The 72,089-nt window shown below is 34.7% G+C and overlaps 2 protein-coding genes, 2 long non-coding RNA genes and 1 other non-coding gene across 7 annotated transcripts; 4 read left to right on the forward strand and 1 right to left on the reverse strand.

Annotated features, from left to right (window-relative positions):
* Window positions 1-9,704: 9,704 nt before the first annotated feature.
* Window positions 9,705-20,369, forward strand: LOC121175146 (uncharacterized). Its single transcript, XR_005892291.1, has 6 exons — window positions 9,705-9,900; window positions 10,880-10,972; window positions 14,385-14,446; window positions 19,616-19,937; window positions 20,022-20,240; window positions 20,315-20,369. It is a non-coding gene; the product is annotated as an uncharacterized lncRNA (long non-coding RNA).
* A 2,681-nt stretch (window positions 20,370-23,050) lies between these two features.
* On the forward strand, window positions 23,051-25,416 carry LOC106799352 (uncharacterized). Of its 3 annotated transcripts, none has more exons than XR_001389039.3 (7): window positions 23,051-24,046; window positions 24,125-24,369; window positions 24,452-24,619; window positions 24,692-24,796; window positions 24,875-24,944; window positions 25,037-25,132; window positions 25,213-25,416. It is a non-coding gene; the product is annotated as an uncharacterized lncRNA (long non-coding RNA). The 3 variants fall into 3 exon arrangements; XR_005892292.1 differs by having other exon boundaries at window positions 24,481-24,619; XR_005892293.1 differs by lacking the exon at window positions 25,037-25,132 and having other exon boundaries at window positions 23,054-24,046.
* A 5,810-nt stretch (window positions 25,417-31,226) lies between these two features.
* LOC100818285 (TFIIA-alpha and beta-like factor) lies at window positions 31,227-32,001 on the forward strand. Its single transcript, XM_041017491.1, has 3 exons — window positions 31,227-31,349; window positions 31,572-31,742; window positions 31,831-32,001. Exons 1-3 carry the CDS (start codon window positions 31,227-31,229, stop codon window positions 31,999-32,001), a joined length of 465 nt encoding a protein of 154 aa, XP_040873425.1.
* A 6,317-nt stretch (window positions 32,002-38,318) lies between these two features.
* On the forward strand, window positions 38,319-40,195 carry LOC100817751 (E3 ubiquitin-protein ligase ATL4). The gene has a single exon (XM_003530059.5). The coding sequence runs from the start codon at window positions 38,803-38,805 to the stop codon at window positions 39,880-39,882; it is 1,080 nt and encodes a 359-aa protein (XP_003530107.1). The 5' UTR covers window positions 38,319-38,802; the 3' UTR covers window positions 39,883-40,195.
* Window positions 40,196-54,555: 14,360 nt separating this feature from the next.
* Window positions 54,556-54,662, reverse strand: LOC113002234 (small nucleolar RNA R71). The gene has a single exon (XR_003267778.1). It is a non-coding gene; the product is annotated as a small nucleolar RNA R71 (small nucleolar RNA).
* Between the last annotated feature and the right edge of the window lie 17,427 nt (window positions 54,663-72,089).

The following is a 72,089-nucleotide window of genomic DNA, read 5'->3' on the forward strand; positions in this document are numbered from 1 at the left end:
AGTATAATGGAAATTCTTTTGATATTGAAAACAAATTTGTCTAATATGATACCTACACAATCTAAGCACTGTTATAAGCATGAGAATTTAAAGCTGATACCATATGAGATAAATAGGAACTTGTGAATCACAAATACATATCAAAAGCATCTGAACAATCAACATGTCCTTCATTCACACCACAATCTTGTTCATCTTGAAAATTCATATCAACTTTTTTGGACATCGTACTGTAATATGTCCATTGATCTTCGTCCATCTTAATTCAAACTATAACTATCACCTGATTCAACATTCAACTAAATAATTTGAGCAATACAACAATCCAAAAAGATTTACAAACTATGAATATCGAACTAATTCAACATTTCACAATCTCACACAAATATTTAATCTACATATACATCAATATTTTAACAACAACCAAATTCAACTTTTAATTACATAATTTCAAAAGTATAACCTACAAAGTTCATTTAACCAAAAAATACTTCAACCTAGGCAAAAAAATCAACACTTCAACCAAGAAATATATTTTTATGTTTCACATAAATTACAAATAGAATTAACCAAAATAACATTCAAAATAATCTTAAAACAAAAAATCATAAAACAAATTACTCCACGGAAGAAACTGTTTTCCGCAGTTGTAATGTCAACAGCGGAAGAAAACTTCTTCCGTGGAATCTCGCGAAAGATGTCTTCCGCAAGACTCCACGGAATAAGTTTTTTTCTTCCGTAGTAGTAATGTCACCGGCGGAAGAAAATTTCTTGCGTCGAATCTAAAACACTTACACCATTCCACTACCCAAAATAAACAATCATACACAAAAAAGTTATGTACCTTAGTTGACAAATATCACACCAAAGCAGAGCACAAGCACAACCAGCACGAAAAAATATCACACAGCACAACCACCACCAAGGAGAAACAAAGAAAGCAACCATGAAAAAAAAGCATCTTTTTATAAAAGAAAAACGTTCAGGGGTATTTTCAGGTTTTTGAAAAATTGTTGGGTGCACCAACAATGTTGCTGGGTGCCCCTAGCAATTCCCTTCTCTCTCAAGGTCCAAAGATGTTGCAAATATTGTCTAGAGTAAAACAAGACAAATTTAATGAAAATCCAACAAGTAGATTTTGTTATAGGCCCAAATCACCGAGACTGGTCCAAAGAACAAAGTCTTCTAGTCCGCCTCTCCCTTCTCATAGTTCCAAATTTCGAAAATCAAAGCATGTTTGAAAATCCTATTAGGAGTTCTTCCAAGGCACAACAAAGCAGCAAGAAGAGAAGAAAACATGCATGCAACTGAAACATTCAAAGCTTTACAAAAATAGTTTGAGAAAAACCCTAAAAACCCATGTTTTTCCAACATGCGATGCAATGGAGGTTCACTACACCACGGTTGCCTTCTTCCAAAGACAACCATGGCTGAGTTCATAAAAAAGAACTACCATTTACCAAGGTTCATTCCACATGAAAAAGAGAAAGAGAGATGATTGTGCAAGCTTCTAAGCCTTACAATGGCACACCAACAAGAATGGAAGAGTAGAATTTTTTTACTTTCTTCTTCGTATGGTGCTCATGGTTTTGGGCTATGATAGGGGAGGAGAATAGTGGTTTTTGTGTTCTCTCAAGGTGGCTGAAAGTTGAGGTGAGAGAAGAGAGAATTTTAACTTGCTCTCCAAGTAGAAAGTGAGAGAAAAAAGTAAGTGTGTAAGAGTGTGATGCTGGCCATGAGATTTGGAGTACAGGGGGAGGTTGACTGTTCAAGTGGATAAAGACGGGATTGGGGAAGGATTCTGCCTTGCATGGTCAGCCCCTTTCCCTTGTTGGTGAGTGGGGATTTTGCGTCATGATGACTAAATGGGGTTTTGCACTGTCTAATTAATTAACACAATCCAACTATGTGCTGTGAAATTATTTTTTTCTTGCAACAAAAATTATTTCTCTACTAACTTTAAGAATTATATTTAAACAAATAATTTTTTTTTGTAAAACTTAATACTTAAGGTATTTTTGTGTAATTAAATAAATCTTAACGATGAAACATATATTCTTTCTCTCAAAAAGAATTAAATAAAACATCATAGGCAAAATAATTTGTTAGCAAACACTTACAAATAATTAATCACAAAGACACCAATTATTTAAAGACATTCACTCACAGTAAAATAACTTAACACTTTGATTTTTAATTAATTTGCAGTCCATAGTCAATTCAATAAAAGACAAAGTTAATTAAAACGCACAAAGTTGTAAACTTCATATTGATGCGACATGGTAAACTCTTCAACTTAACTGTTATTAAGGATTACTCATTTCCCTTATTTTCATTATTTTCTTTAATTACTCAATTTCTTATCAGTTACATGTAATTATTCAAGGCACAAATTTTCCTATTAAAACAATTAAATCCTAACTAACTCACTTAGATGCCTATCAACTGTAACCTCTATATTGATGAAGTTCATGGAGTAGTTGATAACCTGACAGTTGACCCTCACTCTCCATAGAACTGTTATGCCTCCACTTCTGCCATCCCTATCAATTGAAAAGGAAAAGTTATATCGAATGATCTTTTCAACTCTTCAACCTTATTGTGATGGACTAAAGTTTCAAATAAAAACACGATATCGGAATTATGGCTCTAGACAAGGTTGTTAGGAACAGGAATTGCACACAGGTTACCCAGGTCTCGACATTTCTAATCGAGAATAATCAGGGCTCCTGACAGGCCTAGGGACCTGTGCCTGCTAATAATAAATGACCATTGATGATCATCGGGGTTGGTATGCTAGTATTCTCCTTTTGATTATTTGAGTTCATGTTTGACCTCCTTTTTTTATTTTTTATTTATTTATTTTGCTCTTGTTGAATTTCTTAGATGTTACAAAAGGAAAGTTACAAAAATATAAGTGACATTTTTTGAATGTTACACAATTATCAGTTAACAACTTTTTAAAAATGTTTCTAAAGGAATAAATTAATAATATTATTTTAATTGTCATTAATGATGTTTAAAATGTTGTTAAAAACATAAACATTTTTAAAAATGTTTTTAATGATGTGATAGAAATGTTTTAAAACCTATTTAACCACGTGTAGTATAATCCTGTATTTGCAAAAATGTTGTTAATGCATATGTTAAAAATAATAATTTACATTTAACATTTTTTTAATGTTAAAAATCAATAAGGTTGCAATATGTGTGTGCATGGATGGACCAAGAGTGTATCAAACGGGGGTCAAAATTTTTTACAAAATCATTTAATTATCTAATTTATAATAAATAAATATTTAATGAAAATATTTATCATTAATTTAATGTCTAAAACTAGAGATATGATTCACAACTAGAAGAAAGAAAAGTAACAAATATTAACTCAATCCTATTTTTCTTATACATTTTTCTTTATTAGTATTTTTTTAATTTTTTTTTCTTATATATACTAAAGGATCCTAAGGGAGGGAGAGCACGGCCCCTGCTTGCCCTTGGATCTATCCCCGTGTGTGAATGCAAAAGAATTAACAAAAATGTTTGAAACATACTCTTTAGCACAGTTTTTGTTACCCTCCTTAATCATTTTAAATTAAATTTTTATTTCCATTTATTAGTCGTTTTTGTTACCCTCCTTGATCATTTTAAATTGTCAAATTTTTGTTTCCATTTATTAATCGTTTATAAAGTTCAAGATTACTTTAATTATTAATTTGTTAATTATACCCTTACTTCTATCCGATCTTTAATTAATCTAAACATACATTTATTTTTGAAGTAGAATGAAAAAAGGTTATAACAGAAAACCTCATCATCACCACCATTTTATTAAGATTAAGAAAATTTATTACATTTATTAGTGTAAAGTATTAGCTGGGATTTAGTGAAATCATCAAATTTTGTGAATATAACTTTTTATTTAACGAGTTTCACTCATCATTTTATATTTTTTAATAAATTTTAATTAATAATAGTTTGTGTGTGTTAAAGTATATTTCCATTGTTCCAAAAATACTGACGTTCAAATTTTTCTTTTATGCCAAAATTTTTAATATTTTACAATTTTATGTCATTAATTTTTTTCACATCCCTATTTAAAATAACATTTAATGTAATTTTAATTTCTTTATTTTAAAATTAAGATATTTGATCTTCTTATTTTAAAAAATATTCTATTTTAGTTCCCATATTTTAGAAAATCTATAATTCCAGTTCCTATATTTTAGAAAATTCACAATTTTGATCTAATTTTTAATTTTGTCTATGTTTTATTTCTTTTATTTTTTATTTTGTAATTAATTAAATTATTTCCTAATGATATTTTAAATGAATATGTTAGGCTTAGGGTTCAATTGGAAAAAAAAAACTAAAAAATAAAATGCATCCAAAATTGATAATTTGACTAAAATTATAAATTTTTAAAATGTGAGGATTAAATGTCTCTATTTTAATATGAGAGAACTCAAAATGTGAATTTTTAAAATAGGAAGATCATAGACATCAATTTTAAAATAGAGAAACCATAATTATGGATGGAACAAAGTAGGAGGATCATAATTGTATTTAAACCTCAAAATAAATAATCAATAAGTTATTAGTCTGAGTGATACTAGACTCTGTTTTCTTGAGTAAATAAATACTGTACCAATAACATAATTACCAAAAAAAAAAATTCATCTTTATCAAGAATATTACACTTACAACCTATTTAAAAAACATTCAATAAATAACTAATCACATTTAAAAATATTCGGATTGGAAATTTAAAGTGTAATTTTGAAAAAAATTTACTTTTTTACGATGAAAATTCGGGTCTCTCAATCCAAATTTACACTCTTATATTTCATATTTCTTGGGCTGGTGGCACACTACACTTCAAGCTAGCTGACTCTAATAATTAGGAGTGTCACATAACTCATTATGAGTAAATAATTCTTCATAACTGTAAGGTTTAATAATTATCAAGTCTTTGATTTTTTTTACAGAATTTTTAATTAGGTCTTTAAATTAAAAAATATATAATAGAGTAGTTCTTTTTTATTTTAATTTTTTTGTAATTGAGCTCGTAGAATTAGTTTATGACTACTTGAAACTCTTAGGAAAATAATAATTTACAAAGATTTTACTAATTATTATAGATACTTAATTACAAAAATTATAGAAGATCACCAACTCAGTTACAAGTTTTTTAAATTTGAAATTGTTCCCCGTCAAGGTGAACGTGGTCAATGAAAGAGTTCCTTTTGTTAAGAGGACAAAATGGAAAACCTACAAAACAAATGACTCAGACGCTAGTATCTGAGTTAGGAGAATATGAGTGAATATGGAAAGAGTGAGATAAAACCTGATACTTATATAGGTGAGTGTGAGTTGCGGGTCCTTGTTTGTAGAGACTGTTATATCGGTATAACAATCCTTGCAAATAATTATCAGCTTGTAGATAACTGTGACTTATAGATAATGTTTACCTTATAGGTAATTAGGCACATGCCATAAGATAAAGATATAGCAAAATATTCAACTAATCAGTGATTAGAGATAACTTGTTAGTCGAGAGTTTGGCTACTAGGGACTTAACGTCTGTGTTCTTGTGTCAGAGTTGTCGGGATCCTTCCTTAATTGGGGAGGTTCTAGAACGTCCTGGAAAACTCTAGAGTAGTGTAGAACTCTCTAGAAGCTTGTGGAAGAATGTGGAAACCTCTGAAATATTTTGGAGATGTGTGGAACCTTCTGAAACCTTATGGAATGATATGAAAGAGAGTAGAAAAGTGTAGAGACTCCTAGAATGTGTGGAGAATTCTAGAGAATTAATCTCCACCCTAGGATACAAGTAATCTCCACCATTCATTGTGGAGGTGGAGTAGTATAAATAAGGGTAGGAGCCTTCATTCCTAACCATCCAAGACAAGAGTGAATCCACTTCTTAGAGTGAGATAGCTAGAAAGTTAGAGAACCTCTTTGAGAGAGAAGATAAATAGCTTAGGAAGTCTCTATCCTCAAGCTTGAGTGAGCCATCATAGAGTGAGTCAATTTTGTAAACACATCCTTGTAACCCTACTATTCTTTTGTATAGTAGAAGAATCTTCATATTGGACGTGTGCTCCCATTACTACCTTTAATTACTAAGTGTCTATCTTAACTTTACGAAGCGAGAAAATCCGAGTTTTCCCAACAAGAGTTGATATGAAGGTATGACATGCGCATCGGAATGTCATGTGGGTTGTCATGTGTATTTTGTGAACTCTGTAAAGTACAAATCTCACATTGGTTGCAAAAGAGAAAACAATATATGATGCTTATAGTGGAAGGTGGACGACCCTTATAATTAGGTCAATTCGTAATTTTAACAATTTGGCACAACATAACTCGGAAGCATAGAATAATTATGTTTATGTCATATGATGCTGCAACTAGCAATGATAATGTATCAGATGTTTTCATGCTCTAACAACTAACAAGAGAACTGATAAAGGGAAAAGTGTACTACTTAGGTGGTCAAGGAAAGAATATAATAGGAGAAATTCAACAAAGGGATCTAAAAAAACCCAGAACAAATTAAACGGACAATGAAAAAAAAGGTAAAATGTGTTTTAACTTCTTGAATAAAATTGGTGTTACTTCATATACTTTAAAAATTAGGATAACCAAAAGTACAAAATCATCATTGTAAAATTATAATTAAGGATTAAGAACAATTTTTGCTAAAAATTAAGATATTATTTAAAATACATCTTACTCTTAAAAAATACTCCCTTTTACTCGAATCATATTGGTTTCAAATTTTTTTTCTTTCAAAACTGAACCGAATTGACTAAACTGGATTGCTTATAACATCATTATAGTAGTACTTTTCTTGTTTTAAAAATTAAATAAACTTCTCTTATAGTTTTTGAAAGCAATTATATGAAATCAATGCTATTGTATTCCTACTAAGATTGCTTCAAATTAAAGTGTTAAATGGTCAAAATCTCACCATTACTCATAATAATTAAGTAAAGTCAAGTTTTTGTAATTAATTACTTTTGCATAGTATTTAAGTGTGTATAGAGAGTATACTAATTACTTCCTTTCGTATAAGAAACAAGTTTTAGTACTCCCTCCTATTTTGATTATAAGCAAAAAAATAACATATACTTCATACTTAAAAATTAGTTAATTTCATTAAATTATGTTTTTTTCAATTAAAAATAAATATTTTTTTTGAACCATCTTTCATTAGAACTTGATATCAAGTATAAGAAATTTTTTGATTTCATTAAATGAAAGGTAATTTAAAGATAGTGTCATTAAATAAAATATAAGCAATTAAAATTTACTTATATTTGAGATAAAAAAAATAAAAGACTTTTATTAGTTATATTTGAAATTTGAAACTGCATGAAGTATATTTTATACTAAAATTTGTTACTTATAACTAGAAAGGACCAGGGTAGTATTAAAATAACTCACTACTACAAAAATCAGATTTAACATCGGCATATTAACATCGGTTTTTGAAAAAACCAATGTTAACATAAATGCGGTGGCATAATTGTAAATAATGTGCATCCGTTAACATCGATTTTCTTAAAATCCGATGTTAATGAAGTGACGTTAACATCGGTTCTTGTAAAATCGATGTTAACATTAATTCGTTAACATCAGTTTTGGAAGAACCGATGTTAACATCGGGTTTGAAGAAAACTGATGTTAACCTAAGTTCGTTAACAACGATTTTCTAAAAACCGATGTTAACATATGATCAGTTAACATCGATTTCTTATTGAAAACCGATGTTAACGTTAACATCATTTTGTTAACATCGGTTTTGTACTGAAAACCGATGTTGAACTTACATTTTAAATTATATCATACGTGAGCTATTTTGCTCGCGCCTCTTCATCTCCATGTACGCTCTATCGCACCTCTTCATCTCCGTGTACCCTCTATCGGTTTTGCACCTAAGCTTGTTGTTCTCCATTGCGCCGAAGACCGTGACAACTCGTTTTTTGTTACCTAGGTACATTTCGTCTAACCTGTGTTGTTCTATTGAATATGTAGGTCTGTTTTGGGAACTGGTGGTTAACCCAAGAACCTTTTTTGGTTTCTGCTGCAAGGATTAGGGAACTCGTGGTGACCTGAGGTACGTGCCAGTCTTGTGGTAACCTGAGTGTCACTGATCTCACTGCCAGCCTTGCTGCCATTGTCGCTGTTGGGTTCGAGGAAAGCTTGATGTCTTCATTGTAACTCTGTGCTTCCGTGTACGTGCTCTTTGTTCTCACTTCTCTCTGAAGCATAAAGATTTTAACTTTAGTCGCATTGTCTATTTTTTTTCATAATTAATTTAATCATTTGAAAAAAAAGGGAGAGAATTATCTTGCGGTTGTGTTTCTGGGAATTGTGGTTTTGTTTGTCGTATAATCGGTGTGTTGCATTGTTGCAGGGCCGCCATGGTTGAAAAATTGTTCTAATTCTTAAAATTTTAAGCATTCTGTGGTTGTATTTCTATTCTATTCTATTCTATGTGTTTGATTATCAAAGAGATTCTCGAGTTATGCCATGTGGTTTTCAACTTTCTTTTTGGTTTTGCTAGCTTTTGTTAAAGTCATTCCATGGAAGCTTCACCTTATGGGGTGTAGTCCATGTTGCTACGTTTTCCACTTCTCCTTTTACCATCTCTCTATTTCTATTTTCTGTTAACTTTTTTGTGTTACATGTGAGGGATGCACCTTTTCTGTCTATCATATATTCATATTTTATACCATCGTGTGATTTGAACTTTGCGTGGCATGACTTTTAGATCATGAAAATTAAGAGAAAGACGTGTCTCTTTTTTCAACTTAATGTTAATGTTGAAATTATTTTGTTGTGTTATTAGCATTCTGACTAATTTTTATCTTATTTTCAGCTTAAAGATTTTTGTTCCAATCACAGTTGCGGCACTCCTTGTACTTATACCAGTGAACGTATCAAGTAGGACATTATTTTTCCTAAAAAAGGAATTGGTAGTGAGTGATATTGATAAACTCTTAATATCAAATGTTCCACCTAAGTCTATAAGGTACAATTATGTTTTCCTTTTATTCTAAAACGAGAAATAAATAATTCAGAACGTGCTTTCTGAAGTAATGCTTATCTTGGGATCCAAGTTTGATGCTTCCTTCTCTTGGCATGAACTAATAGTAACTAATTAATTAGAATTTTATTAGGAAAAATATAATTGAAGCATATGTTACTTTGTCACAGTCATAAGATATATGGGGTGAGGTGACAATAAAGTAGAAGACTTAGTGTGATGATTTGTGAAAATATAATTATTCTACTAAACAAATTTTTGAATATAATTGACAGTTTCTTTATGTTGTCTGATTATGCATCTAAGGAAGTTGTTTTACATATATCTCCAAGAAAACACAAGATATCAATCAAACATGGTGTACGACTATTTATTGTCCCAATTAATTTGTAAAGCTAAACAACTATGATCTAAGTTTCAAAATAGACTTCAGACAAATCTAGCTGCATAGTATTAGTTTTGTTTCTTCGAAGAGTTCACTTTTAAACATATACTACTAAAACAAGATAGATATAACAAAATTTTGGAATATCTAGTAAATTAATGTCAGGGAACCTCACCCAACAAGGTTTTAAGAAAAAAGAATCATATCCAATGCCTGATATCTAGTATCTACTATTTACATATTTTCCCTTCATCTCTATCTCTCTCTCTCTCTCTTGTTTTGGTTAAACCTTTTAAATATTATTCATACAACAGTTTTCTACAATACTATTCTTTCTTTTTATCTCTCTTCATCACATTGACGCCTTTCCTTGGTTTCATTGGCAGCTATTCTTTCTGGTGGTTCCATAGTTCTGTTGACGCCTTTCCTTGGTTCTTCTCATTCACAGTATTAGGGACAGGTGGGTGAGCAAACATAATTTCCCACTATGAAGTTTTATAATTTATTCTTTTGTGGTGTCTAACATAGCATAGAAAAAAATACATGGCTAAATACAAATATACAGGGTGTTTTGGTTTTATATGTGCTCAACTGCTTTAATCTGTATGTTGCACCTTTTCTTTATCTTTTTGTTCTATATCTTACTCTTGCTTTCTATCACTCCTTGTGTGCACGTATATAGAAAAAGTTGAAAAGAAAAGAATGATTGTTGACTTTTTGTTGTATATATTGTAACCCAAAATACATGTTTTTGGTTTCTAGAATTTCAATTTCCCACATATTGTGTACATTTTTTTGTAGTCTATGTTGGAATGAAGCCTCTTCTTGTACAATCCAAATTTTCTTAATTATAGATATAAGCATTGTGTTCTGGTTTATTCACTCTACTTGTACATAGTAACAGACAAGGTGAAACAAAAAAATTTAGGAAAAATTAAAGAGCAGGATATTTTATGATCTGTGATCAAAATGTAAATATGCATTCTCTCATCTCTACTCAATGATCATATAATTTTTAGTTTTCCTTAGGATCATTTATTAATCTGACCCCACCCCATTCCTATCTATCCCCTTTCTAGTTAACTAGGATGAAGCTCAGTCTGCTCAGATAATAGGTTAAGAGAAGGAAATTGCCATTTTCATTCAATTAGGGATAGATTCTTCTCCCCCTCTTGCTCTTTAAGGTATCTACTTGGCCAAAAGCTTGCACCTGCCCATCATTGGGGATGGAAATATTTAATGAATTTGGTATACTATGACATAAACATGTTTGAAGCTTAGTTTTTTCTCCTTGTTCATGCTCTGTGAAATCAACATAAAATAAAAATGCTAAATCCCCATGTTGCTTTGATTTTTTAACTTTTAAATCAACATATTGCTTCCCTCTTTTTTGCTTGCCACTTTTCTAAAAGAATGCCATGGCTTCTTATATATTTCAGGAGGAGCTTTATGTGCTTATACTGGAAGCAAATAAGCATTGTGTGAAACTTTGTAAGCCTAGTGCTAGTATTCGGCACATACACAACCATTCGGTATCCCTTTTTTCTTGTTCCCTTTTCACTTTTCCGGAGATGTAATAAGGTCATTATCATTCACAAAACCCACCTAATAGCTTAAGCTTTTAGAAAAGTTGGTGATTAACATGGTATTAAAGCTTGTATGACTAAGTTGTCATGAGTTTAATCCTTGCCGCCCTCATGCTTCAAAATAAAAATTGAATCTCATCACAAATTTGGGTGGGCCTGTGTTTGCCCATCCTTTCAACATTAGGGGTTGTGTTGTAGTCTTGTAGATATAATAATGACATGTGTGAACCTTCACCTAACAACTTAATATTTAAGGAGAGTTGGTGATTGACACAATTATTAGTCATTATTATAAATATTATTAAAAGCTATGTTTGTTCTCTGTTGGTCTTTTGTTTTCCAGTACATGATGGGATTGAGAGGAAAAAATAACCTTAATTATTCTAATCTTATAACTTTCTGAATGATCTGCTGCTTAGGAATAAGCAGTACTTTCACAAGTAATTGATAAGAACTATGAAGTTATTTAGGAAATATTTAACTATACGTAGAATGTTATGGTAATTAAGTAAAAAAATTGTCTTAGCTAGTACCAACTTACATTTGATTAATACGTATATTTTGGTTTGCCTCAAATTTGGATGCTGGCTTATGCTATGTGGGTACTAAAGCATGGGTTTCCCTTAATATCCCTTTCAATGTGAAACTGGTTTGTTATTCTTCTCAGCACTGTCATTTGATTAATTCCTATTTTATTCTATGATCAGTTAGAGAGACACAAAAAGGAGAGTAGAGGGAATTTAATCATCTCCAATTTCTGTGGTAGGCTTGTTGAAATTGTCCTTATATTTCAGCTGTGTACTAAACATGTAATTGTTCAATTTAAATTTGCATGCCAACTGTTTTTGCACATCTTTCTCACTTTGCCTTCATATGAGCTAGAAATGCCTTTGCCCAAGGTATATGGTGTTTGCTATTTTAAGACATGTTATGAGATTAAATTACTACATTGTCCTTGGAAAGCATTTTAAGACATGTCCATTGCCCAAGGTATATGGTGTTTGGTATTTTCTGTTTCTGCCCAACGTATATGAATAAATATTTGTTTGAAGAGGTTAAATCCTTAAAGGAATTAGTTCTTGACTTTGGCAAGAAAATGTACCTTTGTTTCCCCTATAAAAAAAATTACTTTTATTACCTCTCATTAATCAAGTCATAGTTGACTGTTACTGGAAATTGAGTGGTCAAACTGGGAAATTCTTATTGGCTGAAGAGAAAAAAAAAAGGTGATGTTGAGAGATGACAAGTCTAGTTGGTTTGTGGTACCATAGAAAAGCATGTCAGTGTACATATATAGGGTGACAACCTAAGCAGCTTGAAGCTTGATGAGTGAAACGACTCACTCAGTGTGGGAGGGGTGATGAGCTTCTCTGACTGACTTAATAAGCTAAGAAAACTAGAGAAAGTTCATCAACCTTGTGATTTAGACAAGAATATCTCATGGCCATGTGCAGCAATACGCCCCACGTGGGATATGACATGTGTGTGGGTCTCTCTAACTTGGAAGTGCTTTTGTTTTCTTCTTTTCTTTTATAGTTTTGGCAAGATACAATATATATAGCACATCCATACTAGCATGTATAGCTTCCAAGTAAGGAAAGGAACTGTAAGAAAGAAAAGGAAAATCATCCTTAAAAGAAAGAAAAAATCCAAATAATGTTAAATTAAAAGTATATCCATAATATAAGCAAATTTAACTCAATTGGTTGAATAAGATGTATAAATATTATAAATTCTTTAGTATTGTATTTGATTCTTACCTATTAAAAGAAAAGTACATGCGAGCTATAAGCTAGGAAGCAGTAGTACTGTACCTTTTTTCTTTAGGTATATTTTTGACATGTTATAAACAGTCAGGTGATCTTTTGATTTGAAGTATAATATTGAGCAGTGTTGGTTTGTTCGTGACTCCTAGTGTAGTAGTATGCATCTAGAACTCTAGAAGTAGAAACTCATCTTGACACCCAAATCCCACCCATACTGTTCAGAATCTCAGCACCGATCAGCACCCGAATACCAACCTAGCTTCTGACAATACTAATTCTACATTTGGGGTTCTATTTTTGGTGAATTCAAATTTTTGCTCTGTTTAATTGAAAAACCAGCATTATGAAGTAAACAATGATTGATGTATGTTGTTTGGTCTTGGATGTTATAATTATAGCCCTAGTAAACAGAATATGATTGGTATTGTTTGTTTTTACTTAATAACAACATTTGGCCAGCATCATGAACTTAGTCCTTCAAAGTAATTAAATTACTACATTGTCCCTGGAAAGCATTTTAAGACATGTCCATTGCCCAAGGTATATGTTGTTTTCTATTTTCTGTTTCCGCTCTTGTTGCTTTGTGGGTAGGATATCCCTTTAATGAGTTTTTTATTTGACTAATAAAAAAAAGTTGTTGACAAACAATAATTTGATTATATATTTACTTCCTTGATGACGCTGAAAAGTCAAGTGTATAGAGCGTAATTTTCCTCTGACAACCTCTAAAGTAATTTATTTATTGTTTTTTTGTTTGTTTTAAAAGAGTGAACTTCCATTAGTTGGAAACACAACAATGCATTTTGAAGCAGGTTAGTTAGTATTTTTGTAACCATACTCTGATTGAGATGGTTGTGGATGCTAAGTTACTCTTTTTTAACCTAATATTACTTATGTACATAAATCACTGCTTTTAGGGACTTTTATGCAGAGTTTGAGGGACTAAATACAGAGATATTGGGTGTTGCAGTGGACAGTGAGGTGAATTTGTTTCAATCATTTTTAAAAGTACAAACCTAGTCTCTAGAATAAGCAGTCACTTAATTGTACTTGTGTGTGTTGGAAAATGGCTTATGATGAATACTCAGTGCTATGGAGCATAATAATTTCATTTCTAGTGTGCTCAATATTGAATTGTATTTCTTATTGTGTGAAGTGGTGGTAAGTAGCTCCATAGCATAATTTAGGAATTTACACCTGAACATTGTTCATTGAATGCTCCTAAAAATCTGATTGTATAATCTGAATTCCTTGCTCTTTAACCATGAGAATTGAGAAATGCATCACGGGTGCAAATGCCCCTGGGGCTGCAACTTAAGAGCCTGTTTGATAGGTTCGTTAGGTAGTTAGTTAGGGGACAATGAATGAAATAATGGGTTACTTACTGAGTAGACTGGCCGATGAACAAATAGTAGATTAAGAAGGAATAAACAAACAAATATTAAGTTTAGTAAATAGTAGGAAAATTGGCAAGGAGAGTAAATTACCAAAGAATAGAAATAGAAGCTGCTACATGTAATGTACTTGGTAAATAACTAACTACTTGGCAATTTGTGAGATAAATCATTAAATTTTTGTTGACATTTTGCCAGGTTATCATTTGCTACTGGTAATTCGTGTTGCTTTGGAAGGTCTTTCATTATAGCAATTCCTGGTACGTACGGACGGACTTGTATGTATGTATATATATATTATCAACCGTTGCTTTTGGTTAGTTAGCTAGTTTCTCTTTTGAGATATAAGACAAGACAACAGATCCAGAAGAACCTAACCAAACAAGAAAGCAATGGCTGTCGAGTTAGGGCAACAGATGGTGGACCTATCCACCCTCGTCACATGCGCTGCTAACGATAAGTCCGCTGATATGTTAGCGGCTCTAACAAATCGGAGGACTTACCGTTAGCACCACGTGTGATGAGGGTGGATAGCTCCACCGTCTGTTGCCCTAACTCCGCAGCCATTACTTTCTTGTTTGGTTAGGTTCTTCCCGATCTGTTGTGTTGTGTTAATTTGTATGTCATTAATGTGGTTTGCATTAGATTTAACTTTTGTTCTCATAATGAGTGAACCTTAGATTTCCGTTTGAGATTGAATACAATGATTCTTACGGAAAGTTTGCATTAATCATTGTATTGAATCTTGAATTGTCTGTTTGGATAGTTTGGGGAGACTCACATTTTTATGATACATTCATGTGTTAAGGTTAACATTATTTTGTTTAATTTGATGAAATTATGGTACAATGCATTTCTAGTTGTTCTTTGAGTTCATACTTGATTATCGGCGAATTAATGTCACCGATTTCATATCGTGTACTTGGAGACCAATGCAAAATGCTGCCAAAATTTCATCAAATTTAACAAAATAATATTAACCTTGACGCATGATTGTACCATAAAAATGTGTCTTCCTGAATGGGATAGGGCCAAACCTTAAATGAAAAAGTGAGATATCATGCATTGAATGACTTTCGAAGTCTGAATCAGTTATTATTTAGATGGATCGAAGTTGGATGAATGAAAGCCGATTAAGCCATGCGTATGAGGAAGGCGTCGAACAGTTCTTGCAATATGCCTCCGAAAGAAGTCGACTGGATGAGGACGAAAAATATTATTATCCTTGCATCAATTGTTTGAATGGAAGACGACAAATACTAGACGACATACGGGAGCATCTATTATGTGATGGAATTAAGAAGAATTACACCATGTGGATATGGCATAGAGAATTGACAGACATACAAAGTGAGTCCCAATCCGAACCGTTTGATGTAGAAATGGGAGATCACTTGGAGGATATGATTCGTGACCTTGGACAAGAGTCTTTTCAGCAAGCACATGCCTCTATGTATGATACATTGCAAAGTGATTCAAAGAAGCCTTTGTATCCGGGGTGCAAGAATTCCTTAACGTTGTTGTCGGTGGTGTTAAGTCTGGTTAATGCGGAGGCTAGATATGGGTGGAGCGACAAAAGCTTTAGTTCACTGCTTCAAGTAGTGCATGATATGCTGCCAGAGGAAAACACGTTGCCTAAAAGTTACTATCAGGCCAAGAAGATACTGTGTCCGATGGGTATGGAGTATCAGAAGATTCATGCTTGCCCGAGTGATTGCATATTATATAGACATGAATTTGAAGAAATGTCCAAATGCCCTAGGTGTAGGGTATCACGGTATAAAGTGAAGGATGATGACGACTGTAGTACTGACGAAAACTCAAAGAAGGGCCCCCCCAGCGAAGGTGTTGTGGTATCTTCCAATCATTCCAAGGTTTAAGCGTCTTCTTGCTAATGCATATGACGCAAAAGACCTTACCTGGCATGCAAATGGGAGAAACTCTGATGGAATGGCCCGTCATTCGGCTGATTGCTCCTAGTGAAAGAAGATTGATTGTTTGTATCCGAATTTTGGCAAAGAGGCAAGAAAGTTTTAGACCTTATGGCCTCAATAACATAAGAGGGATAGACTTAGAATGCAGAAGAAGCAACAAAAATCAATTTGATAATGTTCTTTAAACATGCAAGACATAATTGATTGCAACAAAATAAATGAGATAAGGGAAGAGAGAATGCAAACATAGTTTTATACTGGTTCGGCCACTTCCCGTGCCTACGTCCAGTACTCAAGCAACCCACTTGAGATTTCCACTATCTTTGTAAAATCCTTTACAACTTCTGAACCACACAGGGACAATCCATCCCTTGTGTTCAGGAATCCTTACAAATCAAGAGACCCTCGATCCCTTAATCAATCTCATTGAGTAAGAAGAATGGAAGAAGAATTCTCTCTTCAAGAGAAGAATATTACAATGAAGATCCATGGATGAACTCTTAATGAATTTGCAAGTGTTTGCCCAAGAGTTCTTGAGAGAGCATTTGACAATGAAGTTCTCTTGGAATCTCTCTCATTTTCTTTTGAGAGGATAAGACATTTTGGACCAGCAAAATTCTTTCTTTAATTCGTGCCCAAGTCACCTATTTATAGGCCTTTGATGGCCATTCACAAATCCAATAAAAAGATGTGATTGTTGGCAGATTTTCTAAAAACTCTCCACTGGTAATCGATTACAATGTTTGTGTAATCGATTACACAGTTATAATTTGAAGGGTTATGACTTTTGAATTTGAATTTCCAAAGTTCCGTTGCTGGTAATCGATTACAGACATATGGTAATCGATTACATGTTGAAAATTCAAATTCAAAACTTTTTTCAATAGATATTTCTCAACCCTATCTTCTAGTAATCGATTACACTTCCTGGTAATCGATTACCAGAGCCTTGCATGTCTTGAAAACACTTTGTTTTAAGGCAAGGCTTGGTCTTTAGTGAATCTTGAAACAAGGCTTTGTTTGTTGAAGCAATCTTGAATTATTCTTGAAGCAAATGCTTATCATTTGAAGCATCCTTGTTAGATTCTTCTTTGACATCATCAAAATCATGTATACATACATTCACAGAAATCTTGGGCTTGGACTAGCCAGTGATGGAATGAATCCATATGGCAATTTAAGCACTCAACACAGTTCATGGCTAGTTCTACTAGTAATTTACAATTTGCCTCCTTGATTGTGCATGAAGCAAAAATACATGATGTTTTCTATGATGATATTGGACCCAAGACAGCCAGGAAATGACATTGATGTTTATCTAAGTCCGTTGATTGAAGACCTGACAAAGTTGTGGGACGAGGGGGTCTTAGTGTTTGATGGGTTTCGAAATGAGACTTTTCAAATGTGTGCAATGCTTTTTTGTACCATTAATAAATTTCCAGCATATGGGAATCTGAGCGGTTACAATGTTAAGGGTCATCATGCATGCCCCATCTGTGAAGAAGACACAAGCTACATACAACTGAAACATGGTAGAAAAACTGTGTACACTAGGCATCGGCATTTTCTAAAACCTCATCACCCTTACAGGCGATTGAAAAAAGCATTTAATGGAAGTCAAGAGCACGAAACTATGTCGATACCGTTGACTGGTGAGCAGGTCTTCCAGCGGGTTCAACACGTGAATACTGTATTTGGAAAGACCCAGAAGAAGGAAAAAAGTAAGACTTGCATATGGAAGAAGAGGTCAATTTTCTTTGATCTTCCGTACTGGTCTGATCTAGATATTAGACATTGTATTGATGTTATGCATGTGGAGAAAAATGGACGTGATAGTGTCATTGGGACGCTCCTTAACATTCAAGGCAAGACGAAAGATGGTTTGAATACCCGTCAAGATCTAGCTGAGTTGGGCATACGATTGCAGTTGCATCCAAGGTCTGATGGGAAAAAAATATACTTGCCTCCAGCTTGTCATACTTTGTCGAAAAAAGAGAAGATCAATTTTTGTCAGTGTCTGCGCTGGGTCAAAGTCCCGCAAGGATACTCTTCAAATATTAAGAGCCTTGTGCAGTTGAAGGAGCTTAAGCTGGTTAAAGTCTCACGATTGTCACATGTTGATGCAAGAATTGTTAGTCGTGGCCATACAAGACATTTTGCCTAACAAAGTCAGGTTAGCCATAACTCGCCTATGCTTTTTCTTCAATGCCATATGTAGCAAAGTCCTTGATCCTGTCAAGTTTGATGACCTGGAAAACGACGCTACAATTATACTGTGCCATTTGGAGATGTATTTTCCTCTTGCTTTCTTTGACATCATGGTTCACTTAATTGTTCATCTGGTCAGAGAAATCAAATGTTGTGGTCCTGTTTATTTGCAGTGGATGTACCCGGTTGAGCGATACATGAAGATCTTAAAAGGGTATACCAAGAATCTACATCATCCGGAAGCATCTATTGTTGAAAGGTACATTGCAGAAGAAGCAATTGAATTTTGTTCAGAGTACATTGAAAAGGATAAACCTGTTGGGCTTCCTAAGTCTCGTCATGATGACAGAGTGGGCGGTAAGGGTTTAAGAGGACTGCATGTTATCACTCCAAGTCTAGAAGATTTGTTACAAGCTCACTTGTATGTGTTGAATAACAATAATGAAGTTTTGACATACATACTTCATCATGAAGGTTTAGTCAAACAAAGTAATCCAAAAATGTCAAAGAACTGGGTCTTGAAAAAGCATAACAAGATTTTCTTTGATTGGTTTAAAGAACAATCTTTGTTGATGAAAATGCTTTTGAAACATTAAGAAAGCTAGCAGATGGACCTAAAAGAAATGTTATAACTTGGCAAGGATACGACATAAACAAGTATACCTTTTATACAAAAGCACAAGACGAGAAAAGTACAATGCAAAACAACGGGGTCACCCTAAGGGCTGAATCTCAACACTTTGCAAGTGTACATGATGACAATCCCGGTGTAGCTTCCATCCCTTACTTTGGGTTTATTGATGAAATTTGGGAGCTTAACTATGTCAAATTTACTGTTTGTGTTTTCAAATGTAAATAGGTTGACAGCAACACCGGTGTGCGAACCGATGATGTAGGATTTACGTTGGTAGACCTAAACAAACTAGCTTACCAGAATGACCCTTTCATCATGGCAGAACAAGCTAAACAGGTATTTTATGTTCAAAACCCTTGTGATGAAAGATGGTCCGTGGTTCTACATGGGAAAACAATTTGTGTTAATGTAGAAGATGATGATTCATACATTCATACTTATGTTAGTCCTTTGTCCACAAAAATGACTCTTAACATCGTTGGAGAAGAAGAAGCTGACGACGTTCATGCTAATCGTAATGATATGATGAAGGAGAATTAATTAACATCGTCTAATGTAATTTTCTTATTATGTATTTCATTTAAGTATATTGATTTACATAACTGATTTAGTTTTTTGATAATGTTAATTAACTAAAGTTTGTTTCTTTACAGGCCGATGGCTACTCCACCTAGCTCTCCTTCTCCTCCTCCTACTTTTTCTCCTCCTCCTCCTACTAAAGCAGCATCACAGTCACCGTCTACCTTGAAGCAGACAAGAAAAGCCACACGGCTAAGATCATTGGCAACTAGAGAACCTGGGGCAGACAGATCGGTGGTCCACATTGATCCTTCGACCAGGAAGGCCAATGGTCCCCACAAGAAGAAATTAAGAACATATTTGAGGATCGTCGCTCGTGATAAGGTTGATGTCACATACGAAAGTTGGAAGCAATTTGTTGCTACTCAGAAGGATTTGATATGGGAGAATATTCAGGTATTTTAGTTTTCATCTTTCATTTTCTTTATTAGCCAAAATTTATAATTTACTAACAATAAAACCTAATTTATTATTTGTCAGGCTGAATTTGATATCCTTGGAGCATTTGACGGTAGGACAAAGAAGAAAATACTTCAGACTGTCGGGGAGTGGTGAAGACAGTTTAAATCTTACTTGACTAGGAAATGGACACTTGCGGCCGACAAGGAGAGTGTCGATGACACTGTTTGCGAAAAATACGACATTAGCAAGGAGAAATGAGCCCAGTTTTGTCTGACCCGCAGAGACCCCTCGTGGGAGGTTTGTACTTTGTCATGTTAATTGTTTTCAAGTTAAAATTCAGTTATTATAATACATTGTAATCGTGACTGTAGAAGCAAGCTTCATGATGATGAACCAAGCAATTTTGATGATGCAAAAAGCCCAAGTGATTGATTCAAGATTGATTCAAGACTTCAAGATCAAGCATCAAGAATCCAATCCAATATTCAAGATTCAAGAGAAGAAATCAAATAGTAACAAGTCAAGACTTCATAAAGGATAAGTATTAAAAGAATTTTTCAAAAACCAAATAACATAGTTTTGTTTTACAAAAGAATTTTCTCAAAGTTTCTAAGTTACCAGAGTGATTACTCTCTGGTAATCGATTACCAGTTATCAGTAATCGATTACCAGTGACCAATTTGGTTTTCAAAATGTTTTCAAATGATTTATAACGTTCCAAAATGATTTTCAAATAGTGTAATCAATTACACTATATTAGTAATCGATTACAAGTGAATCTGAACGTTGGAATTCAAATCCAATTGTGAAGAGTCACAAATTTTCATAAAATACATTGTGTAATCGATTACACCATTGTGGTAATCGATTACCAGTGAATAATTTTAAAGAAAAAGTTAAGAGTTATAACTCTTAACATGGTTTTCTCAAAAGTCATAACTCTTCCAATGGTTTCTTTGACCAGACATGAAGAGTCTATAAAAGCATGACTTTGGCACATGTTCAATACATATAATATATTCTTCCAAACAATCCTTTTTCACAATCTTTCTCTAACCATTGCCCATTGCTTTTTCTTTGCCAAAAAGCTTTCAAAACTTTGTTTTTCTGCAAGTGGAAATTCTGCAGAAAACAAAAGTGTGCTATCTTTTCTTCCTTCTCCCTCTTGCCAAAAGATTCAAAGGACTAGCCGCTTGAGAATTCTTTTGATTCTTCCTTCTCCCTCTAGCCAAAAGATTCAAAGGATTAACCACTTGAGAATTCTTTTGATTCTTCCTCTTCCCTTTAAACAAAAGATTTCAAAGGACTAACCGCCTGAGATATCTTTTGTTTCCCCTTACAAAGATTCAAGGGACTAACCGCCTAAGAATTCTTTGTCTTAACAGATTGGAGGGTACATCCTTTGTGGTATAAGTAAAGGGTACATCTACTTGGGTTGTAATACTGAGAACAATAGAGGGTACATCTCTTGTGGATCAGTTCAAGTGGAGGGTACATCCACTTGGTTGTTCAAAGAGAACAAGGGAGGGTACATCCCTTGTGGATCTTTTCTTGTAAAGGATTTTACAAGGTTATTGGAAATCTCAAGAACCGGTGGTTGCTTGGGGACTGAATGTAGGCACGGGTTGTTGCCGAACCAGTATAAATCTTGTGTTTGTTTTCTTCTTCCCTACACTCTTTAATTTCCGCTGTGCACTTTTTATTTACGCTTTACTTTTGTCTAAGTTATTGTTTTTGTTCTTTACTTTCTCATAACTTAGTAGTAAAGCCTAATTGAATCTAGTAACATTAAGAAGGATAAATTTTTAATTAGTCGAGACACGTTCATAATTAATTCAACCCCCTTTCTTAATTATTCCGAGGCCACTCGATCCAACAAGTGGTATCAGAGCCTGGTTTCTTGAGAAAAGTTTTACAACTTTAAGATTTATGGCCTCCTCAAATTCTCTGTTTCCCAAAGGAAACTCCATCCATAGGCCACCTATCTTTAATGGTGAGGGTTACCATTATTGGAAAACCCGAATGCAAATCTTTATTGAAGCCATAGATTTAAACATTTGGGAAGCAATAGAAATAGGACCTTATGTACCCACCATAGTAGATGCAAGCACAAGCACAACAACAGAAAAACCTAGAGATAAATGGTCTGAAGAAGATAGAAGAAGAGTTCAATATAATCTTAAAGCCAAAAACATTATTACTTCTGCCCTAGGAATAGATGAATATTTTAGAATTTCAAACTTTCTAAATGCAAAGGAGATGTGGGATACACTACAACTCACACATGAAGGCACCACTGATGTTAAGAGATCTAGGATTAATACATTGACCCATGAATATGAACTCTTTAGGATGAACACTAATGAGAACATCCAAAGCATGCAGAAAAGATTCACACACATAGTTAATCACTTTGCCTCCTTAGGAAAAACATTTCCTAATGAAGATTTAATTAATAAAGTTTTGAGATGCTTAAGTAGGGAATGACAGTCCAAGGTAATTGCCATTTCAGAAAGTAAAGATCTTTCTTCTATGTCTCTTGCCACACTTTTTGGCAAATTACAGGAATATGAGATGGAACTCCAACGACTAAATGAAAATGAAGAAACCGACAAGAGGAAACGAATCATAGCACTAAAAGTCTCCTCATCAATGCAAGAGGAAAATGAAGATGAAGAATCAGAAGATGAAGAAGACTTCTCACTCTCTGTGAAGAAGTTTCACAAATTTGTCAAAAAGAGAAGAATCGAGAGGCATCAAAATTTCAACCATGGAAAAAGATTCCAAGAAGATTCTCCAATTCTTAGATGCTACAAGTGCAACCAACTTGGTCACATCAAAGAAAATTGCCCCTCAAACGAGCAATGGCCTGAAAAGAATGAGAAGAAAAGTCATGAAGAAAGAAGATCCAAGAAGGCATATATTGCATGGGATGACAATGACTCATCCGATGGTTCGGAGAAGGAGATCAACCTTCTATCCAAGAACTACAAGAGCGATGAGAACATCTCTCAAGAAGATTAAGCAAAAAGCAAAAGTCTGACTTCCATCTTTGAATATCTAGGCACTTAAATCATGAAAAAGGTAACATCAAAACCATTCTCTTTTAAATTAAGTTGTTTGAAACTTTCCTTTTAATTAACTTGTTTATATGATGACTAACAAAATCTTATTTGTTTGTCTTGGTTAATTGCTATTGTGAATATTTGCTTATATGTTTGATTGAGTTATTTTTCTTTTCTCAAAGCATGAAGTCTATTTTTTTAAACAAATATTTGATGATGTCTATGATTCCTGCAATATTCTTACCAGATGACGTTTGACGCAACAAAGAAAATTACTGAGAAGATTGTAAGTCACTTTCAATTAACAATTGTAATTATATATGTTTATTCTGTGATTGACTAAACAAATAAATGTGTTCTGTACATGATTCATTGGAGGAGCAAGCGTTACAGGGTTCCTTTGTCCCCCATGGACGTCAAGATGTCCTGACTGCTGCCATTGAACGACCAGAACACCCTGGTCATGTGCGTGTTGCTGGAGTCAGTGTGACCATCAAGCAATACTTTGGATCGGCTCCACAAACCTCCCACACTTCTTCCCCTATGGCTCCCATAGAACTAGAGTAGTTGACTCAACAAATCAGGGACCAACTAGAGGAGTCGGTCACAGAAAAAGTGACTCGGCAGTTGATGGCATCCTTCAGCCAGATGCAGTCTCAGTTTCAATCATAGATGCAAGCACAGGGACTTGCGCTGCCTACAGAGCCTGAGGTTGGTCCCTTAGATGCTCGTGTTAGCACAAAGGAGAGTTGTGTTGATCCCTCAGGGAACGATCCAGACACGGGTGAGTCAGACAAATGCGGGTTGTACATTGAAGAAAATCCTCCCCGCCTGGTTGCCCTAGGAAGAGTTTATGAGGGATCCATAACCGTTCACAACATCCCTTTGTTGCATGATCAAGTGAAGGTCGGTGTTGAGGAGGTTAAAGATGCAGCTGCTCCCATTCCTGTACCCACTGACAAGGTTAACTTAGTGGGATAGACACTTAACACCTTCCTTGCTTGGCCGACACATCTGGTGAAGCATTTATTAGAATAGGTATTTTGCTTTCAGTAAATGCTTCTTTTTTCAATTCAATTGTTCACTGTAATTGACTAATGTTAATTCACTTTGTAGGATAAACAGGGAGCTATGGGACTCGCAAAACCTGCATATAGGCTGAATCATGAGGTCGATGATCCCCTGTATTTGATGACATTAACCATCCCACAGCTTTTTTTGAAGCCTTTCCAAATAATGTGGGATGCTACCGTGTTCGGGGTGTTTAATCAAGACTTCCCGTTGTACATAAAGCACGAAGATCTGTCTGAAATTGCACACGATGGTCAATGTCTCAGCACTGTTATACAATTGTGGATTCTGTAAGTCAATTTAGATTATTGTTAATTACTTAAGTTATTGTTTTAAATTCATACATAATTAACTTTGTGTTAACAACAATAGGCATCTGACTGAGACAAGTATGCGAGCAGGGAATTCTGATGTGTATGGATTCCTCGAGCCACAGTCCATCCAGAGATCTAAGCAATTGCAATTTGAATAAGAAAGTTACATGAAAAACTGGATGCGGAATTCAAAATGCGATGTCTACCTAGAAGCCTACCTGAATGGGTAAGTAAAATTGAACAATTAAATTTAAATAACGTATAATACTACAATAACCCATATTTGTATCCACTGCAGTGCACACTGGCAAATGGTGGTCATTTTGCCTAAGGAAAATCTTATTGTCTGGTTTTGTTCCTTGCATAACAGGCCAAACAACTACCTTAAAGGAATAATTAACAGGTCAATGTTGTTTTTCAATACATTTGCATTACCATTACTCAGCAACATCAATATTTTATTGTTCCTTGTATTCAACAGTGCTTTGAAAGGACTTGATGATACTCCATAACCTAAATCCAAGGCTGGTGCTAGCTGGATTGTTGTTAAGGTGATTTAAAGAAAACTTCTACTTATATATATTTTATGTGTGTACACTAATTGTAGTTAACGTTTAATATCTAAATTTCATTATGTATGTAGTGTAATAGACAAAAAGGAAGCACTGAGTGTGGCTATTACGTGATGTACTGGATGTCCACTATAATCTTAGGAAGTTTCAGGAGTAATTGGGAAACAGTAATTGTTTATTTCAAACAAAGTTGATTTTCTTATCATTGGTATTACATTATTAACTTATGCTTTATTTGATCATGCAGTATTTTAATGATGTTAGACCATTGGAAGCAGAGAGATTCAAGGCGTTTCGCATCCAGTAGGCACAGTATTATCTGAAACTTAGAAATCAAACTTAGGATGTTAGGGAACTATGCAATTTTAGGTTACAGTTAGTTTACTAGCTTGCTTTACATTTTTTACAATTGATGTTTCATTTTAACATTGAATAATATTCTTTATTGATAGTTATTAATAAATTATTTATTCATAGTCATCAATGAATGTTTTACAATTGATAGTTTACTAGCTAGCTTTCTGCTAAAAACTGTATCAAATGATATATGTTGTGTTGTGTGTTAAATTTTGGGTTTTTTGTAAAAACAGAAAGTGTATTTTAAAAAATCTTAATAACAACATCGATTTTTTAAGAAAATCGATGTTAATATAGCAAACAACATCGTTTTTTACGAAAAAACAATGTTAACGTATAAGTCAAAAAACCGATGTTGTTTGTCTATATTAACATTGGTTTTCTTAAAAAACCAATGTTAATATCCAAAACGTTAACATCGGTTTTGTTAAAAAACCGATGTTAACTTATACGTTAACATCCATTTTTGTTAAAAACCGATGTTAACATTTTTTTGTTAACATCGATTTTTTAACAGAACCGATGTTAACATTTGGACGCTAACATCGATTTTTGTACTATCAATTTTGTACAAAAACCAATGTGAACTGTCAACATTCATACATTTTTTTTGTATAATTCTTATTATATAACATCAGTTATTTAAATAACTAATGTGATCAATTTTACATTAACATCGGTTTTAAAAAATCGATGTTAACGATAATACTTTTAACATCGGTTAAAAACCGATGTAGAAAGTCATAAATAACCGATGTAAAAAACATATTTTATAATAGCAACTAGTTCTTTTTTTGGGTACATAAAGTAACTAGCTATTTGAAGAAAAATAATCAATATAACTAATTAAAGGCAAAAAAAAAAAATAGGTTAAATTTTGTTATTTGGGTGTTAATGTGTTAACATATAGTATTTTACATAACATTAATAAAATGAAAATTTTGAATTTTTCGAGTCAATTTAAATTACTTTTAATTAAATTTGACAATGTATTCAATTCAATTTAAACTAAGTCAGACTTTATTTTCTTATATTCTATCCAACCGAATGACTTTTTCGTTGAAAAATGAATCTAAACTGCAAATCCCTTCTACACCAAAGAATGGAGATTTGATGGATAAAGGCACATAGGTCACGAAGAATAGAGAAAATAAAAATAAGAGAAATGGAGAAGGTACGAAATAAACCAAATTAAAAGATAAATTAGTAGCCAAATTGGATTACAAATTACAACATCCACTACTAGAAAAGCAACATTCTTTGACTAGAAGACGACATCGGTTATTCAGGGACCGTTGTAGAATACACGCGGTGGTATTTTTGTAAATACCATGAAATGAATGACATCGTTCTTGGCAAAGACCATAGTGGTATTTGACGTGACTCATTAAACGACTATGTTGTTGTAAACAACGTCGTCGTATACCCATACACTCATTCAATATAACGTCGTTTGTTAACACAACACCGTCTTTGATTGTATTTTTTAAATTGTTTTTTATCTCCAAAAACCTTCATCTTAGAACCCTAGCTGTGTAACCCCCTTCATCCCTAGTTGCGTAACCCCCTTCATCTTAGAAAAAGGTCTTCGTCTCCGCCGTTGTGGCAAAATGGGTCATATGCGTCCAATCAGAGGTTCCATTTCTCTTCCTTCTTTCGCACCGAAGTTCCAATCGTCGTTGTTAGGGTTTTTCCTCGTTGTTTGAGAGAGACGTGTTGGATTTGTGATGACAACCCTATCCCTGACCGCGACCTTTGCCTTTGCCCATGTATGGAGTTTCCTATTCTCTGCTTTTTTTTAGGTTAAGTAATTATTCACGCTTCGTTCGTATCTTTCTTTCGTCTATTGTTTTCAAGCTTCATTCTTTTCTTAAGCTTGACCGTGAACATTTCCATTTTTTTCTCTCGATAATCGCATTTTCTTGCTACTTGTTGCTGATCATTGGGCTATTGTAGCTTCTATTTTGTCGACTCATTTCATTCTGTTGTGATTGTTAGCTTAATTAGCTTACCCTGCATTGGATTATGATCATGTCATATGTAATGAACAAAATTCGACTTCTCTATATATGCAATTAAAAAACTTTTTACTTTTTAACAATAATCAATTAATTATTATTGTTATTAATATTAAGAATTTTTTTTGGCTTCTCTATTCAAAGATCCTTATTTGAATTTGTTACGTTAGTTTAGCTGTTGGGATGGGTAATTTTGGGTTACCGGAATTCAACATTTACCCACGATGCATTACGGCTTTGCATTTAATTATGCTTTAATTGCATTTGCATTGTCTTATAGGAAATGTCTTCTACTTTCTTGATCTTTGTAGAAGAGAAGAAATGTTTCTCTATGCGTTTGGTGGAAGCAGAAAGAATTTTCAAGTCATTTTTATATTTTGAAATGCAGGTTAGGTGTTGCTGGGACTTCAATGGCAGTGACCAAAGCACAAAATCCTCTTCTTGGAGAAAACACATGTGGTTCCTTGTTAAAAAAGCTTTAGGTAACTAAGTTAATTCAGCTTTTCATCTGTGTCACTTAAGATGCAAATGCTCTACAGAATAATGGGATAAATTAATTACATTTTCTTTATTCGCTTTAGGAAATATGGGATGAGGTTGGTGAGAGCAACGAGACAAGATGCTTCTTCAGTTGGAGCATGAGTGCTTGGAAGTGTACAAGAGAAAGGTTGAGCAGGCTGCCAAGTCAAGGGCGCAGCTACTTTAAGCTTTGTCTGATGCTAAGCTTGAGCTTTCCACTCTTCTATCAACACTTGGAGAAAAGAGCTTGGCTGGAATTGTTAGTAACTACTTGACTATGTCTTATATTGTTAGTAAAGTGGCAAACTAATTTCCTATGCATATTTTTTATTCTTTCACAGACTGAGAATACTTCTGGAACTATCAAAGAACAGCTTGCAACTATAGCACCAGTACTTGAACAATTATGGCAACAAAAGGAAGAAAGAATTAAGGAGTTCTTGGATGCACAAGGTAAAAAACAGAGGTTGCACAAGGTAATGCATTTAGAACATTTCTTCTCCTTAATTTTTATTTATGCAATAGTTGTTAAATATATAAGCTCTCAAATGTTAGGAATTTTGATATACTGTGGTTTTTGTCTTGCTAATCGTGTGTGTGTTTTCAAGAAATCACCATCAATTCTCACTTTGACACCCCAGAGTGGCATTACCTACTAAATGTTTTGCATTCATTACTTGCTAGACTTTTAATCTAATACCATTTTCTTTACTTTTAATCTAATGGATATTTTGTTTATATTATTTGACATTTTTCTAGTTTTCTGTTTTATTTCAGGGTTTTGCATCTCTCCCTACAGGAATACAGTTAAAACTCTATAAATTAATAATGTCAGGATCGGAGAAATTTATTAATTTAGAGAGTTATTAATTTATCGATAAATTAATAACTATTAATTTAAAGAGTTTTTAAGTAATTATACTGTACATACCAAACAAAAAGGCAAATTAGTCTATGCCTCTTAGAATTATGTTGCAACGAACCTTGGGACTCAATGTAAATTAGTAACTACTATGTTCATATGCATTGGAAATCAATAATGACTTTTGAAGTATAGTAAATGTAAACAAGAGGAACAAATATGTTCAATGTATTCTTAAGCAAGTTTGACATATATAAATTACTATTGGAAAATCATCCATGTCTTAAGCAACTATTGAATCATATTTCAATAGAGTGTAATATATTTTTTTCAGTTTCTATGAATTATTAATTTATGATTTTCTTGGGACCGAAAATTATAAAGGGATCTCATGAAAAATTATCATCTTATTATTTTATCGAGCTTTTCAATTTTTTACATTGACCCAAGTCAGGACCGGACAAATTTATTATTTTAGAGAGTTTATTAATTTACCGAGTATTAATTTAAAGAGTTTCTACTGTATGTGTATCTAGTATGAATCAACCAGTGTCCTATGAGCAGGTTGTTGCATGGAAAGTCCTCAATGGTGATGATTATAATCACTGCCTAGCCTTCATGTTCATGAATTTGGTGAATCCTTGTTTGATAACAGCCAATGTCTCACGATGGCATTTTTTTAACTAATTATTTTAACCATTTATACACTGTGAATGAATTTGGATATATGATGGTCATCATTTAGTTTGAAGACAAAGTAACTTTTATATGGGACTATTTTAATATCACTCTAGTTCTTATTGAGTTTGTGTTTTTATGTGGTATATAAGCAATTTTTGCATGTTGAAGTGTGTATTTAAGTTATTTTGGTTACAAAGTTTGCTAGCTGTTTTGTAATTAAAATTTTTACTCTTTTTGTCTAATCTAATTTTTAGCTAAAGAATATTGCTTCAAACTAAGCTTCGAAACAAATTATTTAAAGAGTTTAATGTACATGATAATTTTATATCATCATTTTATCATAAATTATGGTATTAATTATTACATATGCTATGAAAGGTGGGCATATCAAGCATAACCGCTAATGAAAGAGAGGGCATATCAAGCATAACCACTAATGAAACTTGTGATCCTGCTAGGCGCAACAGTAACATTCTTTCAACTCAAGTTGTCAGTGAGGGCGAGTAGCTTGGAACAAAGTTGATAATAGCCAAACATCAGGTACTATAGTTAAGGATTCATGGCAGAACTTTGGCTTGATTAGTTGATTCACTATTTTCATCCACGCGATTAATAAGGTTTAATATGGTCAAAAACTAAAATTTTGTTGAATAATTTACAATTCTGAGCACCACTTCAATGAAGCCACTGCCAGGTATATACCCTTTTAATGAAGACAAAATAGTTATTACTCTTTGTGGTTGCTTTAATTTGTGTCCACTTTTAACATTTTGATGGGTGTGAAATAGTGTGATTCATTGAATGAAAACAGGCGTGATGAAAGAGAGGACACATGCGCTAGATAATAAGGGCTAGGAACCAGAAAAGCATCTCCAGCATCAGCCAAACAAAACATTATTACCTCATGTGCTCTTGTGGCCCCTCCACTCATCAATATACGGTAAGGATCAAATCTCACTCTCCCACCTCTCACTTCTGACATGAAATTTTCCATAGCCTGCTTAAAACTACGGAAATCCATATATTAATATTATATGATATGATGATAATTGATAAAATATCAATTTTAATTTAGTTTCCTAGCTAAAACATGTTCCAAATCATTGTGATCATATATAGTCACAAATTAATTAGTTAGCCTACATTTCTGAACTCTGGCAATCCATGATAGTCTTGAAAGTTTGCAATATATTTGAACTGGTTTACTCCTTCAGCAATGCAAATGGAGGCCTTAGGATTGTTCCTTATCCACTCTTGAATCATATCAAAGCTCAACTGCAAATTTAAGAGAATTTATAGCAGGGAGCGGCATGTGAGATTATTGTTGGTATATATAATAAGGTGGAAAAGTCCACTTCAAACATTATGAATGTTAAGGTGACAAATGATATATAAATAGAGTGAATAGGAAATTTAGTCCCTGAGATTGTAACCAGTTTGCATATTAGTCCCTGATTTAAATTTTAATTCATAATAGTCCCTAACTTTACCTCCGTTATGCAAATAAGTCCCTGCTATTAAAATCTAATTTCCTTCGTTAGTCAAATGTCTATCTGGCAAACCTCAGTCCACGTAAGCATCCCAGTGTGGCAAGTTTGAGTCCAAGTCAACAATCCTATATGGCAAGGCAAGGACTGAATTGAAAAATTAGGTTAAAAAGAAATCAAAAATGAAGCAAACCCATTTTTCCTGTCAATCTCTGTCTTTGTCCGCCTCAGCTTTCACTCCAAACCCTAACCAACCGATCTCTTTCGCCGATCCCAGAAACCTTCTGAATCGTTTAATTGACGCTACGCCGTGGAATCTGGGCGAAACAAATCCACGATGGCAGCCTCCACCACCAGCCAGGTCTACATCCAGGTAATCGACGATGTCGTGAACAAGGTCCGCGACGAGTTCGTCAACAACGGTGGTCCCGACGACGAAGTTCTCAAGGAGCTTCAATCTGTAATACTCACTCTTCTCTTCCTGTTAATTACTGTTCATCTGATTCTATTTTATTTCCCCGCCTTGTTTTTTCACATTTACGTGATCAATGAATTTCTAGGTAAATTGAAATTTCTAAGTAAATTAGGGCCTCGATCTGAGCATTTACGTGCTTTTTGTTTGGTTTACGAGTTTTTTTTTCTTCAATCGTTTGTGTTGTACTACAAATTTTCTTATGATTAGATATGGGAATCGAAGATGATGCAAGCTGGTGCCATTGTTGGTCTCATAGAAAGGTCCGGGGCGCCTAAGCCAACGCCTGGTGGTCCAATTACTCCGGTTCATGATCTTAACATGCCTTATGAGGGGACTGAGGAGTATGAAACTCCCACAGCGGAAATGCTTTTCCCCCTTGTAAGTTTGAGCCCATTATTATTATGAATTTGTGAGTTACACGACGTGTTTTATGAAGATTGTTGATATTGGATTTTGAATGCCACAGACGCCATTGCAAACTCCTCTTCAAACCCCTTTACCAGGAACTGTGGATAACTCAATGTATAACATTCCCACTGGACCTAGTGACTACCCGTCTGCTGGAAATGAGCCTGGTGCAAATAACGAGATAAAAGGTGGAAGGCCTGGTCCATACATGGTAAAGCTCATTTTGTGATTCCAAGATGATGGATTACCTGTTTATGTTTGACCACTGTTTTACATTTCACTTTCATAGTATTTTAAATAGATGTCTGGCACAGTGCATAAACTCTTTATCCAAAACCATGTGCATGGTGGTACTACTACTTTTGTTCATCTTTACTTTCGATGCATTTATTATTTATATTGCCCATACAATCTTTTACAACAACCTCCTCCTTCTCCGTGGACGAACTAGAACCAGAACCAAAGGGCTCCACTTGACGTCAATATTGGTAAGTCCCATTTTGAATTTAATTTGGAACATGCTTTTAAACAATATGTGGCTTTACAGTAATGACGTGCATATTACTGTAGCTTACGTGGAAGGGCGGGATGAGGCGGAAAGAGGAGCTTCAAATCAACCTCTGACACAGGTAAGCATCTTGGTGAGGTCTTTCAGAAAAATGATTTGTTTTCAAATTTGAAGACCTCCTGGCGGAGTTTCTTTCATGAAGTCAGAGAATGTTACTTCTTTCTCCCTATAACATTTTTATCAGTATTTCTTGTCTTGAATTGACCTGAAAAGAGAGAACGTAGAACCCACGTAACATTTACATATTATTGGTGTTTGGGAAAACATGAAGGACTTCTTCATGTCCTCGGGGAAGCGAAAACATGATGAAATTGCTTCTCAATATAATGCTGGTGGATATATACCTCAGCAAGATGGAGCTGGAGATGCTGCTTCTCAATGGCACCTGTAATTCACCAAAGCAGACCTCAGTGCCACATTGGACAGCCTACGTGTGCCACCTATACACCTCACTAACGTCGTCACCTGAGAATTTAATGACATGGACTATTTTGCAAAACTTATGTAAAGTTAGGGACTATTATGAATTAAAATTTAAGTCAGGGACTAATATGCAAACTGGTTACAATCTCAGGGACTAAATTGCCTATTCACTCTATATAAATATATATACCCTAATAAATTTGACGAGTTGTATATGCTTGCAGATTGCAGCTTTCAAGAATGGGTCACTACTAGAAAAGCTATGTTCTACGCTATCACACGGTGCTCCACACTCTTGTACTTACCATTGGTGATAATCTTGCCCTTCACATGAGAGATGCAACGAAGTTGAGTAAACAAAATTTAGTCTTCAAACCAAATCTTCTTTCTCATTTTTTTCAACATAATGATTGATGTATAGGTTCTTGAGCAATTCTATGTTTGGTGAATTTTATGAGTCCTACTAAAAAACTTGGGCTCACTCCTTGTATCTTTTTTTTTCACTCACTCTACTTTGGATGATCTCTTCTATCCATACTTGTACTTTGTCATCTTTTCTGTCTAATAAATTTTCTATTATCTATCCCCAACAAAAGGCTCTTGAGAGAATTCATTGTTTCTGAATTTTTGTTTCTTTGCACTTTTGCGGCAAAAAGAGATCCTAATGATACAGAGAATGCTATGCTTGGGGCAGTGGCTGGTACTACATATATATTAAAAGCTTTGTTGAAATATTCAATGATTCTTTGATATTTATGTTCATTCTTCAAGTACATGCTACTCTTTACTTCCTCGAATTTATGTCAAACTTGTATAGCTGAATTCATATGAAATTTCTATTCTTTTATCTTGGCTTCTTATAATAGGATATCATAATCAGTAATTATAAATACTGATTTTAATATTAGATAATAATATTTATTGATTATATATTAGCAATATTGATAATATTGTAATTATAAATACTGATTTTAATATTACATAATAATATTTATTGATTATTATCAATATTGATAATATTAAAAATATAAATTTTGATTATTAACTAACCTGAATTTTAATTGCAGGTTATTCAACATTTAACATCGGTTGTGACGTAAACACCGATATTAAAACATACATTTTTTACATCGTTTACGACTACAACACCGATGTAGAAGGTCTAATTTCTACATCGGTGGTCAGGACAGTACTGATGTAGAAGGTCTAATTTCAACAACGGTTATGACATCAGCAACGATGTAAAAGGTCTAATTTCTATATCGATGGTTAGGACAACATCGATGTAAAAAACATTGTATTTCTACAACGGTCAATTGAGGATCGATGTTGAAACTTTTAACTTTCAATGACATCTTATTCAAAAATGATTGACCACCAATGTTGAATGTCATTTTCGACCGATGTAAAAAGTGCAATTTCTATTAGTGATCAACCGAGTTTAGCCACATCCCCGTTGCATTGTTTGGGTGGATATAACCCAAAGTCAATTATCAATCTATTAGCCAACCTAACCCATGATTTGTGCATCCGTTACGATTGGATATGACTTGGTTATTGTGTCAACATAACCTAATGAAATATGTATTTTTTTTTTATGGTGAAATATGCATTTAATCTATTATATATTTATTTTTCTATCTATTCTGGATCTCTCTCCAAAAGATTTTGATCCACAATTAAGAATAAAATCAATATATTTCTCTAATACTATAAAGCTCAATAGTTGGTTTATATAAGACCCAATATTAAGAATCGTTTAGTGCTACCACTGCTACATCGATCCAGTCCAATACAGCCGTAAAATACTATATTGGCATATCATCAATTTCAAAAGTTTTACACAGTGAATAAATTAAAAACCATTACTAGTATAATTAACTATTAAGTTTTATTTGCAGAAATCAATCATGTTACAATTTATCATTAAATAATGATGTAAAAAATATAAACTATTCTCTCTTAAAATTGTTTATATTAAAATCAATTATACCAAATTTTGCCGATAAAAAAGTCTATTAAATTTCAAAACAAATAAATCATTAATAGTTTCATTTATTCTGGCCAAAGGTAAAAATATTATTTAGTTCACTATTGATCTTCTGTTGATTATTTAATAGATAATTCGTTAAAATTACTCTCTAAAATAAAGCATTAATAACTATATGAATTTTCTTACCAAATCTCCATGCCTTCGGATTTTATGTCTTGAGATTTTTTTGTCTTTAAATTCATTTTCTTCCCTTGCTATGCAGCCTATGCTTTTGGTGAATTCAAGAGTACTAGTGATGCTACAAGCCTACAACTTACAGTACTACTTTTTTTTATTACTGCCTTTTTTTAGTGTGTAGCTATTACTACTACTAGAGTATACATTTTCCTCCTTGTTACTACTTATAACAACGTTAATAGTGCTACGTTGTAATCATGGATAGATGCCCCCCAATTGCAGCCAATGTGATTAGCAATCAAATCTTGATGCAGCCATCGATCACAATCAAGAAGCGATTGCATTAAATGATGTCTCTGCAAAATTAAAATCTTGGAAGCACGTTAGTGTGGCTGCAGTTTGTGTGGGAACAAAATTGTTCTTTGAAAGAGAATTAATAATCAATTTCCCTAGTTTATAGAGCACGCCGAGATTGTAGGGAAAGCCAAACGATTTGCCGATGTTAATCAAAGAATGCAGCACACGCTCATGATGTAGAGCAGAAGAGAACGTGAATAATATATTCCTATATACGAAGCAAAATATATATTATAGTTGAAGTGTAACTCAATTGAGAATACACGTTAAATTTTATGAGAAAAATTTGAGTTTAATTCGTATAGCATATTTGTGGATAGGATTGGGGCAAAAATCATACGAGAGAAAAAAAAATGTAATTACAATGATTACAATATATATATATATATATATATATATATATATATATATATATATATATATATATATATATATATATTTCTTTTCATCTATCTATATAAAATATTCCGAGAAACATTATAAAATCCAAACATCTCGTATTAAAATATGAACGACTAGAGATAATGAGAAGTTATGCTTGCATTATATAAGCAATATGGAATGTATTAGTTGCCTTGTTTCTTGGGTTTGCACGTTTCCAAACACCTGTACCATTCTCTTTAATCATATAATTACTTTATAAGATGGCTAGCACATTAATTTATATGGGTTGAACAAGAATACTTCATGCACTATATATATATATATATATATATATATATATATATATATATATAAAAGCACTTATCTGTTATAGGAAACATATATAATGATTGAGATCATCTCTTGTAGTTATTCCACTCTTAGCGATGATGCTAACTTAAACTTTTCCCAATCCTATTTGACTTTCCATTCTACAAAAGAAAATTCCTCCCTTGCTGATTAATTAAGGGTACTCGCTAAAACTATTTTTGTTTTCTTTATTTCCTTTGAATCTAAATGTTGTCCCAATGCAGCCATTAGGTTTTTTTTTTGGACATTACAAGATTAAATAAGTCAAAGTTATATATATATATATATATATATATATATATATCTTTTCCGCCAGTTATAGTATTTAGATATGTTCCATTGTCACCACCATACAAAATTTGGTAAAAATTCGAACGATATATTAGAAATAAGACCAAGGGCGGACCCAAGTGTAAATGAGGGGTGCATTTTGAGGATATCGGGATAATGCAACATAATTATGCCTTATTGTAGAGAAGATTTATAATTTAACAACACTTTTTTATAATTAAAAGAGATATAAAAAGGTATTCCCACTAAAAAAAGAGATGTTAAAAGAAAAATAAGTATTAAATAAAATAAGATAAATAATTAAGGTAATATAGAAAATATGTATAAAGGCTATATAATATTTCATACGAGTTTATATTTGTTGCAGTTCATATGTAATAGTAGTAATCACATATTACAGCATTCGCCAAAAAAAAGGACTATTAAGAAGAAATTATATAGCTAATTCCAAACTCAACCAAAAAATGTTAAAAAAACTAATTTATTTGATAGTAGAATTACTTATGTAATTAATTTTTTTTCTTAAAACATTGACAGCTATTTGATTCAAGAAATGCATACTTAATTCCTTTTAAACAAAATTTCATGTTTGAGTAATCTTATATATAGAAAAAAGTTCTCTCGACGAAAACTAACTCCACAGTATTGTAGTCTCTCTTTGGTTAGACTCTAGCAAAATTACATTTTGTAACTTGCAGTGTAAACAAAAAGGAAAAGTCTAGGTGCGTGATTCTATCAATATTAATGCACCTGATTGCATCATTATTCTACTGTTAAGATGAGTGATATTCTGATAAATTTTTGTGTTATATCTCTTTTTAAAAAAATATTTTTGTCCCGTTCAGACAGAAAAAAAAAACTTTCTTGAATCACTTTTAAAAATAATTTTTTTTTTCTTTGAAGTCAAGCTTATCCCAAACTTTGTGTTTGCTTGGGAGAATTTTTATAGCATTTCATTTGAAATCTGTTTAGATTAACTATCTCAATAACAATGGCATTATATTTCATTTATTAATTATATCAAAAGGGCACTTAAGTGACTTAATTCCTTAATTCATACTCCTAATATATTTTTTGGTACAAATACTTTTAATTCAATTAATCCAATCTGCAGAAATCATTTTCCATTAATTGAATAATAGAAAATTAATAACTAACGGGAGTTTTTTGTTTTTTTAGAGGGATAACTAAAGGGAAAAAAATACTTAACTTCTACAAATGAAAATCCAACGAGTAAAATGAAATTCTACCAATGAAATAATGTTCGATTAAATTATCTTCGAAAGAAATACCCATATTTAATATTTATATCTCAAATATGATCATTTGTAAAAAAAAGATGATAAAAGAGAATAATATGAGGTTTAAAATCCTATATCATTCTCTTTTATTATTATTTTTATAAATAATATAATCATTATTAAGAAACAAATATAGGGAGTAATAAAGAGCAAGTGTTGTGTGTGAGGTAGAAAAATAGAGATTCAACCAAAATATCTACATTAATCAACATCACAATAATATATCACTCATATAGTTACAAACACATATTGGATAACTAACACAATATTATTTCAATTTTAAATTTAAATCTTAAATTAATATATAATTATATTAAATATTTAAAGATTTTTTTTATCTGTAATAATTTGAGTTTAATGATAATATATACGGTTATCTAATCCTAAATTATTGTTGATATATATGACTTTTAAGATATTTTTTTAAAGTTAATAAACTTATCCTAAATGATAATTTTTTATTAAATAATAGTGTAAAAAATTATATGGTTGTATATTTTTTTTTTCAAATAAACGTACGTAACTTAAAGAATTTAACTCAATAAACAATATGCCTGATCTAGTTAAATTCATGTTCAATTCTATCCATAATAAAAAATTAAAAATTCTAACAGTAATTAATGACCTCTTACTACCTTTTATGTGTTCTCTACATAAAAAATCTTTCCTATTAATTTACACCTTAGGTGTTATTACAAAAAAAGTTACATGAACATCCATGGTCCTATTTAACATTTGGAGGGAAAGAAAAAAGAAAAAGCATAAATATAATAAAATTTAGAATATAATAAAAAAATGTTAGGAATAGTATTTAAAATAATAAAATTCTTTATTACATGTCCATACAGATTTATTCAGTCAACAAACATTGCAGAAGGGTGGCCATAATAAGTAACAACCGAAAACAGTGAGTCTGCTCTCCTAAACCCTAACAGCATTTACTTGTCTCCATTCAATCAAATAAATTCCATTTCCCCAACCCCATCCATTCAAATTCACATTCATGCCACCAACATTGATTCAATTCATTAACCCACCCCCTCATTCCCTCGTGCCCCTCACGTGCCCCCTTCATGCACAACACAACACACTCACACACTTCAACTTGAGACACTATATGATCTGAAGCACCATTTTCCCTCTTCTTTTTGTCTTTCTCTCTTTAACATTAACACTAAACCAAACCCAATGGCTTCTCCGCCACCCTTATCGCTAAACGTCGTCGGATCAGACATTGACCCAAACACTAACACGTTCCCCACCGTTACAAGTTCGTTAACGCCGCCATCACCACGCCGTTCATCTCCGTTACAGAACCTCAGCCCCAGCATTCTGATTATCGTCACGGTCCTCGCCGTCACCGTCATCGTTTCCCTCGCTCTCTGCTTCCTCCTCCGCCACCTCAACCGCCGCTGCCTCCGCCGCTTCTCCTCCTCCTCTGCCGCTCCCTCCGCCGCCGCGACGCCGATTTTCGCCTCCAGCCGCCGCATCTCGCCGGAGATACTCCACTCCTCCGCCTCCGCCTCCGCCTCCGTGATCGACACGCTCCCGCTCTTCACGTTCTCCTCCGTCACGCGCCGCTCCGCCGCCGTCTCCGGCGACTGCGCCGTGTGCCTCTCGAAGTTCCACCACCACGACCTCCTCCGTCTCCTCCCGCTCTGCTGCCACGCCTTCCACGCCGAGTGCATCGACACGTGGCTCCAGTCGAACCTCTCGTGCCCGCTCTGCCGCTCCACCATAGTCGCGGACGATTCCGACCTCGCTAAGATCCTCCGGCCGCCGTCATCCGCCGGTAGCAGCGATAGCTTCCGCCTCGAGTTAGGAAACATCAGCCGCCGCGGAACCGACGGCGCCGCCGAAGGCGGCTCCGTGGCGCGTGGCGGTTCGCGGTCCTATTCCATTGGATCGTTCGAGTATTTGATCGACGACGAATCGGAGGTTCCGTTCAGCCACGCTCGCCGGAGGAGCGTCGATGATGCGAAGGAGTTTCCGGCCCCGGCGGAGGCTCCGGTGAGTCACAACGAGGCGAGTCTCGCCGGAGAAGTTGGCGGCGTTAGAAGCTGGCTTAAGGAGTACATGGATAGGGTTTCCGTTTCTATTTCATCTCGAACGGCGTCGTTTCGAGGCTCTGGAAGGTTCTTCAGCGGTGGCGGGAGCAGTGATCGCCGAAGCGACATCGTTCCGGTCGCTGCTCCGGAGTACGACGCTGAAGGGAACCGAATTGGCGAAGAGATCAGCGAAATGTTTCGTTGGCTTTCAGGGGTATGATAGGTAAATAAGATGAACAGTTAATTAGGATATATTTTTAATTTTGATTAATTTTTTAAATCATTCTAAATATTCCTTGCTTATTTGGCTTCCACACGAATATTTCCCTCTTTAATTTGTTTTTGGGGTACTTACAATAAAGTTAATGTAACTACATGTATGAATCCGTGTAGATAGGATGAGAGGGGCATAAGAATTTCGAATTCGGATCATAGAATTGTTTTAGAAATACTATATACTATGATGATCATATTATGATTAGATGAAAAGTTACAAGAATGATTTTTAAAATTATATGATATGTTTATATAAAGTGCTTCAATTATGCATCAACGTAGTTAATTACTTAATTTGTATTTTTTCCATTCATAATATGGTTTTCTTTTGGGTAGACAATATAGTGATCATATTATGAGACGAGAATATACATATGATTTTTGAAATTGTATGATATGCTTATGTTTATATAAACGCCACAAACTGTACATGCATCAAAGTAGTCAATTTTTATTTTTTCCGTTCATTATATGGGTTTTCATTTGGGTAGATACAATATACACTTAAGTCTAATGAATTGTTATAAATTCTTCTTTAATATATTTTTCTAATTATTTAAAGCAGCATTACAACAAATAAAAAGTCAAAAAGAAATTTTATTATTTTTAACAATTTAATTTAACTAAAAGCGAAATTACTGAAATTAGAGTGATTATAGGAGGAATTGAATTTGCCAATTTGATTATCAGTACATGTGAAAAAGCAAAGTGTAAATATAAAATTATACTACTAGTTTTCTTTATTTGTTGAAATTTAATTGAGTCATATTTTAAAAAAATCAATTTCTTACGCATAAAGTGTCGATATAATATAACTAGTTAGTCAATTGAGCTTATACCAGACAATGAAGGTTAGATTACTTGTAAAGAAGGTCTATAAATGTATTCGAAGAGATTTTTCTCATCCTCAAGAAAAGTATAGTATATTTATTTATTTTACATAATATATATGATTTATAATATGGAGAATAAATAACTACATCTAGATTAATAGTTTTTTTGCATAAGAAAAATTATGTACAAAAATACACATTTGGCATTCTTAAGTATCACTAGTCCTTATGTCAAAAAGAGAATCAAAACCTATATTGAAGTTTTCTTTTTTCGGCTAATGAGCTATTTGTGTAAAACATTGTGTTAGTTCGAGTAAAGTTAAACTTGAATTTCTTATATATGATTTATATTATGAAAAATAAATAACTACATCTAGATTAATATATTTTCACATAATTAAGAAAAAATATTTACATAAATACATTTTGGCTTTCTATAGTATCACTATCCTTATGTCAAAAAGAGAATCAAGACCTGATATTCAAGTTTTCTTTCTTCAGCTAGAGTGCTACTTCTGTAAAACAGCACTATTTTTTGGATTTTGCTAGGAATGTGCCTTATATATGTCAAATTTGTGACAATTTTGTGGGGGAAGAATACTAGTCTTTATTACTATTACCTAATTGTAGTTGTTTCAATAAAAAATATTTGGCTTTGAAAAAGGACATGCTTTGTTCGGTGATTTAAGCGACTTTTCGAGGACATAAATAAGAGTAAAGCTATGATATGATGGTGTTTGATGTGGGTGAGTAATGAACGCATGGAATTGAAGGTAGCTCATTTATTGTAGATTTACCAACCATTTTAATGGAAAAAGGTCCTACTTCTGCCCCAATTTTAAAGCCTTGAACTACGAATATTAATGTTTATAAATACAAGGGAAACAAGGTATTAATGATCACATATAACATGATGCTGATAGATACTTACGATAACAGAGATTCCTCAGCATTTTTTAAATTATTTTCGGAAGAAAATAATACTCAATCACATGAAACTAATACATTATTGAAGTGTCTATAATTTTTTATCAACAAATATTAATTATTAATTTATTAATTTTTGTGAGATCTTTTCTTCTATCATTCTTCTTTTAATCACCAGAAATTAATATATTGTATTAATTTGAAGAATTGAACTTAAATTTCTTAAATAAGATATGAAATAGATGAATAAAAACAACTCAAAAGAGGGATTTTAATAAAAAAAAAAAAATACTCTATCTTCTCTAACAAATTAAGATTGGTCTGAATTTACAACTAGATGCTCCTAACAATAAAATGATGAAAAAAAGTTATTGGTTTGTTTTCATGTGTATGCTTGTTGTTCTGCTCGTTAGTCAACTGAAAATTATTTTTTTAATTTATTTTTTTTGTTTATTTTTTATCGATCTAAAGGTTCGTTAAAGTTATATTTCAACTGTGTACGTTTTTGTTTTTGTTTTTGTGTGTGTGTTAAGAAATAAAGCAATGTTGTGTGCATGGTTGTTTATCATATTCAATTTCATAATTGCTAGCTTAATAGTACTAATTTAAAGAACATTATTTATTAGCAATTCTTCTTTTGTTTTCACTTCCCATTGGATATCAAAGGTCAGTATATATTAATATTTTTTTTCTATAGATGATTAGATTTGGTGTTTCTAGCCGGTTTGCGAAACCCATAGTTGCTTCTTCTTCTTTCTTTTTGGATTGTCTAGGAATCCGCGATTGCTTGAAGAAACGGCAAACGTAATAGCTAAAATATATCCCAAATGCAAAACAATGAAGTGTAAAAAAGATGGACTCTAAATCTGATCCATGAAAGTTGTACTAAGAGATTTTGCTTTCCCTTACTCACCAATTCTCTTTTTCATTGAAATTAAATTAATACTCGTAAAAGCTAAGATCCAAAATGACCAACATGCATGTATTAGATTAATGCAGCAAAGTCTCAGTAAATAATGTTTAATTCAGGTAATCGGAATAAAAACAGATTAAGTCGGTATCTCTTCGATGAATCCCACAAGTAACATGAGATCTACCTATGTTTCTTTTTTTCTTTCTTAATTTTGCTTACGTCCACGTTATCCAAACATTTGAACCATATGTAACATTACTTATTTGTATTTAATTACATGTAGATATAATTTTATAATTATAATAGCTTGTTTTATTTAAACTTTGATATATTTATATTTTAATTCTAGATACATATTAATTTAGATACTACTCAAACATATAAAAATATAAATAGATACATATTAATTTACACCAAGTCTTTGTCTATATATTGTCAAACCAAAAATGAAGAGTAAGCATATACGTAGCATGAAAAACGAAATATATCGTTGACTTGGAACGTAAACGAGAATCCAATTAATACCATCTTATCTGTCTTGTATCGTCGTCTATATATTCTTATCTTTAGTTGCGGTGAACAAGCAACTAAAAAGTGCTTTGATCGATTGACTAGGTTAAGTGCTTTGATCGCCTAACTGATTCGTTTTGAACTTTTCTTTTTGTCAAATGTTTTATTATTTGTCTTTATATATGGATTGGGTCATTTTTTGCAATGGAAATCATGTCAAACCTAAATAAAACTGCATGAAATTAAGATAGGAGTGACGCCATGAATTAACGACGACATAAAAGAACTATCAGTTATCTCTATTTATTACTTTCATTAGTGATTGTTAATTATGTTATTGTTTTTTTTTCAAAAGAAATTAATTAATTTTGAACGCAGAAAAGGATTATATATTGGGTAGGTTAGCTACTTTGCTTACACCCGGGTATATCTTTCTAAGTTTAACCCTTTTAAAGGTAACGATATTATCAATTCTACAGTTTAATAGTGTCATGTTATTTTAACAATTAATGTGTATATACTAATTTCTAATTTATATATATATATATATATATATATATATATATATATATATTTAAATGTGCTATTTAATATCAATATTTTTTATAAACAAACGAAAAAAATATTGAGGAGACCCCAATATGATAAAATATCAATAAACTTTGAGGAAATTTTGTGAACTTGATTTATCTTATAAAAATATTCAATTGAATTGTCAAATTTACAAAATTTAATATCATTGAAACGATGCTTAATGTTAAAACTATACCTTGTCTTTTAGAATGGAGAATTTCTAATTTTTCTACGGAGACTACAATATAACTCAAAGTAGAATTGACCGCTTCCTTGTCTCTAAGGAGTGGATGGATTCTTGGTCTGGTTGTTCCCAATTTGTATCAGATAGGACCATCTCGGACCATTATCCTTTTCTTAGAAATTCTAACCTTGATTGTGGACCTAAACCTTTCAAGTCCTCAATTGTTGGTTCTCTTGTGAAGGCTTCATACAAGAAGTGGAACGTTTGGAACTCCTATGATGTACAAGGATGGGCAGCATTCGTCCTTAAGGAAAAAAAATGAAGAGATTAAAGAAAGATTTGAAGTGTTGGAACAAAGAGAGCTTCAAGGATATCCAGAATCAAGGAAAAGAATTGCTGGCTAAAATTAATTTCTTGGACGCGAAGGATGAAGTGGTAGCTATGATTGAATGAGGAGGAATTGGCTACAAGAAGGATCTTACGGAGTGAATTTTGGAAGATAAAGAGGAAACAAAAGTCTTTGCTTCATCAAAAAGCAAGGATTAGGTGGCTTAGGGAAGGTGATGGGAATTCCAAACTCTTCCACTATACCATTAATTGGAGAAGAAGACTAAATGGGGTGAAAGGAATAGAGGTCCATGAATCATGGGTGGAGGAGTTATTGCTTGTTAAAAGAGGGGTAAAAGGAGTTCTTCCAAAGGAGGTTCCTCTAAAATTTTTAAGGATTTTCTATATTAACAATTATAAGAAACCAATAGGATCTTGTAACCTATGATTTTCACAAATAATAGATAAACAGTGCATTTTTTTGGTAGAACTAACATTCGAATGCTAATTTTTTCTTACAGAAGTATAACCACTCAATTAAGTGAAAAAAAATGAAAATTTGCACTTGAAGACTCTTTCACTTGGCCATAACTGTGATACTTCAGCCCGACCGTTGTAAACAGTACAACCATGGTAATATGATGACTCTCATTTTTGAATTGTGTCAGCCTTTAAATGATAGTCATGGTGAATACACATGACTATAGTCATTCCACAATATCCTAGAGCTTCAACATCATAGTTTTCAACCACGATCATGGTTGATGTTGTTTATGTATTTGGAATTGATGGGAAAAAGTTGGAGTTTGTTTTGGGATGATTTGGAATCCATGAGAGGAAATTCTACAAAAATTTTGAAATTTTGCAGAATTCGCATCCACAACTATTTTTGCATCTAATGACCATTTTCACATCAAGTGTCCAATGTCGCGTCCAATTACTATTTTGAGTTTAGTGATTAGTTTTGAGTCCAATGACCATTTTGAGTCTATCGATCAATTTTGAGTCTAGTGACCAATTTTAAGTCTAATGATTAGTTTTGAGTCCAATGATAAATTTTGAGACCAGTGATCAATTTTGAGTCAGATGATCAATTTTGAGTCCTATGATTAGTTTAAAGTTTAGAGACCATTTTGAGTGTGATGATCAGTTTTAAGTCCAGTGACTAGCTTTGAGTCCAATGACCAGCTTTGATGTGGATGTGATTAATGTTTGTTTTCCTTACATAAATTAACTATTTTGAGATCTTAATGAATTTATGATGATATGAGATGTGGTTGAGATGCTGTTATTTTATTTTTGGAGTTGACTTTATGTTGAGATCATGAGATTCATATTCATATGAGTTTTTAGTGAGTTGTTTGCTAGAATTCAAGGTGTTGGAACTTCTTGTTATGCTTATTGAACTATATGTGGGTCCATGAGTGTGATAAATGTATGAATGGTGAATCTATGATGTTATAACCTCTTATGATGTTGAGATTGGTAAATGAATTTGGGATGACATATGATATGGATTTGAATGATCATAACATACATGCATTGATGAATGACATTACATGTGAGTAGGACACGTAAGTTGGGGGTGCTAAGAAGACCCTTAACCTAGTGTCAAAGATTGTCGTGGTGGCTAATGCTGAATGGGCCTATAGAATGGATAACTGGGTGAATCCCTAGATAGGTTAAGGTCTTTGCAAGCCTTGCCAAGGTAAGCCATTATCCATGCTAATCCATTTTTGATAAAACAACACTTCTTTTGCAGGATTAATTAAGTATCTCAGAATGGTTAGATCATATATTGTGACTATGTTAAAGGATGTACTCGGGTTAATCGCTCAAAAGGTGAAATATTTCGGGGGTAAAAAGTCCACGACATAACATGATAGTTATACACATGCATTGATAATTGTGACTTAAAAATGATGTGTTACTTGATATGTTGTATTAGTACATGACTATTAAAAATGAAGGATTTTTATATCTCTTTTTAACATCTTGATCTTATATTTCTTTTATATGTTGTTTTCTTTTAAAATGATCTTACCTTTGTGTTTTATGTTGAACTGTGATGATCGTGTCATTTGATATAGGAGCAGATTATGATATAGCCTATGTGAAGCATGTTTGATGCAATCCTCCCAAGGAGGGGACCCATCACCAGAGCTAAGGCTAGGAGACTTCAAGAAGATTGGGTCAAAGATGCAGGAGAAGGCCCTAGGGTTCTCATGAGCCTTAGGGTAGATTTTGGGCTCATGGGCTAAGTATGAGCCCACTTATCTTGTACATATTAGATTAGGGTTTCAATCTTTTTGGGCCTTGTATTTAGGGCTCCATAGTGTAGGGAGAGTACCCTAGTAATGTATGATTTTTCAGCCCTTGTATTTTAGGGCACCTAGACTATTTTTTGTATTAGGGGTAGTTTTGTAATTTCACATGCATTAAGTGCACTATTTGATGTGTGTTGGGAGAGAAATTTAATTGAATTGGGAGAAGCCTAACCCAATTAAATTTTGGACCAACCTAAGGGGGAGGTAAACATTTGCTTGCTACATCCCATTGCAACATCATATAGTCACACTTTGTGCATGTCCTACATACTTTACATGTTTCATGACACCTAAGCACACTTAGTAGAGAATCTTGGACTTGATCTTGGATTAGTGGGCTGAATCGTAGCTGAAATTTACTAATCATAATTAGTGAAATTTTTTGCTCCACAAATTCAAATTCAAGTGAAATTTGAATAGAAATTCAAATTTCCCTCCAATTTTGTGTGACACTTAGGCTATAAATAAAGGCCTTGTGTGTGCATTGTTTCAACTTTGATCATTTGAGAAATTACACTTCAAAGTTCAGACCTCATTTAAGGCATAAATTTCGTGCCCCTTCTCTCCTTCTCCTTCCACTCATCTTCTCCTACCTTCAAGCTATTATCCATGGCTTCCTATGGTGGTGAACTTGTTCTTGACTCATCTTCTCCTTAAAGTGGCGTCTTCAATCACTTTTCCTCCTTCTCCATTCCACTTCCATTGATCTTCAAGAAGCAAAAGAATTCATTGATGAAGAAGATCCAAGGCCTACAAGCTCTACATGGAGTTACATCATGTGGTATCATAGCATCTTCATCTAGGTGATGTTCTTTTGCTTCCTCTATCTTTTGTTCAGTCAATTCACTTTAATTCCTTGTTCTTCATCATTTTCTCCATGTATCTCCTCCATTGTCTTGTGGTTTGGTGCTATTTAAAATAGATTCAAAAAAGTAAACCAATTAAATCTTAGATCTATACTTATTATTGCATTTCTATGATTCAAATTTTATAGATCTATTATTGAATCATTTTTTTCTGTTGATTTTAGGTTCTATCATTTTTCAGTAATAATATTATTGGTGCTGAACCTTTAGATCTCAATTTTCTTGCAAAATATTGATTAGAAAAGAAAACACAAAAATCTAAGTATAAATCACTTCATTCATGTTGTCTTAGAGTCATGTTTAGTCATAATAATTGTCACATTATGTTCTAAGTTTGTGTTGAATTTTGATTTTGTTGATTGAATTCTAGATATATTTGTTCATGCATTCTTGCAATTATTAGCCTATCACTTGAATTTTGAGTCTAATTCCTGCATCTTATTTAGTTCATAACATAGTCTAATTCCCGCATGTCATTGGACTTGCCGTCTCTGGATGACCAAAGGTGTGGATAACCATACGGTACCCCTGCATGTCATCGGACTTGCCGTCTCTAGATGACAAAAGGTGCAGAAGACGACGTTAGTCTCTACGCGTCAACAGGCTCGCTTCCCCCCTGGTTGACGAAAGGTGTAGAGGACGACGTTAGTCCCTGCGCGTCAATGGGCTTGTTTTCCGCTGGTTGACAAAAGGTGCAGATAACCATACGGTACCCCAACATGCCATCCGACTCGCAGGTCACGATAACGAAAGGTGGGGCGGTCGACAAAAGCGGGGCTTTTGCTCCTACGTATCCTCTATCGCGATGAGAAATTCAGACCAACATAGTTCTTGCTTTTGTGATGTGCGAGACTAAAATAGTCTCTACCGGGAGACGCTGACATCTCCAGAAAGGGTGCAGATGACCACATTGGCCTCTGCTTGTCAATCGAACTTGGGGTCTCCGAATGACGAGGTGCGGATAATCGGAAGGTGTTTCCGCATGCTACCAGACTCTTGGGTCATGATAGCAGAAGGTGGGGTGGTCGACAAAAGCGAGACTTTTGCTCCTACGTATCCTCCATTTGTGATGAGGAACTCAGACCTTCGTAGTTCTTTCTTTTGTGAGACTAAATAGTCTCGGTGTTCTTTCACTAAAATGCGAACATGCTTTAGTAAAGAAACAAAACCTCCAACTGATCAGAGCAACATATGATTTTTGATGAAAAACAATGTGTCTATTGGGGAAGGAGAGTATGCTGATGAAATTTTCTCATAACCATAAATTTTCTCCTAAACGACCATTTAGAGGAAACACCGGGTCCAACAAAATAGAAGAAAATCACTCAAAGTGTATCAATCTCATACAGGTAAGTGTTTTATCCTAATTCCGAACCATAGATATGTCATGACTTGATTTTGCAAATCATTTCCTATCAAATCAAAGATTACATGCGTGATCATGGATCAATAGGACCTTTTCGGGAATAGCGTTTTTGGAGGGAAATTTGGCTCTGAGTGTTTGGGCCTTTTTCCTTTTCTGTTTTTGTTTAGTGCGGGGTGAGAAAGTCGCTAGCGCACATGATTTTGGTTGGAAATCAAAGGGAAATGACCACTTTGGGTCGTGGTTTCCTTTCTTTCCTTGTTTACTTGTGACAATTTTGTATTGTTCAGATATTGTCTGGTCCAAAGACCTTTCTATATATTTCTTTTGTTTTCTTCCGATCTTTGATCAGAAATTTTTCTTTCTTTTGCTTTCTTGCAATCTTTGATTGGGAATTTTCTTCTTTTGCTTTCTTCTGATCTTTGATCGGAAACTTTCTTTTTCTTTTTTTGTTTTCTTCCGAGGGCAAGGATGGACATTCTCACCCTGGGTCAAGGTTTATGGTGACTTGGGATTTTGGCTCAAGGCTTGTAGAACGGCTGGACATGGTATATGTCAGGGCGTTGGTTTGGCCAGCGGTTCAGGGATAAAGGGGATGTCCCACATTTATTTCCACGACACACATACAACCATGATGATTTGGAAATTTTATGCAAAACTGGTCATGCATGTACCCATGTGGACACTCAAGCATCAAGTTTTTATGGTCATGTGACACTAGGGCTCAGGATTCATTTTTCCTATTTAAGTCAACCCATTGTTTCCAAAACATGCTCTTTTATCAATTCATGCATCCATCTGAGCCCATTATGGGCGTTTGAGAAAATTTTCACAGCATTCACCCTTCAGGTGTATACACATTTTTTCAACAAAACCCTTTGTTTTGATCGGTGAATTTTCTTCAAAGAAAAGCTGGAAGTTAATTCTTTTCAAAGCATGCTAGCTTTTCAGCCGAAAGATATATTTTTTGTTCTTGTTTGTTTTTGTTTTTTTTTTCATGAGGTATTTTGCTACCTAAACATATGTATATTTTTGTCAGGTATTTTTGCTATATACATGCATATCCAAGGTATCTTGCTACCTAAACATACATACATACATACATACATACATACATATATATATATATATATATATATATATATATATATATATATATTGTGAGGTATTTTTGCTATATACATGCATATCTAAGGTATTTTCACTACCTAAACACACATACATATATTTTGTGAGGTATGACTACCTTCCGAGCTTGTGCTTGTTTTATTAAAATTCCTAGGATCATGAGCAACTAGGTGTGTCCTACTATGACTTGAGAAACAAAAGGTGATCAAATAACAAGCAGAAATTTAAAAGGTACTAGGTTGCCTCCTAGTAGCGCTTCTTTAACGTCTTGAGCTGGACGCGTGATGACTTGTCGGTCACGGGTCGTAGACAAAGCTCCAACCTTTGTAGATGAGCTGAGGGGCTCTAGAGGTGGCGGCGGTGCGTCTGTTGGCCGCTGCCGGCCATCCCTAGGCTGCTGTGGTGTCTCACCCTGCGCCTGCCTGGGGGCGCAATACTTCTTGATGAAAGCTCGGTTAGTAGGGGGCCTGATGACCTTGCTGGGGGCGACAGGCACTCCGTAGAACTAACAGAGGCCCTTAATCAGAGCTGGAAACCCCAAGACCCTGTTGGACTTCTCCGGGTCCAATGGGTGTCTTGCGGGTGTGATCCTTGCAAACAATAGATGACATCAGAAATCAGTTAAGAGAAATGCATACTTACCTATGTCACAATGGCATGACCTTACCGGGGGGAACAGACACCCGGTAGGACTGACAAAGGCCCATAACCAGAGCTAGAAACTCCAGGGCCCTGTTGGACTTCTCTGGGTCCACTTGGTGTTTTGTGGGCGTGATCCCTGCAAATAATAGATGACATTAGAAATCAGTTGAGCGATGTGCATACTTACCTATGTCACGATGGCACAGACCAACTGATACTTTTGCAGGGGGAGATCGGCATTGTGGTCGCCGGGCGGAATGTTGCTAAGTAGCTACGTCATCCATATCTATGTAAGAGTGGTCATGTTGGTGCGCATGATCCGCACTCGTCTCTTTGCAGTGGCACGGGTGAAATCTTGCCCTGGTATGCATAGTAGCTGCACGATAACCTCCTCCTCTAGTTGTGCCCGCACAGTTGGCACTCCTCCAGGATAAGAGGGTGTCCTAGGAACTGATAAAAGGAAACTAAAGACCCCTTAACCGGGAGCGCAAGTCTCAGTTAAGCATTAAAGGCATAGGACCTTAAATTCCCTTAAGCTGCGGATGTGGAGCCCACTGAAGGCGAGAGCATGTAGCCCTCTGAAGGCGAGGACGTGTAGTCCTATGAAGGGGATGACGTGTAGTCCTCTGAAGTGAAGGATGTGTAGTCCTCTGAAGGCGAGGGTGTGTAGCATTCTGAAGGTGAGGACGTGTAGTCCTCTGAAGGCGAGGGCGTGTAGCCCTTTGAAGGTGAGGACGTGCAGTCCTCTGAAGGCGAAAGCGTGTAGCCCTCTGAAGGTGAGGACATGTAGTCCTCTGAAGGCGAGGACGTATAGCCCTCTGAAGGTGAGGAAATGTAGTCCTCTAAAGGCAAGGGTGTGTCGCCCTTTGAAGGCAAGGACGTGTAGCCCTCTAAAGGCGAGGATGGTTAGTCCTCTTGAGGGTCAGGACATGCAGTCCTCTGAAGGCGAGGACGTGCAGTCCTCTTGAGGGTGAGAACGTATAGTCCTCTAAAGGCGAGGGCGTGTAGCCCTCTGAAGGTGAGGACATGTAGCCCTCTAAAGGCGAGGGCATGTAGCCCTCTGAAGGCGAGGGCGAGCAGCCTTCTGACGACGAGAGCGTGTAGCCCTCTAAAGGCGAGGGCGTGTAGCCCTCTGAAGGCGAGGGCGAGCAGCCCTCTGAAGGCGAGGACGTGTAGTCCTCTGAAGGCGAGGGCGTGTAGCCCTCTGAAGGAAAGGGCGTGTAACCCTCTGAAGGTGAGGGTACTAGTACCCAAGGGTCCACCCTTATGAGAAAGCAAGAGATTAACTTATTGAGAGGGCCGGTCATTCCAAATTCAAAAGATTGGTCAATAGATGTTGTAAATCTATACAGTTAACATGATTTTTAGGGATGCAAATGCATGCAACCTTTGTCTTGAAATTTGGTAAATGCGGACTTCATATGAAATAATGCAATGTAATGGAAAGTTGTACAATGTGCGTGACATTCTTTCCCTATTTTGTGATTTTGATTTAATTTTTTTTGGAAAACACAGATTGACTGTCCTTTTGAAAGAGGTGAGAACTTTTGATCTGCCCCTATGTTCACTTGAGGCTCATGAACGATGCCCCAGTGTAAGGCTTTAAGATACCAATCATTGTCTTTCGTCATGACCTTGTAGCAGGGAACCTATTGGGTGAGAACTTCTAATCTGCCCCTAGGTTTGCTTGAGGTTTATGCATGGTGTCTTTCATTGCCCCAGTGTAGGGCTCTGAGGTAACCATTGTTGTTTTGTTTCCACAACCTCGTAGCAAGGAAGAATGAAAGAAGCAGTTGATTCTTGCAAAAAGAATTTTCCAAGGACGAGAAATAGTTGAAGGATTTTTTCAGTTGGCGGGTTAAGTCAAATGACTCCTATTCTTGATAACTCATTTCTCTCTAAAAAAGACAAACTTTCTGGAATGATAAAATGAGGTCACATGAATGTCTATATTTTTACTTGAAAACACAATCAATCAAATGCTTTTTTTTTCTTTTTCTTTTTTAAATTTTATGCTTTACTCGTTGTTTACGGCATCCTCACCAAATGTGTAACACGAGTAATTTATGATTGAACGGTCTTGGAAGTCCAAACTCAAGAGCGCAGGTCGCTTGAGCAAACAAACCAATGGCTTGCACCCATATTCCAATGGAAGCAAAGATGTAATTACGAGAGGATGAGGGACAAAGATGTCAAATTTATCCATTTTATTTAGCATTGTAATTGCGGTTTACAATAACGGCATAAACTTGAAAATCCTGATGAGTCATTAGAGACATCTAACAATAGCTTTCAAAATTGCCCCATGTGTGGTGTTGCTTGTCAATGTTAGGATTTAGTAATTTAATTTAGGGTTGGATTAAGTGGTTGAACTGATAAAGGATAAATTCTCGCAACCTAGGATAAGAGACTTGCTTGTGAATCAAGGGGAAGCAATGTATTTTAATTCTGATAATTTCTAATTCAACTTTACTCGCTGTTTAATTTACAAAAGCAAACAACCCCCCCCCCCCCCCCCCAATTTGTTGTTATTTCCTACTATCTGTTATGAACATTTGGTGTATCATTGCTCGTTGGGAAACGACCTAGGATCACTTCCTAGTTACTACATTTTAATATTTATTTGATCGGGTACGGCCTCAATCAAATTTGGCGCCGTTGTCGGGGAGCAGTGTCCAAAGGTTCATAATAGCTAGTGTCGTGTTAGTGTTTAATTCTTTTGCGTTTTATGTTTAATTGTTAGTGTTGTGTTAGTGTGTGTGTTAGTGTTGTTTAGTGTCTTGGTATTTTGTTTAGTGTGTGTTCTGTTTTAGTTTTTCTGTTAAGCGCTTCCCCTGTTTCAGTTTTGGGTGTTTTGCGACGGATTTAGCGACCACTTTTGCTTGCGGCAAAACAGAGTAGTAGAGGAAATCATGCAGCGACGGATTTTAGCGACCACCCTTGCTGAATTATTTGGGATTTTTTGTTTTAGTAGCTAGAGTTGTTATTTTTGGCTGAATTTTTTGTGGTAACTTCTTTTAATCTATATTTTGTGTGAAAAATAGCTAGAGCCTTTAGTTTGGTCAGATTTGAAAGTTCCAAAAAAGTAGCAAATTTGAATTTTGTCAAAACTTCAAACGGCCATAACTTTTGCTCTGGTTATCAGAATCGCAATTATTATATATGTATTTGGGGTAGAAAAAAATTTCCTACGCCGTGGCATCCGGCCTCTCCATCGTCCAAAAAAAGTGATTCTGTCAAAAGTTTTTTAGTTTTCAAGTATTATTCTCTTATTTTTCTTAACTTATCATTTTTAGCTTATATAGTTAGACTTTGAATTTTCATTTGAAATTTTTTGTGATATCTTCTCATCATTTTATAAGGTTGCTCACAAAATTTCAAGTCATTTGGATATCATTTAATGGTAGCTGTAGTTCAAACCTACACTATTACTTGCATAAGAAGGCAACTAGTTGTGCATGCTGAATTTAGTGTATGACTAGAGGAAATCCATCTGACTTACAACCCTTTGATCCTGAGATAGATAGGACATTTCATAGATTAGTTAGACATCATTTAGTACCTTTTTGAGCATCCTAAGCATTCTGATATTGGTGATTTTGAGCATTATAATTTTGAACATTCTGATTTTGTACATTCTGAGAATATGGCACAACCTCCACCCCGTGAGAGGACTCTATGGGAAATGGCTGCACCTGATTTCACCTACGAAAGCCTGTGCATCCAATACCCTGATGAGTATGTCCCATATGTTCTTAAAACTGGACTGATCCATTTGCTTCCAAAGTTTCATGGCCTTGCAGGTGAAGACCCACACAAGCATCTGAAAGAATTCCATATTGTCTGCTCCACCATGAAACCACCAGATGTTAAGGAGGATCACATATTTCTGAAGGTCTTTCCTCATCCTTTAGAGGGAGTGGCAAAGGACTGGCTATATTACCTTGCTCCAAGGTCCATCACGAGCTGGGATGACCTCAAAAGAGTATTCTTAGAAAAAAATTTCCCTGCTTCCAAGACCACGACCATCAGAAAGGATATTTCAGGTATTAGACAACTCAGTGGAGAGAGCCTATATGAATACTGGGAAAGATTTAAAAAATTATGTGCTAGTTGCCCTCACCACCAGATTTCAGAGTAGTTTCTTCTCCAATATTTTTATGAAGGACTCAGCAACATGGAAAGAAGTATGATAGATGCTGCTAGTGGTGGAGCCCTTGGAGACATGACCCCTGCTGAAGCCAGAAATTTAATTGAGAAGATGGCTTCAAACTCCCAGCAATTTAGTGCCAGAAGTGATGTTATTATCATTAGAGGAGTGCATGAAGTAGCCACGAATTCATCAGGTGAGACTAAGAAGCTTGAAGGTAAACTAGATGCCTTGGTTAACCTGTTAACCTGGTAACCCAACTGGCCATGAATCAAAACTTTGCACCTGTCACCAGACTTTGTGGTTTATGCTCCTCTGCCGACCACCACATAGACCTTTTCCCTTCTGTGCAACAATCTGAAGCAATTGAACAGCCTGAAGCTTATGCTGCAAACATCTACAACAGACCTCCTCAACCTCAACAGCAAAATCAGCCACAACAGAATAACTATGACCTCTCCAGCAACAGGTACAATCCCGGATGGAGGAATCATCCCAACCTTAGATGGTCGAATCCTTCACAACAGCAGCAACAACAACAACCTTATTTTCAAAATTTTGTTGGCCCAAGCAGACCATAGGTTCCTCCACCAATCCAGCAACAACAACAGCAACAGCCCCAGAAACAGCAAATAGTTGAGGCCCCTCCGCAACCTTCCCTTAAAGAACTTGTGAGGCAAATGACTTTGCAAAACATGCAGTTTCAACAAGAGACCAGAGCCTCCATTCAGAGTTTAACTAATCAGATGGGACAATTGGCTACACAGTTAAATCAACAACAGTCCCAGAATTCTGACAGATTACTTTCTCAATCTGTCCAGAATCCCAAAAATGTGAGTGTCATTGCATTAAGGTCGGGAAAGCAGTGTCAAGGACCTCAACCAGCAACATCTTCATCATCCGCAAATGAACCTACCCAACCTCACTCAACTCCAGAAAAAGATGATGACAAAAATTTAAAGAGTAAGTTACCTAACAATTTCTATGCAGGTGAATCTAAAGAGAAGCAGCATATCCCTCTTCCATTCCCTCCAAGAGAAATTTCCAACAAAAAATGGAAGAGGCAGAGAAGGAGATCTTGGAAACATTTAGAAAAGTAGAGGTAAACATACCTCTGTTGGATGCAATAAAGCAAATTCCAAGATATGCTAAATTCTTGAAGGAGTTGTGCACTAATAAGCGGAAGCTTAAAGGAAGTGAAAGAATTAGTATGGGCAGAAATGTCTCCGCATTTATTGGTAAATTTGTTCCCCAAATCCCTGAAAAATGTAAAGATCCAGGTACATTCAGCATACCTTGTATTATAGGGAACAATAAGTTTAACAACGCCATGCTAGATTTAGGAGTTTCTGTTAGTGTTATGCCTCTGTCTATTTTTAATTCTCTATCTCTAGGTCCTTTGCAGTCAACTGATGTGGTAATTCATTTAGCTAATAGAAGTGTTGCCTATCCTGCTGGTTTCATAGAGGATGTCTTAGTTAGAGTTGGTGAGCTTATTTTCCCTGTTGATTTTTATATTTTAAATATGGAGGAGGGATTTTCTAAAGGATCAGTTCCCATCATTCTAGGCAGACCTTTTATGAAAACTGCTAGAACTAAGATAGATGTATATGCAAGCACACTATCTATGGTGTATGGTGATATAACTGTTCATTTTAATATTCTTGATGTTATGAAACACCCATCTGAAGATCTTTTTGTATTTCGTGTTGAAATAATTGACCATATTGTTGATGAATACATGACTGATCTTCATTGTAATCTGCATGCCTGTCACTCTTTATGCATTGAATCTGAATTTGTACTTGATCATATGTCTGAATTTGATGTTGAGAGTGAATCTGAATTTGATATTGATTACATGTATGTTGATGTTTTACCTCTTGAGATTGATTTTATAGAGTCAGATAGAACTAACCATGTTTCAGGAAGTACACATACCTCTGACTTTCTTTATGAGGTACAGGTTGAGAAACCATCTCTTTCTACCACTATCCAGCCGCCCGCACCAGAATTGAAGCCTCTGCCATCAAATTTAAAATATGCTTACTTGGATGATAGCAAAAGTTTTCCAATAATTATATATGCCTCCCTTGTTGATGAGCAAGAGGAGAAGATGTTATTAGTTCTCAAGAAGCATAAGAAGGCTATAGGTTGGACCCTAGCATACATTCCTGGTATTAGCCCATCCACATGTATGCATCGAATAAATTTAGAAGATGGGGCTAAACCAGTAAGACAGCCACAGAGAAGACTCAACCCGGTGATTCTTGATGTAGTGAAGAAGGAGGTAACCAAGCTTTTGCAAGCTTTTATCCTATCTCCGACAGCCAATGGGTGAGTCCCATCCAGGTAGTTCCAAAGAAAACCGGCCTCACCGTGATAAAAAATGAGAAGGAGGAGCTGATTCCTACTCGGGTGCAGAACAGTTGGAGAGTATGCATCAACTATAGGAGGCTGAACCAGGTTACCAAAAAGGACCATTTTCCACTGCCATTCATTGACCAGATGCTTGAACGCCTGGCAAGTAAATCTCACTACTGTTTCCTTGATGGTTTTTCTGGTTATATGCATATCACTATTACTCCTGAGGATAAGGAAAAGACCACATTCACCTGCCTCTTCGGCACTTTTACCTATAGGAGGATGCCTTTCGGCCTGTGCAATGCCCCTGGTACCTTCCAGCGGTGCATGATTAGTATTTTTAGTGATTTTTTAGAAAATTGCATAGAGGTGTTTATGGATGATTTCACTGTATATGGATCCTCTTTTAATGATTGTTTGGATAGTCTGGAAAAGGTTTTGAATAGATGCACTGAAACTAACCTTGTTCTAAATTTTGAAAAATTTCATTTTATGGTTGAGCAAGGTATAGTTTTAGGCCACATTATTTCCAATAAGGGCATTGAAGTAGATCCTGCAAAAATTTCTGTTATTTCACAATTGCCTTACCCCCTCTTGCATGCGAGAGGTGCGATCTTTTCTTGGTCATGCAGGATTTTACAGGCGCTTTATAAGAGATTTTAGCAAAGTAGCCCTTCCACTATCCAACTTGTTGCAAAATGAGGTGGAGTTTGACTTTAATGATAAATGCAAAGAGGCCTTTCATTGCCTCAAAAAAGCATTGACTACCACCCCTATCATTCAGGCACCTGATTGGACAGCCCCATTTGAGCTAATGTGCGATACATACAATTACACATTGGGGGTTGTCCTTGCTCAAAAGATCTCCTTAATTCAACTTACTTATTTTCCACCATGACTTAGGGAGTTTTTCTTTTCCTATCTCCTCCTTTACTTTTATTACATTTGTCCGATTTTATTTGATGGTTTAATTGCTTTTAATCTTTTAATTGTGCTACATTGAGGACAATGTGTTGTTTAAGTATGGGGGGAGTGTTCTTTGGTTTTGCTAGTTTTGTTAGTTTTGTTAGTTGTGTTAAATTAGTTTAATTTTGTTAGTTTTGTTGGGTTCTAGTTTAATTTTGTTAGTTTTGTTGTGTTAAATTTGCATGTTTGTCTTTGAATTATAGGATATGTTCAAGTAATGGGTAATTGTTCTGGAAATAAAAGTCTCTTGACATTTTGTGATTTGAAATCCTTGTTTTCCCTCTACATGTCATGATACTTTTGAAAGCTCAATTTGAAAGTGATAAGTTTACCTTTGTGAGAATTTGAGCCATCCATCATCATAATCTTTTGGTGCGTTTTGCCCCATTGATTGCTTGCATAATAGCCTTGGCTTGATTCATGTTGATGCTTCCTAATTCACATGCATATTTGGAAATGATTTAGGCAATTTTGTTCTTATAAGCTTCTAGCCAAATGGACTTACCTTTAATTAATTCCTTTGATAGCCCCTTTGAGCCTATTTTCCCCTTTCTTTGTTTTAAAGCTCATTACAAGCCTTAAGTGAAAAACCATGATATCACCTTACCCTTAAGGAATTTTGGAGCTTTGGAATTGTTTTGGGAATAAGCTGGGAATAAGTGTGGGGGGGTATGTTTCATTGGAAGATATGATTTTTGGCCATGTTTAATGTTTTATTTTGGCCATGCTTGATGTATATATATATTTCCTAGTTCTTTCTTTAATCTTCAATTTCATACTGTTCAATAAAAAAAAATCAGTTGCTGCAAATTCTGCAATTTCATACTATTCAAAAAAAAAAAAAAGAAGTGAAGTTGAATAAATAAGGTCTTGATACGAGAACTTGATTTGGGAGCCTTGGTTGATTTTGTTGATATTAGAGGGTTTGGGTTTACTACTTGTGCTTAATTTCCACTTATTCCCCATTGCTCCTCTATTCCTTTGGGATTTAGCTACTTATTCCATATTTTTTTCCCTACCTTGTCCTTGGCCCCATTACAACCTTTAAAGACCTTTTGATCCTCATATGCATGTGTTGTCAAGTCGTTTGTCAATTTTAGAATTTTGCCAAGTCTATGTGGTGTTTGTTTTCATGGGTGCTTCGAGAGTAAACAGTAGCCTAGACACTTGAGAGATAGAGTGTATATCTTGTGAGGCTTAATCATTTTTCATTATTGAGCTGATTAACTATTTTGCCATGATTGGGTTGCTTGGATGATTTTCACAAATGTCTTGACTCTTTGGATCTCTTCATGTTAGATGTTACCAATTCCTTTCATTCCTTGATGTTCACTGAGAAATATGTAAATGTTTTTGTTAGTTCTCTCTTCGATATCCTTGGATTTTGTTCTTTATTTCATTTTGCCCAGGAGTGCAAAAGGCTAAGTATGGAGGGTTTTGATGTGCCATTATTTTCTCATATTTCTTAACCTTTTTTGCACCATTTTAAATACTGATTAGTCTTAATTGTCAAATTTATGAGGCAGTTTTATTATTTGGGCCTATTCAACTAATTTGATGTTTTTAATCTAATTTCAGGAATTAATGAAGCATTGGGCTTGAATCTAGAATTGGGCTTGGGCTTGAATCCAGAATTGGGCTTGGACTTGAAGAGGGCAGACTAATTTATTCTACAAAATTAGATCTTATCTTATCTTATCTTATCTAGATATTATTTAGATTTAATCTCATCTAGATATTATTTCATCTAGATCTTATCTTATACTATCTTATCTAGATTTGATTTGATTTTACTTATGGACTTGGATTTAAAACAGATTTGTAAACTTTGGGGCTGAAAAACTATATATAACAGCACCAAGGTTCTAGTTTAGCTCTCTCTCTCCTCTCTCTTTCTCTCTCATCTCTCTCTTCTATTTTTCATTTTTAGTTTGAGTCTCTCTTCTCTTTCTCTTTTATTTTCGTTTTTTACAATTCCAGTTCAGACTTTTAGTTTTATCAATAAAATTTCATTCTCTATTTGATTAATGGAAGGCTAAGTCTGCAGCGTTGTTTTCTCTTGAGGATCAAGCACAGTTCTCTTTGAGGTTCTATTATTACTGTTAAATTCTGTTCAGTTTTTCCTCTTCACTAATTACTCTAAATTTGTTGCTATTAATTCATGCATGCTTAGTGCTTGATTAATTGTCTCTGCGCTTAATTTACGTACGTTCATGCTTAATGATCGTTTATGAGTAATTGGTGTGTGTGATGCTTAATCACATAATGAATGCTTTATGTTAAATTTCGCTTAGTAATTTAATTTAGAGTTGGATTAAGTGGTTGAACTGATAAAGGATAAATTCTCACAACCTAGGATAAGAGACTTGCTTGTGAATCAAGGGGAAGCAACGTATTTTAATTCTGATAATTTCTAATTCAATTTTACTCACTGTTTAATTTACAAAAGCAAACAACCCCCCCCCCCCCAATTTGTTACTATTTCCTACTATCTGTTATTAACATTTGGTGTATCATTGCTCATTGGGAAATGACCTAGGATCACTTCCTAGTTACTACATTTTAATATTTATTTGATTCGGGTACGACCTCGATCAGTCGCCCAACATCACATCACAACACAACACATCTCATTTATTTTCACAACATTCACGTACTCAAAGGTCAAAACACATTATCACCAAGTCAATCAATATTGATCAATACACAAGCGTTATGCAATATCTACACTAAGACTCAATCCTATATGCAATGTGGTACCATGTCAGTGAAAAACCTCATCGGGCGCTGTTAGTCTCCTTATACCACTAACTTTTGTATAGAAAGCATTTTCCAAAACTTGTATAGTTCCCCAATTCATAGTTATTTTGAAGTAATTTGTAAATAAATCTTGTTTTATTGTTAAAGTTGTCTTTAGAATACTTTCCATTGGAATTAATGATAAAATCTATGCAAATTTCAGGTTAAAAGAGGCTAAGTAATGAAGTGGTAAAAGTGGCAGTTGGGCTAAGCTCACCATTTTTTGGCTAAGCGCGTATCCCACGCTAAGTGCAGCTTCAGCGCGCTTAGCACGACAGAGAATCTGGCACAACACCAATATCAAGGTTGTGCGAGATCAGTGTGCTAAGCGCAGCGATTGTCTTCAGCCAGGCTCAGCACATGACTGGCGCTAAGCTTAAATCCATTTACTCGCGCTAAGCGCGAGGGTGGCACTAAGCGCAATGTCGCAAGTTCATAGCCTATTTAAAGCCTGTCTTGTGCAGAATTAGGGTACATAATTTTTAACAATAATCCAGAGAATTCCAGAGCTCACCACAGTGCCTATTTTGAGAAAAGAGCTTTGGAGGCAACAAGAAGAGCAACTTTTGCAAAGAGACCTAGGTTTGGTAATTAAAGAGAGATTAGTGAGTTACATAGTGATTGTGAGATGCTGAGAAGAGGAGAAGGGATCCCCCTTCTTGTGTAAGGAACAATTATTCTCTACTCTTAATCTCACTTGTGTTAGGGTTTTCTGTATGGCTACCTAAACACTCTTGTTGGGAATTTCTAAGGAACAACTGATGTAATTACTTTAATATCTAATTGATTGTGTTTTCTGTGTTCAATGCTTCTTTCAATGCTTAATTTCTGCATGCTCTTGGTCTGATCACCCATTTGTATGTTCAGTTAGGTGACTTTAGCATTGGGAAATGTACTGTTGTCTTAGAACTTGATAAAAGCAGGATTGAAACTTAGTCTTAAATGAGAGATCTGCAGATTAAGTTTTAGTTTTCTTAATATGTTATGATGATAATGTTGTTTAATCTGAGCCTAGTCCAACAAGAGGGATCTGAGGATGAAGCTTAGGTTAAATTAGTCTAAACTTACGTAAGCTGATTAAGCTGAGCCTAGTCCAACAAGAGGAATTTGAGGATGAAGCTTAGTTTAAATTAGTCTAAACCTACAAGGACTGCTTAAGTTAAGCCTAGTCCAACAAGAGGGATTTGAGGATGAAGCTTGAGTTAAGCTAGCCTAATGAGGGATCGAGGTTTAGTACTTTAGGCTACAACATAGAACACAAAAGCATGATTGATTAGAGAAATATCCTTATTTGCATTAGCTTGTTTGTTAGAAAGACCCAACACTTTTACCTACTACTGTCAATCTTACTTACTTGCATTTATACTGTTTTTAGCCTAGACTTTAATTTTGTTCTAAACCATCAATTATCAATGTTTCTTTCAACAATGCCTTATTTCTGAATTTAACCATGTCTAATACTAGTTCCCTATGTTCGATACTCAGATTCATCCGTTTTAATTTTAAATACTTGATGATCCGATGCGCTTTCCGGTGTTTCATTTCCCTTGAATATAATTGTTGAGAATTGGAGAAAAAGGAACCTTATGGGAAAATGAATAGGCACCTAGGAGTACATGACAAGACAAACCTCACACTAGCAAGTCAGGTCACTCTCACTAGGTAAAATCATAGGGAGACCAATCAGGGTCACACTATTTTGCGAGAATGCTCCAACCATATGGGATCAACATAGGCTAAAAGAAGTACTCAAATCGGGTGTATTTACTCCCCAAGGCCTACACTCCGAAGAGTCCATCAGGGCCTCTCCCTCCTGATTCAGGTCATACCCAGAAAATATTTTTGTACACAGACTCTATCTATGAACTGTACAAGACACACGACTCCTCAATTATTCTCAAAATAGTTTTAACTCGTCGCCCTTTAAGGGTCTTAGCATTAACTCGTCGCCCTTAAAGGGTCTTAGCATTAACTCATTGCTCTTAAAGGGTCTTAGTATTAACTCGTCGCCCTTAAAGGGTTTTAGTATTAACTCATCGCCCTTAAAAGGGTCTTATAGTCGTGTGATTGTATAATTCATAGTTCACAATTTAATGCACACAACATCTCAATGCACATATATATCTCAATCACATACATACTCAATTTATCACATACACTCGATCTCAATCACAATGGTATAATCTCAATTTAACACGTTATCACACCTCTTGAATCATATACACTTTACCTATGAACTATGCAATACACACAACTACTTAATTTTTTTCAAAATCATTTTAACTCGTCGGGTTCCCACAGTGGATCCCATCACAATACTTGTCGCCCTTAAAGGGTTTTACAATTGTGTGATTGCACAGTTCATAGCTCACAACTCAATACACACATCTCAATACGCATTTATTTCACCATTCATCACAGGTTCAATTTATTACATACTCACAATTTGAATCACCATTTCACAATCTCAATATAACAATTTGTACAAAAGGTTTATCACAACTTGGGGAGTATAATCCCTCAAATAATTTCACACAATTACATCAAAATCAATTAATCCAAATTATAGGTGTAAAAAAGTGAAAACACCAATAGCACTCAATTTTATCAACCAATTCGCATCAGAACATCAATATTGTATTTATAATCATAAAGGGAAAAATTATAATTCAATAAACATCCCAAAATAAACCCCAATTTAATCCTCTAAGGATCCCTACACATGTTCATTCTAACCCCAATTGCGATAAACTCATCACTTACCTCTAAGCAAGCTCACATGTGCATTGTGACAACAATAGCGGCATCTCTATCGATTTCTTGAGATTTCTCAAATTTTTCCTCTGATTGGTCTGATAGGGTTCCCAAACGTCAGAGAGAAAAAGGGATTGAAGTCTCCATTTTGTATTGCTTCATGCGATTCATTTTTCTCTCTCACATTATTTTGAAAATCCCAATGGTGAAGGTATGCAGAATTGAATTTCAAACTACATATCAAAATTTCAAGACAATCCAACGGTTAAGAAATCCGGGATCATAGTTTTACTAAGACAATTTTGGGTTTTTGCGGGAAAAGAAAAAGTTGTGATAAAAAGGGTTTTCATCTCATATCTCAGATATTTTCAAAATTCCAAACGGTGAGAATGTTCAGAATTGAGTTACTAACATGGTTCTCAAATTTCACAATGATCCAACGGTGAATGAGTCCAAGATCGTCATTTTTCGGAGATAGGTTTGGTGGTATACGGGAAAAGAGAGGGTTTTGGGAGGAGGAGAGGAAAAAACGAAATTGAGAATAAGAGGAGGCATCGTCAGTGAAAACTGACCTAACACGTCTCTATTTATAGCTAGGGTACTTACAACTTATTATTTACTCTATTTATTTATTTTTACTATTTTATAAAAAAAGAACTCTATTTTATTCCCTATCAAATGAATAAATAAAATACTTTCTTTTTCTCTCAAACCATTATTTTAATTAATAAAATTATTTCTCCTTATTTATTTAATTACAAAAGCCTCATCATTTTTTTTAAAACTCTATTTATTTTAAATGAAAAAGCTTTTTAATTTAATTCACGAAAAATGGGATGTTACACAGCACCTAAGCCACAAGCTATCAAAGACTATCAAAAGTGCCAAGTCCACACCACCACCCGCTTTGATGTGAATCTGCCTTGCCATGATTCAATTCGGATGAATTCTAAGATGAAATTCGCACACCAATTTGAGCCAGAAACGTATTGTTAACTTTTATCCGTGTCTCAGCCTACAGAACTTGGATTGGAACGATTCCAAAACTAGATGAAAGAGGACATTCTGAAACTCAATTTAGGCACAAAAAACTCAGAAAAAGGTTAAGAAAAATGAGAGATATGCAAATAATAAATTCAAATAGAATTATAGAATTAACATTGCAGAAATTAAACAAGGAAACAGAAAATGTGAAAGGAAGAACAAGATAGGCACCACAAACAATGATGTTTGATAAGCCTCGAGAATCGCCACAAGAATTGAGCAATTCTTGATAAGATTAAATAGTTCAAGGAAGAAACCTTGCAGAGACAATTCTCACGCTTCAATCATAAAACCCAACAAAAGTCCCTTGTCTATTCACTTCAAAAAAATGATTTATACAAATCAGTTCTTATGCACTTGTTAGAAAATAAAAGAAAAACAAAATCTCAACATTGTAAGCATAACTAAAATGCTTTAGTGGTTACGTGAGGTATAATTAAGCTTGAAGTCTAGGTCTCAAAACAAGTTACTAGAAATTTATTATTATTATTATTTTATTAAATGCCTAAGTCAATAATTGCCTCATATTCTCACTCCAAGCAAGCAATATATGTGACTAGCAACCCACGCATGCAGGCCTCTAGATATTGGGTCCCCTCATGCAATTGGATTACCCTCATATTAGCCACTATATAATGTAAAGCTACTTGGTCTTTTTAGCTCTTGCTCCTGTCATGGGCCTTCCCATGCCTTGTATTAAGTCTTAAGCTTCCTTCTAGGCTTGGGCCTAGTCTTTGATGTACTCATCATTCCCTCCTTCTTGAAAAAAGTTTGCCCTCAAATCAACTAAATCATCACCTGCACCAAAAAGAGATAGATCAACCACATTAAAAGTAGGACTTATACCATACTCGTCCAACAAATCAATTTTGTAGACATTGTCATTGATCTTGGCCAGTACTTAGAAAGGATCATCTCCTCTTGGCATAAGCTTTGACTTCTTTAGTGAAGGGAACCACTTTTTCCTAAAATGCACCCATACCTAGTCACTTGGTACAAATGTTACCTTTTTCCTTCCTTTGTTTGCATACTTTGTATACCCTTCTATTTTCTTCTCAATTTGGGCCTTGACTTTCTCATGCAACTTCTTGACATATTCTACTTTAACCTACCCAGACTTATCTTTAAGTTGAGAAATGTTAGGTAAAGGCAACAAATCCAAAGGAGTCAAAGGATTAAAACTGTAAACAATTTCAAAGGATGGCATTTGAGTAGTACTATGTATAGCCCTATTATAAGAAAATTCAACATGTGGTAAACACTCTTCCCAAGTCTTAAGATTTTTCTTAATAACGTCTCTAAAAAGAGTAGAAAGTGTTCTATTGACCACCTCAGTTTGCCCAACAATTTGGGGATGACATGTAGTTGAAAACAACAATTTAGTTCCAATCTTACCCCCACAAAGTTCGCCAACAATTTAGGTAAACCATGCAATCTTACCACCTCCTTGAAGAACAAATCAGCAACATGACAAGCGTCATCTACCTTCTTGCATGCTATAAAGTGAGCCATCTTAGAAAACTTTTCAACCACCACAAATATTGAGTCTTTTCCTCCCTTGGACCGAGGCAAACCTAGAAAAAAATCCAATTAATGTCAATCCAAGGATGTTCAGTGCCCTATTAATCCACCTTCATGTGCCTCTCTAATAAGCAAGTCCCTAATTGAACCCTTAGGCACACAAAGTCTCTTGTCCCTTAATAAATACCCATCATGCCTAAAATACCCATCAGATGCAGTATGAGAACATGTTTGATATTTATCAGAAAAATCAGCATCATGGTCATATAATTCCTTAATGCACTCAAAACCAAGAAACTTAGTTTCAAGGGTAGACAATAATACATACCTGCGGGAGAGTGCATTAGCGACCACATTTTTCTTGCCTTTCTTATGCCTGATCACATAGGGGAATTGTTCAAGAAATTCCACCCACTTGGCATGCCTCTTGTTCAACTTTCCTTGTCCTTTTAAGTATTTCAAAGACTCATGATCAGTGTGAATAACAAATTCCTTGGGCAAGAGATAATGTTGCCAAGTCTGCAAAGCTTTAATTAAGGAATACAACTCCTTATCATATGTAGAATAGCTAAGAGCAACCCCATTCAATTTCTCACTAAAATATGCAATGGGATGCCCCTCTTGAATCAACACAACCCTTATGCCTACCCTAAATGCATCACATTCAAGCTCAAAGGATTTAGCAAAATTAGGCAAAGCATGAACAGGAGCATTAGTTAACTTTTCTTTCAAAGAAGTAAAAGCCTTCTCCTATTGATCATCCCATTTAAAAGCATCATTTTTCTTAACAATTTCATTTACAGGTGCAGCCAAAGTGCTAAAATCTCTAACAAACCTCATATAGAAACTTGTTAAGCCATGAAAGCTCCTTACCTCACTTATACTTTTGGGGGTTGGCCAATCTTGAATGGCTTTCACCATTTCTAGATCAACCTACACTCCTGGTGAGTTAACAATAAATCCAAGAAAGATGACATGGTCCATACAAAACACACATTTTTCCACATTAGCATACAATTTCTCACACCTAAGTGCTTCCATAACACACCTCAAATGCACAACATGGTCATCATAAGATTTGCTATAAATCAAAATATCATCAAAATAGAACACAACAAACTTTCCTATAAATTTCCTCTACACTTGATTCATTAATCTCATGAAGGTACTAGGAGCATTGGTTAATCTGAAGGGCATAACCAACCATTCATACAACCTATATTTAGTTTTAAAAGTTGTATTCCACTCATCTCTTTCTCTAATTCTAATTTGATGATATCCACTTTTCAAGCCAATTTTAGAGAAGACACAAGCACCATACAATTCATCCAACAAGTCATCTAACCTAGGAATGAGATGTCTATACTTTATCGTGATGTTATTGATGGCTCTACAATCTGTGCACATCCTCCAAGTTCCATCTTTCTTAGGGACTAGAATGACTAGAACTGCACATGGACTCAAGCTTTCTTTTTAACCCACCCATTTTCCATCAAATTTTCAACTTACTTTTGAATCTCCTTGGTTTCTTGGGGATTGCTTCGATAGGCTGGCCTATTCAGCAATGAAGCTCCTGGAATGAGATCAATTTGATGCTCAATACCCCTGAGAGGGGGTAGACCTTGAGGCACTTCTTTGGGAAAGACATCTTCAAAATCCTGCAACAAAGAATAAACCTCTTTTGGAAGAGAGTTAGTAGGACATGCGCCCTTTGAATTACACTATTTACTCAAAAGTAAGGGTGTTGGATTTCTTAGTTGCATAGCCCTTTTTACTTATTTTTCTTTTATAAACATATTTGATTCTTTTCTCTCTTTCTCTTTTCCACCCTTTTTTTCCTTTTTCTTTTCGCTTTATTTTTCTTTTCCCTTTTCTATCTTTTTTTATTTTCTCTATGTTTTTCTTTTCTTTCTCATTTTTAATTGATCCTTACTAACTTCTCTTGGAGCCAATGGTGCAAGGGTAGTTTTGCGATCTTTATGCACAAAAGTGAACTTATTGGTGAAACCATCATGCATGACTCTCCTATCATACTGCCAAGGCCTCCCAATAAGCAAATGACAAGCCTCCATAAGCACCACATCACACAAAACAAAATCTTTATATTTGCCTATGGAAAAGCCAACTTCAACTTGCCTATTCACAGTCATCTCACCATCTTCACTAAGCCATTGAATTTGTACGGTCACAGGTGTGGCTTAGTCTCCAAATTCATTTTTGAAACCAACCTTGCACTAGCCACATTAGTGCAATGATGCAAGCTCCATTGGAGCTTGTAGGCCTAGGATCTTCTTCATCAATGGACTCCTTTGCTTCTTGGAAGATGAATGGCAGCGGAATGGAGAAAGGAAGAGAGAGAGGAGACGCCACTTCAAGGAGAAGATGAGTTTAGAAGAAGCTCACCACCATAGGAGGCCATGGATAAGAGCTTGGAGGAAGAAGGAGATGAATGAAGGGAGAGGGAGAGAAGAGCACGAAATTTTGTGCTCTAAAAGAGCTCTGAAATCTGAAGTTAATATTCAAATGATCAAAGCTCAAAAAAATTCACACACATGACCTCTATTTATAGCCTAAGTGTCACACAAAATTGGAGGGAAATTCAAATTTCACTTGAATTTGAAATTGAATTTGTGGAGTCAAACTTTGGAGCCAAAAATTCACTAATTATGATTAGTGAATTTTAGTTATGGTTCAACCCACTAATCCAAGATCAATTCCAAGATTCTCCACTAAGTGTGCTTAGGTGTTATGAGGCATGAAAAGCATGAAGGACATGCACAAAGTGTGACTATATGATGTGGCAATGGGGTGTAGTAAGCAAATGCTCACCTCCCCCTCTAAAATTTAATTGGATTGGGCTTCTACCAATTCAATTAAATTTATTTCCAACCACACACACCAAATATCCACTTAGTGCATATGAAATTACAAAACTACCCCTAATACAAAAACTAGTCTATGTGCCCTAAAATACAAGGGCTGAAAAATCCTATATTTCGAGGGTACCCTACCTACATTATGGAGCCCTAAATACAAGGCCCAAAATTAATGAAACCTTAATCTAATATGTACCAAGATAAGTGGGCTCATACTTAGCCCATGGGCCCTAAATCTACCTTAAGGCTCATGAGAACTCTAGGGCCTTCTCTTGCATTTTTGGTCCAATCTTCTTGGAGTCTTCTATCCAATGCCCTTAGGGGGTAGGATTGCATCATGCAACTCCCACCATTAATGATCAAAGAGCACAACTTCTCTTTGATAGTCATCCAATTCAACTGCTTAACTACCCAACATCCTTCTAATCGTTAACAAATCTCCTTCTAACTTCTTTTCCTCTTTATGCTCCTTTTCATTACTAGATGGGGAATATTTTGAAGAAGATTCACTAATTATTTCTCCATCCTCCTTAAGTAACATAGTCTTCTTAGTTGGACATTGAGAAGCTATGTGACCTCTTCCCGAACACTTGAAGCACTTAATCTCACTACTCCTTGCTTTCTTAAGTGCCTCATCGGACTTATTTTGATCTCTTTGAGCTGTAACATTGGGATTACTTGTTGATGACCCTCTCTTGTTCTTATTTTTGTCCTTCCAACCAGGAGAGTGAAAATTAGTTGAACTCCTCCTTATGGCACTCTTTCTCTTCAATTGTTGTTCCACCTTAAAAGCTTGATGTAATAAGTCCTCCAACTCCACAACATCCCTTATATCACTATTTAACCCGTGTAGGAAACAAGCCATACTAGCCTCTCGATCCTCCATAACATTAGCTCTAATCATGGAAACCTCCATCTACTTGTAATAATCATCAACACTTCTACTACCTTGTGTGACTGCTTGTAGCTTCTTATGAATGTATCATCGATAATGAGAAGGAACAAATCTTATTCTCATCAACATCTTCATTTCTTCCCAACTATCCACCAAGGGTTCTTCATATCTTGCTATCTTCATTTGTAATTGGTTCCACCAGATAAGAGCATAGTTAGTGAATTTCATGGGTGCCAACTTCATCTTTTATCCTCAATGTAATTGTAGCATGAAAATAGTTGCTCAATTTTCATTTCTCACTCCAAATATGCTTATGGATCACTATTTCCGTGAAAAGGGGATATGTTCAACTTTACTCTTTTAATTTTGTCCTCTCTAGCAACACCCTCATTATTTTTCCATCTCCTCCTTCTACCTCCACCATCATCACCATTTCCTTGATTTTCTAGTTGTTCAATTCTCATATACAACTCTTTGGTATGTTCTGTCAACATTCTTTGCATTTGGACTGTAATGGCATCAATCAACAATCTATTGTCTCCCCCTAGAGGAGGGATACCATCAACACTTGTACCTGCCATATTTCAAGTAAAGGACAAAAAAAAGTTAAGTAATAGGACCTCACCGCTCTTCTCACGTGTTTATACTCAAAGATGTACCACTCGTGTATAGTGCTCTCTTTTATGGCTTTTTCTCTAATGTTTCACTCTTTGCATTTTACCACTCTTTCCCTCACTTAAAGTTCTTACTTGAACCAACAATCTATAATCAAGAAGCACTTTTCAAGGTAGCAATCACAGAGCTTAAACAAAATTCTACCACAAACAGATGCAAAGAAGTAGTAAAGAACAATTTCACTACCAACAAACAAGCAAGAAAAACATTAGTTTTATGGAAAAACAATTATTAGAGAAGAGACTTGACACTTAGGAATTTAATCAAACAAGTGGTGTGCAATGAATTTAACGAACACAACTGATGTATTTTTTTAACTTATTTTGTTGCAAAAATTCTTTTCTTTTTTCTTTACTCAAAATGCTTCTAATAATGAAATATATAATTTTGGAATAACACTTTGAAGTTGCAGCAACTGAGAATGAAACTAGACTAAAATTCTCAACAAAACACGCAAATATTTAACACTCAACAACAACTTAGCCCAAATCACATGGATTTAAAGGATTAAAGTTTATGAACAATGATGAACATAGGATGAACTCCAAGAACACAAATGCAGAATTGTATCAACTAAACAATAATTGAAGAAAAAGACACACTAGGAAATTGAAAGAATAAATTATGACCAAACACAAGGCTATAACAGAATTGCACAATTCAAATTGAGCAAACAAAATTTAGGGGTTTATGATTACCCAAAAATACAAAACATGATGGATGAACTCAACCTTATTTACAATCCTAGAACCTTGCTTTGAATACCAAATGATGTGAATCCCCTTGTGCCTTGCTTCAATTCAGATCAATTCTAGGATGAAATTTGCACATCAATTTGAGCCAGAAACATATTGTTAACTTTTATATGTTTCTCAACCTATAGAACTTGGATTGGAACGATTCCAAAACAAGGTTAAAGAGGACATTTTGAAACACAATTTAGGCATAAAAAAACTCTGAAAAAGGTTAAGAAAAATGAGAGATATGCAAATAAGAAATTTAGACAAAATTATAAAATTAACATTGCAAAAATTAAACAAAGAAACAGAAAATGTGAAAGGAAGAACAAGATAGGCGCCACAAAAATAGTGATGTTTGATAATCCTTGAGGATTGCCACAAGAATTGAGCAATTCTTGATAAGATCAAATGGTTCAAGGAAGAACCCTAGTAGAGACAATTCTCACGCTTCAATCATAAAACCCAACAAAAGTCTCCTATCTATTCACTTCAAAAAATGATTTATACAAATCAATTCTTATGCACTTGGTGAAAAATAAAAGAAAAATAAAATCTCAACAGTGTAAACATAACTAAAATGCCTTAGTGGTTAAGTGAGACATAATTAAGCTTGAGGTCTAGGTTTCAAAACAATTTACAAGCAATTTATTACTATTATTATTATTATTATTATTATTATTATTATTATTATTATTGTTGTTGTTGTTGTTGTTGTTGTTGTTGTTGTTATTATTTTATTAAATGCCTAAGTCAATAATTTCCTTCTATTCTCAC

Source organism: Glycine max, chromosome 7 (assembly GCF_000004515.6).
Source record: "Glycine max cultivar Williams 82 chromosome 7, Glycine_max_v4.0, whole genome shotgun sequence".
NCBI lineage: Eukaryota > Viridiplantae > Streptophyta > Magnoliopsida > Fabales > Fabaceae > Glycine > Glycine max.

Coding starts and splice junctions, on each gene's coding strand:
- LOC100818285 (XM_041017491.1), top strand. CDS start 31,227: ATGGCAGCCTCCACCACCAGCCAGGTCTACATCCAGGTAATCGACGAT. Junction 31,350..31,571: donor TTCTCAAGGAGCTTCAATCT/GTAATACTCACT, acceptor TCTTATGATTAG/ATATGGGAATCGAAGATGAT. Junction 31,743..31,830: donor CGGAAATGCTTTTCCCCCTT/GTAAGTTTGAGC, acceptor TGAATGCCACAG/ACGCCATTGCAAACTCCTCT.
- LOC100817751 (XM_003530059.5), top strand. CDS start 38,803: ATGGCTTCTCCGCCACCCTTATCGCTAAACGTCGTCGGATCAGACATT.